Source organism: Coffea arabica, chromosome 1c (genome assembly GCF_036785885.1).
Source record: "Coffea arabica cultivar ET-39 chromosome 1c, Coffea Arabica ET-39 HiFi, whole genome shotgun sequence".
Classification (NCBI taxonomy): Eukaryota; Viridiplantae; Streptophyta; class Magnoliopsida; order Gentianales; family Rubiaceae; genus Coffea; species Coffea arabica.
Genome location: NC_092310.1, coordinates 1186376 through 1258464, shown reverse-complemented (window position 1 = coordinate 1258464; position 72089 = coordinate 1186376). Strand labels below are relative to the sequence as shown.

The 72089-nt window shown below is 36.3% G+C and overlaps 4 protein-coding genes and 5 non-coding genes across 15 annotated transcripts in view; 3 read left to right on the top strand and 6 right to left on the bottom strand.

Moving 5' to 3' along the window:
* Positions 1 to 8704: 8704 nt before the first annotated feature.
* Positions 8705 to 8811, bottom strand: LOC140006811 (small nucleolar RNA R71). Its single transcript, XR_011814659.1, has one exon. It is a non-coding gene; the product is annotated as a small nucleolar RNA R71 (small nucleolar RNA).
* An 8781-nt stretch (positions 8812 to 17592) lies between these two features.
* On the bottom strand, positions 17593 to 17699 carry LOC140006810 (small nucleolar RNA R71). The gene has a single exon (XR_011814658.1). It is a non-coding gene; the product is annotated as a small nucleolar RNA R71 (small nucleolar RNA).
* Positions 17700 to 26481: 8782 nt separating this feature from the next.
* Positions 26482 to 26588, bottom strand: LOC140006809 (small nucleolar RNA R71). Its single transcript, XR_011814657.1, has one exon. It is a non-coding gene; the product is annotated as a small nucleolar RNA R71 (small nucleolar RNA).
* Positions 26589 to 35370: 8782 nt separating this feature from the next.
* On the bottom strand, positions 35371 to 35477 carry LOC140006807 (small nucleolar RNA R71). Its single transcript, XR_011814647.1, has one exon. It is a non-coding gene; the product is annotated as a small nucleolar RNA R71 (small nucleolar RNA).
* Positions 35478 to 44258: 8781 nt separating this feature from the next.
* On the bottom strand, positions 44259 to 44365 carry LOC140006806 (small nucleolar RNA R71). Its single transcript, XR_011814646.1, has one exon. It is a non-coding gene; the product is annotated as a small nucleolar RNA R71 (small nucleolar RNA).
* Positions 44366 to 58385: 14020 nt separating this feature from the next.
* LOC113720758 (germin-like protein subfamily 1 member 14) lies at positions 58386 to 59500 on the top strand. The gene is made up of 2 exons (XM_027245426.2): positions 58386 to 58565; positions 58668 to 59500. The coding sequence occupies exons 1-2, from the start codon at positions 58445 to 58447 to the stop codon at positions 59234 to 59236; spliced, it is 690 nt and encodes a 229-aa protein (XP_027101227.2). The 5' UTR covers positions 58386 to 58444; the 3' UTR covers positions 59237 to 59500.
* Positions 59501 to 62688: 3188 nt separating this feature from the next.
* On the top strand, positions 62689 to 63689 carry LOC113720760 (germin-like protein subfamily 1 member 14). The gene is made up of 2 exons (XM_027245428.2): positions 62689 to 62809; positions 62950 to 63689. The coding sequence occupies exons 1-2, from the start codon at positions 62689 to 62691 to the stop codon at positions 63519 to 63521; spliced, it is 693 nt and encodes a 230-aa protein (XP_027101229.2). The 3' UTR covers positions 63522 to 63689.
* Positions 63690 to 66874: 3185 nt separating this feature from the next.
* LOC113720768 (germin-like protein subfamily 1 member 14) lies at positions 66875 to 67852 on the top strand. Its single transcript, XM_027245434.2, has 2 exons — positions 66875 to 67054; positions 67155 to 67852. Exons 1-2 carry the CDS (start codon positions 66934 to 66936, stop codon positions 67724 to 67726), a joined length of 693 nt encoding a protein of 230 aa, XP_027101235.1. The 5' UTR covers positions 66875 to 66933; the 3' UTR covers positions 67727 to 67852.
* Positions 67853 to 71571: 3719 nt separating this feature from the next.
* Positions 71572 to 72089, bottom strand: part of LOC113720774 (uncharacterized) — an 8619-nt gene continuing 8101 nt past the window's right edge. For all 7 annotated transcript variants that reach the window (XM_072075299.1, XM_072075467.1, XM_072075501.1 and 4 more), the window contains one exon: positions 71572 to 71917. The gene's annotated coding sequence lies outside the window, so the exon portion shown is untranslated. The remainder of the gene's footprint in view (positions 71918 to 72089) is intronic.

Below are 72089 nucleotides of genomic sequence, written 5' to 3'. Positions count from 1 at the left end.
GTGGAGCTTTAATGGGTAAATCACCCCAAGAAGCTCATAATTTGATAGAAGAAATGGCAGCAAATAACTACCAATGGGCCAATGAGAGAGGTAATACAAGACGTCACGCAAGTATGATAGAAATGGACACTCTCAATATGCTGAGTGCTCAAATGAATAATGTGATGAAATTGCTAAGTAGACAAGGTGGAGTTGGTCCAAGTTCATCTAATGCACACGTAGCTTGTTGCTCTTTCTGTGGAGGTGAACATGATATTAATGAGTGTGTTGATTCTGAGCAGGTACAATTTGTCAATAATTACAACCGAAATGCTCCAAATAATCCCTACTCGAATACTTACAATCCGGGGTGGAGAAATCATCCAAACTTTGGATGGAAAGATCAAGGCAATCAACAAAGGCCAACCAATCCGCCGGGATTTCAACCAAGGCAACCACAGGCTGAAACTAAACCAAGTTGGTGGATCGCGGTGGAAAAACTTGCTAAGGTGACTTCGGATAGATTCGAGCGAGTTGAGGGGCGGTTGGACCAATTAGCTGGGATGTACAGAAACTTGGAGGTTCAAATTGGTCAAATTGCCAATGTGATCAACAATAGAAACCCTGGTGAATTACCAAGTAAAACCGAAGTGAATCCGAGAGAGCATGTCAATGCAATCATTCTTAGAAGCGGTAAAACGGTTGAGGGATTCGATTTTGAAAATTCAGGTTGTGAAAAAGACGAGAAGCAAGCAATTGAAGGGGAGCAAGAAAGTCAAACTGATCATGTTATCATTGATATTGATGCACTTCATCCCAAATTAAATTCTAATGTGATACCTTTTCCTCACAGGTTGAAGAAAGATGGACAGGATCGGGAGTTTGAAAAGTTCTTCAAAATGTTTAAACAATTGCACATTAACATTCCTTTCATTGATGCTATAACACAGATTCCCTCTTATGCACGTTTCTTGAAAGACAACATGTCAAAGAAGAGGAAAATTGTAGATAATGAGATGATAGCATTAACGGAAAAGTGTAGTGCATTGATTAAGAATAAACTCCCTCCTAAATTGAAAGATCCGGGAAGTTTTTCTATTCCTTGCACTATTGGTCAATTGCATTTTTCTAATGCTTTATGTGATTTAGGTGCAAGTGTGTCACTTATGCCGTTATCGGTTGCCCGGAGATTGGGACTTCAAGAGCTAAAAGCTACCAATATTACATTGCAATTGGCGGATCGGTCAATCACACGTCCCATGGGTATTTTGGAAAATGTGCTCATAAAGGTAAGACAATCTATAATACCTGTGGATTTTGTTGTCTTAGATATTGAAGAAGATGTGAGAATGCCAATTATTCTAGGACGACCGTTTTTAGCCACTGCACGAACTATAATTGATGTAGAAAAAGGTAAGCTTATATTACGGGTTAATGGTGAGGAATTGGAATTCAATTTGGATAATAAAGATGGGAGTATAGAGCCTACTGCTCTTGTTTCTAATATGCCATCTGATGAAAAGGTTAACCAAGAAAGGACCGAAGAAGTTAAAATTATAAATGTCCTTGGTACTAACTTTCATGGTGTAGGAACAAAGGAGGAGAAGATAAGGATGGAAGTTGGCTTAATAAATTCGCCATTCCATGAAGAAAATGGTGAAAAGTTGAGCCAATTCAGAAAAGACAAGCAAAATCCACTCCAAGGTGAAGTTGAGCCTCTCTATGACAAGTCTAATATTCCTCCTTGGCATTTGAGGAAATTGGATTATGAAGATCAATGCATGGTTCACCACATGGTGGATTGGCTCTGGAGTTTCGACCCATGGGGAGAAAATCTCTCTCTAATGCTCTAAAGTGATTCAACTTTTTCAGTCGAGCCAACGACTATAAACAAAAGCGCTAATTGGGAGGCAACCCAATATTTAGGTTATATTTGTTAACTTGGTGTGATTTTGTGGTTTGAATCAATGTTTTAGCTACATTGCTGTTTTTGTAATGTAGGGTGGCAATTGAAGGCAAGGATGACCAATTGAGTACAAAAAAGGCGAACTTTGATCAAACAACTCAACCCCTCGATTTGCGTTAAAGGTGTTTTTGATTCATTATAAAGGGGTAAAATGCATGTTTTTAATGTTTTACATTTGTTCCAGTCATTAAAATTGGCAAACAAATGATCTATGATGCATTTTGAGTCATTGGGGTACCTTTTGTAATTTTTCAAAAGTTGAAATTCTGCCAAAAATCGAAGCAGAAAATGCGTTTTCCAAGAAAACGCGACTATAAGTCGCGTTTCTCAGAATCGCGTTTTCAATTCTGAGCCTGCAGAACAGAAAACGCGCCTTTAAAACGCGACTTAAAGTCGCGTTTTGGAGGAAATCGCGTTTTCTCGCCTGAGCAAAACTGGAAAACGCGACACAGATAAACGCGACTTTAAGTCGCGTTTTCATACGTAACCGCGTTTTCAATTCTGCGAGATTTGTGCAAAAAACGCGGCTTTAAAAACGCGCGTTTAAGGCGCGTTTTTAGTCGCGTTTGCGGTTCACTTTTCTGCTTCAAAAACGCGATTTCCAGAACATTTCTTCACTTCTCCAATTTTTCCAGCCGCGTTTTTCCTTTTTCCTTCTAACTACCTCACAAATCTTCATTTTTACTCCATAATCTTGCTAGAAATCATCAACCCAACACTTTTTGAGCTTCATACAACCTTTTTAACTGATTAAAATCCAAGAAAAACACCTTAAATTCAGTTTTTGAAGGATTGAAGGTTAGGGTTCTTCAACTCTAATTTCTTCAATTGGAGGTCAATTGGAGTTTGTTTTATAGGGCTTTTTGCAATTTTAGCATCACCAAACATCCTTCTACGTGATTGAGGTAAGTTTCTTCATCAAATCTTTTGATTTTAGAAAGTTATATTTTTTTTTCCTGAGCTATCTGACATCTTTTAATGTCGAAAATTTAATGATGTATTTGACTATTTTTGAATTTATTCATGCTTATTGAGATTGTTTAAGTATGTTTATGAGTTTAAATGTAGCAATTTGTTGGTCATTATTACTTTAAAATTCACAATTGCTATATTTAGACGAAATTGGAAAAAGGAACTAGGATGTTTTTGAGCCATTGGTGATGATTAATTATGGTTAAGGATGGTTAGTTGATGATGATTGGGCATGTGCATTGTGTATATTGAGTAATATGGTTGATTTAGTGAGTTAATTGGTTTAATTTTTGCTTAAACATGATTATAGCTAAAGGCATGTTATTATTGTTAATTCTAAATAGTTATAATCATAATTATTGTTAATTTCACTGATTGGGTTATAATTATTCAATATCTTGTTTCAATTGGTGATTTTGAACAATTTTTGGCAAAAATTATGGCTCTTCTTGATTCGGTCTTTTACATTAGTTATTGGACGAATTATCACTTGCAAGGACACTTTAGAGATTATTTGGATCATTTTCGGATATTCATTGCCAAATTGCGCAGTGTGTCTAAATACATGTGGTTAATTGTAACATTTTCTTTTAGGTACTATGCCAAGGGGAAGAAGAGCGGTACTTTCATCCTCTAGTAGTGAGGAGAGAGAGGTTAATGAAGAGATGGACGTGTCTGAGGAGGAGAGTTCACCTTCTCCGCCACCGGTTAGTCGACAGCCTGGTGAGGGCAGCTCCCGTGGAGCGGGTAGATCGGTATTTGACAGTGCTAGGTTCAATACTCGCAGGAATCAAGAATGGCATGAGGAGCATGCTAACTTGGAATTCCTGTTCGAGATGCATGTCAACCCAACAGTTGAGATGATGTATAACATCTCAGAGGCTTTTGCTCAGCTAGGATGGGCTCCGATTCTCACCTTACCAAACCATTACTACCCCGACTTGGTGCGCGAGTTTTACGCCAACATTGAGAGTAAGACGCGCCACAGTGGAGAAATGGTTGAGTCCTGGGTGCGTGGAAGACGAATCGTCTTGTCACGTCAAGATTTGGCTGCTATTGTGGGGTGTATGGATGACGGACGTCCAGTAGATCTGAAGAAGGAGTTTGTTCCCCCGAATAGGAGGTGGGATCCATCATTGGCCATGGCCAGATTTGGTCTCGAGTACCAACCTTTTCGCTCTACAAGGAAGGAGACCATATTGGCGAATGTGTTCGAACCTCGTCATCGTCTTATCATTTATATAGTGGCTCACAATGTTATTCCTAAGAAGACGGGGCACACGGAGGTTCGCAAGAGCGATATCTACTTCTTGGATTACATGTTCCATAACCGGACGTCTCCATATGCTCACATTTCGCTGCCTAACATCATCATTAGCCACATTCGGTCTACGGCGAGGCGTAAGACAACTTCTTTCAAATTATCATTTCCTCGTCTACTGACTTTAATCTTCCCCCGTTTTGAGGTTCGCTTGGAAGGCATGAGGCGGGAGAATGTTCCTCCACGAGCTGAAATGACTCTTACTACTCTTCGTCGGCTTGGTATTGGCACGGGGGACATTCCACGCCCTGTTCAGGAACGGAGACAGAAGGCTAGACATGGTCGCGAGGAAGCTGGACCATCTACTGCAGCACCACCTCCTCCTCCGCCACAAACCAATTGGCAGCGGCTTTTCGGCCGCTTGGATGACATCGACCATCATTTAGCCCGACTAGATACTCGCCTGGACCGCATTGAACATCATCTAGGCTTACATCCACCTCCCGTCGATAATGATGAAGATGACAATGAAGAGGATGATTGAGGCTGCCCTTTGGCTGGCTTTTCTTTTGTTTGCTTGTTTGCATGTTATTTTTATCTTTTGTTTGAAAAATGTTAACTTACATTCCTTATTTTGAATATTGGAACTTGTGGCAGTAACTAGTAGGTCGTTGACTATAGATGGTTGAGCGGTCGATGACTCATGCTTCAAGGCTTCACTGGACCACAGCCATATCACTTGGGGAGTCACTTGTTCCTTTCTTTTGTTTCTTTTCTTTTCTTTCCCTACACATTGAGGACAATGTGTATTCTAAATGTGGGGGAAGAAATGTGTGGTACTTGTGATTTTAGTTGTGTTAGATATAATTCTTGTGCTTAAATTGTGTTTCTTGTGGTTGCTGGCAGGGAGTTTAGTCCACTTTTAAAGGGAAACTCTGTCAAAATTTTTCCAAAACCTTATACTTATATATATATATATATATATATATATATATATAATATAAATAAACAAATAAAATTTTGTCACTTATCCTTTTTGAAATAGATATATGTGGTTTTGAAACTTCTTTTCTCAGTTAACTTGGAATTGATTATTATGTGATTATAATTTTGACATTTGTAGGAAAGTATATCTAGTAAAGTAGAGAAAATTATGCCTAAATTTTGCATATTTGATGAAATTTCTTCTTTTTATTTGATTTTACAAGTTAAGGAATTAATATGGTCAATAAGTGTTACTCTCTTCTCATGATTGCTTTTTAGAGGGAATTTTATTATTTCTCTCTATATATATATATATATATATATATTTTTTGTATAAAAAAAGAAAAGAAAAGAGTTATTCTACTCCAATGGTTCTTGTACTTAGTAACCGGGAGTCTTCATCTACAAATGTCGACTTTCGCGTAAAACGGTACTTGAATTAAGAGTATGAAAAGCAACTTGAGTATGTGAAATATTGAGTAACCGGTGATCTTCATCTAAAAATGTCGATCTTCGCGTCAAAAGGTATTTTTCACAACTTAAGTAGTATTTAACTCTTAAAATATATTTAAAAAAAAGAAAAAAGAAAAAAGAAAATAAAAGAAAATAAATCCCTCTTTAAGAAAAATAAAGAAGTTGATCATGAGATTAGTTAGCATCTTTATTGACTATATGAGTTGCTTGCTTGTAAAATTGGGTAAAAATGAGAAATTGAGTTAAATTAGTAAAATTATGGTATACTTGGCTCTTCTTTGCTTGATATTATGAGTACTTGAGGTTAATTAAAAGATCACATAAGGGTTATTTACCTTGATTTAAGGAAACGGAGTTGAAATACTACATATGTTTATTTTCAAATTTTTGGATCATTGATGGTTGGAATTTTATATTGCTTGAGGACAAGCAATGATTCAAGTGTGGGGGTATTTGATAAGAGTTTATTTTACGTATTTTTAAGTGCATTTTATTAGTTAATTTTGAGTTGATTATCTAGTTTTATAAATAAAATAAAGAGGTTTTTGGTAAAATTATATATTTTTGGTAAAAGTGGATAATATTGCATTTTTAGTGATTTTAATGATAAAAACTTCATTTTTATGCAGGAATGATGATTCAATCACCAAAGGATGTCAAATGAGATGAAAAATAGAAAGTTGGTGATGAATTCAAGTGGTAACAAGAAGAATGAAGTGAAAAACGTTCAAGTGAGGAAATGCAAGACAAATCAGTTTTGACACTCTTCAGTATTTTGATCATATCTGGAGCTACACTTATCGGATTAAGGTGATCTTTATACCATTTTTAAGCTAAGAAAGAGACCTACAATTCGTATGAAGACATCGAAATCCAATTCTGCCATTTTCGTGGACAAAAAGTCGGAATACAGAAGCTGCACTCTGTGGTCGAAACTGGAAACAGAGGTTTGACCAGGTGATAGTATTTCGACCATATCTCAGGCTGCACAACTCCGATCTGGATGATTTTTAGAGAATTGGAAAGCTAATTCAAAGGGTTACAACTTTGGTGTTTTGTACAAAAGCCAGTTCGGCATTTATGACAGAGAAAATCGCAGATGAATTAAGGCCAAAGTGAATACGCGAGTACACAAAACGTGACTTGTAACCGCGTTTTGTGTAGGCGCGTTTTCTGGCCGTAATTCTGCAATTTGCTCAGTCAATTCTCTTATGTTCAAACTACTTTCCAGCTACAATCTGCAAGAGAATTCGGTGCACATGCCTCAGAAGACAAAAGGGCAGTAAAGATGGCTTATTTTCAAGTCAAAAATATTGGTTTTTGACTATGCTAACAAAGTGCAGATTTGAGAATCAAAGGATAGAATTTGACTTGGAAAAATAGAGCCTTTGAGTAGTTTTTATGCTGAGACATTGAGAGAGGTCTGGGAGCCATACGTAGCTTAGCTTCTTACAGAAAAACATATTTTCTCTAGCTAGGTACTTGCAAGGGGCAATTGAGGTTTCATCTTGTAATCATCTAAGTTCAAGACAAAGGAGATTTTTGGAAGGCTTCACCATATCTTGGCTAAGACTTTCTTTACTCTTTTTGTATTTGTAATTCATGATGATTTGCATTAATGAAGTTCTGAGTTTTTCATCATTCATGAGTAGCTAATTTCCTTAATCTAGGGAGTAGATGAAGCTTATGGTCAAGTGATATGAAGTGATTGTGATTTATACTTGTTATATCTTGTATATATTAACCTATCTACTTGTGTATGTTGGATTACTTGTTGTTGTTTGATCACCAATAGCAGGTTTGTAGTTGTTTTTACTCATTGAGAAATGGTAAAAATAATGGAATGACATAAGTAGAGCTTGAGTAGTATATTCATGAGAATAGAAATACATTCAAGTGGATGAAATTTACATTTCCTGTGTGCACAAAACAGATTTAGTATTTACCAAGAGATTAGGGAAAACTAATCTGTTTTAACCCATTATTATCATGAGAATGTGATTTTGGTATTGTTGGAAATGAATCCTTGGTTAAACAAGAGTAGTAACAAGTGTTAAATTCATTCGTTTTAGATCTTTTGTATTATAGGTGGAATCTACATCCCTAGATCTTAATATTTAGTGAATTCTACTCCTATTGTGAATTGCAATTATCTAGCTAAGAATTTTTGTAGTTGAATTAAATTCTGAATTTTCTGCTCAAATTTATTGTGAGTCTAAATAATAGAGTAAATTAGTATCTAATAATTGTTCTAATTGCTCCTCGTGGGATCGACCCGATACATACCCAATACTACGCTTTTGGCCTGTATACTTGCAGAAAAAACGGGTATAATTCGGAATTAAACTTGCACTTATAGTAAACACCCGTCAAGTTTTTGGCGCCGTTGCCGGGGAGCGGCAATATTAGAGCCTAATCATCTTTATTAATTTAGACAGCTTTATTTTTTAGATTATATTTAATCTTATATTGTAATCAGTTTTTTTTTACCATTGAAGTTGCATAATATCCCTTATTTCTGTTTGTAGTGTATGCACCGGGAGTCTCGAGAAGTCGCACCTTTCGATCCAGAAATTGAGATGACACTACGTAGACAAAGGAGGCACACACAACAGCAAGAGGAACAAGAGATTTGGCAACCGATAGAGGAAATTTTGATAGAACTACCATTTGAAGAAGAAATGGCTGAAAATGAAGCAAATAGGCGAGTTCTACGAGATTTTGCTCTACCGGGAACACAAGGATCTCAAACAAGTATAGTAAGGCCTACGGTAAATGCTAACAATTTTGAGATTAAACCATCACTTATTCAAATGGTTCAACAATCTCAATTTGGAGGTAATGCAGTAGAAGATCCTAATACACACTTAGCTACATTCTTGGAAATATGTGATACAATTAAAATGAATGGAGTTAGTGATGATGCTATAAGGTTACGGTTGCTCCCATTTTCATTGAGAGATAAGGCCAAACTTTGGCTACACTCTCATGCTCCTAATACTTTCACCGGATGGGATGATTTATCAAGAGCATTCTTAAACAAGTATTTTCCACCAGGTAAGACTGCTAAACTAAGAATGGATATCACTAGTTTTAGCCAAATGGAAGGTGAATCATTATATGAGGCATGGGAAAGGTTTAGAGATTTGCTTCGGAAATGTCCACATCATGGACTGCCGGAGTGGTTAATCATACAAACCTTCTATAATGGTTTAGTTTTTTCTACTAAAACTATAATCGATGCAGCTGCAGGTGGAGCTTTAATGGGTAAATCACCCCAAGAAGCTCATAATTTGATAGAAGAAATGGCAGCAAATAACTACCAATGGGCCAATGAGAGAGGTAATACAAGACGTCACGCAAGTATGATAGAAATGGACACTCTCAATATGCTGAGTGCTCAAATGAATAATGTGATGAAATTGCTAAGTAGACAAGGTGGAGTTGGTCCAAGTTCATCTAATGCACACGTAGCTTGTTGCTCTTTCTGTGGAGGTGAACATGATATTAATGAGTGTGTTGATTCTGAGCAGGTACAATTTGTCAATAATTACAACCGAAATGCTCCAAATAATCCCTACTCGAATACTTACAATCCGGGGTGGAGAAATCATCCAAACTTTGGATGGAAAGATCAAGGCAATCAACAAAGGCCAACCAATCCGCCGGGATTTCAACCAAGGCAACCACAGGCTGAAACTAAACCAAGTTGGTGGATCGCGGTGGAAAAACTTGCTAAGGTGACTTCGGATAGATTCGAGCGAGTTGAGGGGCGGTTGGACCAATTAGCTGGGATGTACAGAAACTTGGAGGTTCAAATTGGTCAAATTGCCAATGTGATCAACAATAGAAACCCTGGTGAATTACCAAGTAAAACCGAAGTGAATCCGAGAGAGCATGTCAATGCAATCATTCTTAGAAGCGGTAAAACGGTTGAGGGATTCGATTTTGAAAATTCAGGTTGTGAAAAAGACGAGAAGCAAGCAATTGAAGGGGAGCAAGAAAGTCAAACTGATCATGTTATCATTGATATTGATGCACTTCATCCCAAATTAAATTCTAATGTGATACCTTTTCCTCACAGGTTGAAGAAAGATGGACAGGATCGGGAGTTTGAAAAGTTCTTCAAAATGTTTAAACAATTGCACATTAACATTCCTTTCATTGATGCTATAACACAGATTCCCTCTTATGCACGTTTCTTGAAAGACAACATGTCAAAGAAGAGGAAAATTGTAGATAATGAGATGATAGCATTAACGGAAAAGTGTAGTGCATTGATTAAGAATAAACTCCCTCCTAAATTGAAAGATCCGGGAAGTTTTTCTATTCCTTGCACTATTGGTCAATTGCATTTTTCTAATGCTTTATGTGATTTAGGTGCAAGTGTGTCACTTATGCCGTTATCGGTTGCCCGGAGATTGGGACTTCAAGAGCTAAAAGCTACCAATATTACATTGCAATTGGCGGATCGGTCAATCACACGTCCCATGGGTATTTTGGAAAATGTGCTCATAAAGGTAAGACAATCTATAATACCTGTGGATTTTGTTGTCTTAGATATTGAAGAAGATGTGAGAATGCCAATTATTCTAGGACGACCGTTTTTAGCCACTGCACGAACTATAATTGATGTAGAAAAAGGTAAGCTTATATTACGGGTTAATGGTGAGGAATTGGAATTCAATTTGGATAATAAAGATGGGAGTATAGAGCCTACTGCTCTTGTTTCTAATATGCCATCTGATGAAAAGGTTAACCAAGAAAGGACCGAAGAAGTTAAAATTATAAATGTCCTTGGTACTAACTTTCATGGTGTAGGAACAAAGGAGGAGAAGATAAGGATGGAAGTTGGCTTAATAAATTCGCCATTCCATGAAGAAAATGGTGAAAAGTTGAGCCAATTCAGAAAAGACAAGCAAAATCCACTCCAAGGTGAAGTTGAGCCTCTCTATGACAAGTCTAATATTCCTCCTTGGCATTTGAGGAAATTGGATTATGAAGATCAATGCATGGTTCACCACATGGTGGATTGGCTCTGGAGTTTCGACCCATGGGGAGAAAATCTCTCTCTAATGCTCTAAAGTGATTCAACTTTTTCAGTCGAGCCAACGACTATAAACAAAAGCGCTAATTGGGAGGCAACCCAATATTTAGGTTATATTTGTTAACTTGGTGTGATTTTGTGGTTTGAATCAATGTTTTAGCTACATTGCTGTTTTTGTAATGTAGGGTGGCAATTGAAGGCAAGGATGACCAATTGAGTACAAAAAAGGCGAACTTTGATCAAACAACTCAACCCCTCGATTTGCGTTAAAGGTGTTTTTGATTCATTATAAAGGGGTAAAATGCATGTTTTTAATGTTTTACATTTGTTCCAGTCATTAAAATTGGCAAACAAATGATCTATGATGCATTTTGAGTCATTGGGGTACCTTTTGTAATTTTTCAAAAGTTGAAATTCTGCCAAAAATCGAAGCAGAAAATGCGTTTTCCAAGAAAACGCGACTATAAGTCGCGTTTCTCAGAATCGCGTTTTCAATTCTGAGCCTGCAGAACAGAAAACGCGCCTTTAAAACGCGACTTAAAGTCGCGTTTTGGAGGAAATCGCGTTTTCTCGCCTGAGCAAAACTGGAAAACGCGACACAGATAAACGCGACTTTAAGTCGCGTTTTCATACGTAACCGCGTTTTCAATTCTGCGAGATTTGTGCAAAAAACGCGGCTTTAAAAACGCGCGTTTAAGGCGCGTTTTTAGTCGCGTTTGCGGTTCACTTTTCTGCTTCAAAAACGCGATTTCCAGAACATTTCTTCACTTCTCCAATTTTTCCAGCCGCGTTTTTCCTTTTTCCTTCTAACTACCTCACAAATCTTCATTTTTACTCCATAATCTTGCTAGAAATCATCAACCCAACACTTTTTGAGCTTCATACAACCTTTTTAACTGATTAAAATCCAAGAAAAACACCTTAAATTCAGTTTTTGAAGGATTGAAGGTTAGGGTTCTTCAACTCTAATTTCTTCAATTGGAGGTCAATTGGAGTTTGTTTTATAGGGCTTTTTGCAATTTTAGCATCACCAAACATCCTTCTACGTGATTGAGGTAAGTTTCTTCATCAAATCTTTTGATTTTAGAAAGTTATATTTTTTTTTCCTGAGCTATCTGACATCTTTTAATGTCGAAAATTTAATGATGTATTTGACTATTTTTGAATTTATTCATGCTTATTGAGATTGTTTAAGTATGTTTATGAGTTTAAATGTAGCAATTTGTTGGTCATTATTACTTTAAAATTCACAATTGCTATATTTAGACGAAATTGGAAAAAGGAACTAGGATGTTTTTGAGCCATTGGTGATGATTAATTATGGTTAAGGATGGTTAGTTGATGATGATTGGGCATGTGCATTGTGTATATTGAGTAATATGGTTGATTTAGTGAGTTAATTGGTTTAATTTTTGCTTAAACATGATTATAGCTAAAGGCATGTTATTATTGTTAATTCTAAATAGTTATAATCATAATTATTGTTAATTTCACTGATTGGGTTATAATTATTCAATATCTTGTTTCAATTGGTGATTTTGAACAATTTTTGGCAAAAATTATGGCTCTTCTTGATTCGGTCTTTTACATTAGTTATTGGACGAATTATCACTTGCAAGGACACTTTAGAGATTATTTGGATCATTTTCGGATATTCATTGCCAAATTGCGCAGTGTGTCTAAATACATGTGGTTAATTGTAACATTTTCTTTTAGGTACTATGCCAAGGGGAAGAAGAGCGGTACTTTCATCCTCTAGTAGTGAGGAGAGAGAGGTTAATGAAGAGATGGACGTGTCTGAGGAGGAGAGTTCACCTTCTCCGCCACCGGTTAGTCGACAGCCTGGTGAGGGCAGCTCCCGTGGAGCGGGTAGATCGGTATTTGACAGTGCTAGGTTCAATACTCGCAGGAATCAAGAATGGCATGAGGAGCATGCTAACTTGGAATTCCTGTTCGAGATGCATGTCAACCCAACAGTTGAGATGATGTATAACATCTCAGAGGCTTTTGCTCAGCTAGGATGGGCTCCGATTCTCACCTTACCAAACCATTACTACCCCGACTTGGTGCGCGAGTTTTACGCCAACATTGAGAGTAAGACGCGCCACAGTGGAGAAATGGTTGAGTCCTGGGTGCGTGGAAGACGAATCGTCTTGTCACGTCAAGATTTGGCTGCTATTGTGGGGTGTATGGATGACGGACGTCCAGTAGATCTGAAGAAGGAGTTTGTTCCCCCGAATAGGAGGTGGGATCCATCATTGGCCATGGCCAGATTTGGTCTCGAGTACCAACCTTTTCGCTCTACAAGGAAGGAGACCATATTGGCGAATGTGTTCGAACCTCGTCATCGTCTTATCATTTATATAGTGGCTCACAATGTTATTCCTAAGAAGACGGGGCACACGGAGGTTCGCAAGAGCGATATCTACTTCTTGGATTACATGTTCCATAACCGGACGTCTCCATATGCTCACATTTCGCTGCCTAACATCATCATTAGCCACATTCGGTCTACGGCGAGGCGTAAGACAACTTCTTTCAAATTATCATTTCCTCGTCTACTGACTTTAATCTTCCCCCGTTTTGAGGTTCGCTTGGAAGGCATGAGGCGGGAGAATGTTCCTCCACGAGCTGAAATGACTCTTACTACTCTTCGTCGGCTTGGTATTGGCACGGGGGACATTCCACGCCCTGTTCAGGAACGGAGACAGAAGGCTAGACATGGTCGCGAGGAAGCTGGACCATCTACTGCAGCACCACCTCCTCCTCCGCCACAAACCAATTGGCAGCGGCTTTTCGGCCGCTTGGATGACATCGACCATCATTTAGCCCGACTAGATACTCGCCTGGACCGCATTGAACATCATCTAGGCTTACATCCACCTCCCGTCGATAATGATGAAGATGACAATGAAGAGGATGATTGAGGCTGCCCTTTGGCTGGCTTTTCTTTTGTTTGCTTGTTTGCATGTTATTTTTATCTTTTGTTTGAAAAATGTTAACTTACATTCCTTATTTTGAATATTGGAACTTGTGGCAGTAACTAGTAGGTCGTTGACTATAGATGGTTGAGCGGTCGATGACTCATGCTTCAAGGCTTCACTGGACCACAGCCATATCACTTGGGGAGTCACTTGTTCCTTTCTTTTGTTTCTTTTCTTTTCTTTCCCTACACATTGAGGACAATGTGTATTCTAAATGTGGGGGAAGAAATGTGTGGTACTTGTGATTTTAGTTGTGTTAGATATAATTCTTGTGCTTAAATTGTGTTTCTTGTGGTTGCTGGCAGGGAGTTTAGTCCACTTTTAAAGGGAAACTCTGTCAAAATTTTTCCAAAACCTTATACTTATATATATATATATATATATATATATATATATATATTATAAATAAACAAATAAAATTTTGTCACTTATCCTTTTTGAAATAGATATATGTGGTTTTGAAACTTCTTTTCTCAGTTAACTTGGAATTGATTATTATGTGATTATAATTTTGACATTTGTAGGAAAGTATATCTAGTAAAGTAGAGAAAATTATGCCTAAATTTTGCATATTTGATGAAATTTCTTCTTTTTATTTGATTTTACAAGTTAAGGAATTAATATGGTCAATAAGTGTTACTCTCTTCTCATGATTGCTTTTTAGAGGGAATTTTATTATTTCTCTCTATATATATATATATATATATATATTTTGTATAAAAAAAGAAAAGAAAAGAGTTATTCTACTCCAATGGTTCTTGTACTTAGTAACCGGGAGTCTTCATCTACAAATGTCGACTTTCGCGTAAAACGGTACTTGAATTAAGAGTATGAAAAGCAACTTGAGTATGTGAAATATTGAGTAACCGGTGATCTTCATCTAAAAATGTCGATCTTCGCGTCAAAAGGTATTTTTCACAACTTAAGTAGTATTTAACTCTTAAAATATATTTAAAAAAAAGAAAAAAGAAAAAAGAAAATAAAAGAAAATAAATCCCTCTTTAAGAAAAATAAAGAAGTTGATCATGAGATTAGTTAGCATCTTTATTGACTATATGAGTTGCTTGCTTGTAAAATTGGGTAAAAATGAGAAATTGAGTTAAATTAGTAAAATTATGGTATACTTGGCTCTTCTTTGCTTGATATTATGAGTACTTGAGGTTAATTAAAAGATCACATAAGGGTTATTTACCTTGATTTAAGGAAACGGAGTTGAAATACTACATATGTTTATTTTCAAATTTTTGGATCATTGATGGTTGGAATTTTATATTGCTTGAGGACAAGCAATGATTCAAGTGTGGGGGTATTTGATAAGAGTTTATTTTACGTATTTTTAAGTGCATTTTATTAGTTAATTTTGAGTTGATTATCTAGTTTTATAAATAAAATAAAGAGGTTTTTGGTAAAATTATATATTTTTGGTAAAAGTGGATAATATTGCATTTTTAGTGATTTTAATGATAAAAACTTCATTTTTATGCAGGAATGATGATTCAATCACCAAAGGATGTCAAATGAGATGAAAAATAGAAAGTTGGTGATGAATTCAAGTGGTAACAAGAAGAATGAAGTGAAAAACGTTCAAGTGAGGAAATGCAAGACAAATCAGTTTTGACACTCTTCAGTATTTTGATCATATCTGGAGCTACACTTATCGGATTAAGGTGATCTTTATACCATTTTTAAGCTAAGAAAGAGACCTACAATTCGTATGAAGACATCGAAATCCAATTCTGCCATTTTCGTGGACAAAAAGTCGGAATACAGAAGCTGCACTCTGTGGTCGAAACTGGAAACAGAGGTTTGACCAGGTGATAGTATTTCGACCATATCTCAGGCTGCACAACTCCGATCTGGATGATTTTTAGAGAATTGGAAAGCTAATTCAAAGGGTTACAACTTTGGTGTTTTGTACAAAAGCCAGTTCGGCATTTATGACAGAGAAAATCGCAGATGAATTAAGGCCAAAGTGAATACGCGAGTACACAAAACGTGACTTGTAACCGCGTTTTGTGTAGGCGCGTTTTCTGGCCGTAATTCTGCAATTTGCTCAGTCAATTCTCTTATGTTCAAACTACTTTCCAGCTACAATCTGCAAGAGAATTCGGTGCACATGCCTCAGAAGACAAAAGGGCAGTAAAGATGGCTTATTTTCAAGTCAAAAATATTGGTTTTTGACTATGCTAACAAAGTGCAGATTTGAGAATCAAAGGATAGAATTTGACTTGGAAAAATAGAGCCTTTGAGTAGTTTTTATGCTGAGACATTGAGAGAGGTCTGGGAGCCATACGTAGCTTAGCTTCTTACAGAAAAACATATTTTCTCTAGCTAGGTACTTGCAAGGGGCAATTGAGGTTTCATCTTGTAATCATCTAAGTTCAAGACAAAGGAGATTTTTGGAAGGCTTCACCATATCTTGGCTAAGACTTTCTTTACTCTTTTTGTATTTGTAATTCATGATGATTTGCATTAATGAAGTTCTGAGTTTTTCATCATTCATGAGTAGCTAATTTCCTTAATCTAGGGAGTAGATGAAGCTTATGGTCAAGTGATATGAAGTGATTGTGATTTATACTTGTTATATCTTGTATATATTAACCTATCTACTTGTGTATGTTGGATTACTTGTTGTTGTTTGATCACCAATAGCAGGTTTGTAGTTGTTTTTACTCATTGAGAAATGGTAAAAATAATGGAATGACATAAGTAGAGCTTGAGTAGTATATTCATGAGAATAGAAATACATTCAAGTGGATGAAATTTACATTTCCTGTGTGCACAAAACAGATTTAGTATTTACCAAGAGATTAGGGAAAACTAATCTGTTTTAACCCATTATTATCATGAGAATGTGATTTTGGTATTGTTGGAAATGAATCCTTGGTTAAACAAGAGTAGTAACAAGTGTTAAATTCATTCGTTTTAGATCTTTTGTATTATAGGTGGAATCTACATCCCTAGATCTTAATATTTAGTGAATTCTACTCCTATTGTGAATTGCAATTATCTAGCTAAGAATTTTTGTAGTTGAATTAAATTCTGAATTTTCTGCTCAAATTTATTGTGAGTCTAAATAATAGAGTAAATTAGTATCTAATAATTGTTCTAATTGCTCCTCGTGGGATCGACCCGATACATACCCAATACTACGCTTTTGGCCTGTATACTTGCAGAAAAAACGGGTATAATTCGGAATTAAACTTGCACTTATAGTAAACACCCGTCAAGTTTTTGGCGCCGTTGCCGGGGAGCGGCAATATTAGAGCCTAATCATCTTTATTAATTTAGACAGCTTTATTTTTTAGATTATATTTAATCTTATATTGTAATCAGTTTTTTTTTACCATTGAAGTTGCATAATATCCCTTATTTCTGTTTGTAGTGTATGCACCGGGAGTCTCGAGAAGTCGCACCTTTCGATCCAGAAATTGAGATGACACTACGTAGACAAAGGAGGCACACACAACAGCAAGAGGAACAAGAGATTTGGCAACCGATAGAGGAAATTTTGATAGAACTACCATTTGAAGAAGAAATGGCTGAAAATGAAGCAAATAGGCGAGTTCTACGAGATTTTGCTCTACCGGGAACACAAGGATCTCAAACAAGTATAGTAAGGCCTACGGTAAATGCTAACAATTTTGAGATTAAACCATCACTTATTCAAATGGTTCAACAATCTCAATTTGGAGGTAATGCAGTAGAAGATCCTAATACACACTTAGCTACATTCTTGGAAATATGTGATACAATTAAAATGAATGGAGTTAGTGATGATGCTATAAGGTTACGGTTGCTCCCATTTTCATTGAGAGATAAGGCCAAACTTTGGCTACACTCTCATGCTCCTAATACTTTCACCGGATGGGATGATTTATCAAGAGCATTCTTAAACAAGTATTTTCCACCAGGTAAGACTGCTAAACTAAGAATGGATATCACTAGTTTTAGCCAAATGGAAGGTGAATCATTATATGAGGCATGGGAAAGGTTTAGAGATTTGCTTCGGAAATGTCCACATCATGGACTGCCGGAGTGGTTAATCATACAAACCTTCTATAATGGTTTAGTTTTTTCTACTAAAACTATAATCGATGCAGCTGCAGGTGGAGCTTTAATGGGTAAATCACCCCAAGAAGCTCATAATTTGATAGAAGAAATGGCAGCAAATAACTACCAATGGGCCAATGAGAGAGGTAATACAAGACGTCACGCAAGTATGATAGAAATGGACACTCTCAATATGCTGAGTGCTCAAATGAATAATGTGATGAAATTGCTAAGTAGACAAGGTGGAGTTGGTCCAAGTTCATCTAATGCACACGTAGCTTGTTGCTCTTTCTGTGGAGGTGAACATGATATTAATGAGTGTGTTGATTCTGAGCAGGTACAATTTGTCAATAATTACAACCGAAATGCTCCAAATAATCCCTACTCGAATACTTACAATCCGGGGTGGAGAAATCATCCAAACTTTGGATGGAAAGATCAAGGCAATCAACAAAGGCCAACCAATCCGCCGGGATTTCAACCAAGGCAACCACAGGCTGAAACTAAACCAAGTTGGTGGATCGCGGTGGAAAAACTTGCTAAGGTGACTTCGGATAGATTCGAGCGAGTTGAGGGGCGGTTGGACCAATTAGCTGGGATGTACAGAAACTTGGAGGTTCAAATTGGTCAAATTGCCAATGTGATCAACAATAGAAACCCTGGTGAATTACCAAGTAAAACCGAAGTGAATCCGAGAGAGCATGTCAATGCAATCATTCTTAGAAGCGGTAAAACGGTTGAGGGATTCGATTTTGAAAATTCAGGTTGTGAAAAAGACGAGAAGCAAGCAATTGAAGGGGAGCAAGAAAGTCAAACTGATCATGTTATCATTGATATTGATGCACTTCATCCCAAATTAAATTCTAATGTGATACCTTTTCCTCACAGGTTGAAGAAAGATGGACAGGATCGGGAGTTTGAAAAGTTCTTCAAAATGTTTAAACAATTGCACATTAACATTCCTTTCATTGATGCTATAACACAGATTCCCTCTTATGCACGTTTCTTGAAAGACAACATGTCAAAGAAGAGGAAAATTGTAGATAATGAGATGATAGCATTAACGGAAAAGTGTAGTGCATTGATTAAGAATAAACTCCCTCCTAAATTGAAAGATCCGGGAAGTTTTTCTATTCCTTGCACTATTGGTCAATTGCATTTTTCTAATGCTTTATGTGATTTAGGTGCAAGTGTGTCACTTATGCCGTTATCGGTTGCCCGGAGATTGGGACTTCAAGAGCTAAAAGCTACCAATATTACATTGCAATTGGCGGATCGGTCAATCACACGTCCCATGGGTATTTTGGAAAATGTGCTCATAAAGGTAAGACAATCTATAATACCTGTGGATTTTGTTGTCTTAGATATTGAAGAAGATGTGAGAATGCCAATTATTCTAGGACGACCGTTTTTAGCCACTGCACGAACTATAATTGATGTAGAAAAAGGTAAGCTTATATTACGGGTTAATGGTGAGGAATTGGAATTCAATTTGGATAATAAAGATGGGAGTATAGAGCCTACTGCTCTTGTTTCTAATATGCCATCTGATGAAAAGGTTAACCAAGAAAGGACCGAAGAAGTTAAAATTATAAATGTCCTTGGTACTAACTTTCATGGTGTAGGAACAAAGGAGGAGAAGATAAGGATGGAAGTTGGCTTAATAAATTCGCCATTCCATGAAGAAAATGGTGAAAAGTTGAGCCAATTCAGAAAAGACAAGCAAAATCCACTCCAAGGTGAAGTTGAGCCTCTCTATGACAAGTCTAATATTCCTCCTTGGCATTTGAGGAAATTGGATTATGAAGATCAATGCATGGTTCACCACATGGTGGATTGGCTCTGGAGTTTCGACCCATGGGGAGAAAATCTCTCTCTAATGCTCTAAAGTGATTCAACTTTTTCAGTCGAGCCAACGACTATAAACAAAAGCGCTAATTGGGAGGCAACCCAATATTTAGGTTATATTTGTTAACTTGGTGTGATTTTGTGGTTTGAATCAATGTTTTAGCTACATTGCTGTTTTTGTAATGTAGGGTGGCAATTGAAGGCAAGGATGACCAATTGAGTACAAAAAAGGCGAACTTTGATCAAACAACTCAACCCCTCGATTTGCGTTAAAGGTGTTTTTGATTCATTATAAAGGGGTAAAATGCATGTTTTTAATGTTTTACATTTGTTCCAGTCATTAAAATTGGCAAACAAATGATCTATGATGCATTTTGAGTCATTGGGGTACCTTTTGTAATTTTTCAAAAGTTGAAATTCTGCCAAAAATCGAAGCAGAAAATGCGTTTTCCAAGAAAACGCGACTATAAGTCGCGTTTCTCAGAATCGCGTTTTCAATTCTGAGCCTGCAGAACAGAAAACGCGCCTTTAAAACGCGACTTAAAGTCGCGTTTTGGAGGAAATCGCGTTTTCTCGCCTGAGCAAAACTGGAAAACGCGACACAGATAAACGCGACTTTAAGTCGCGTTTTCATACGTAACCGCGTTTTCAATTCTGCGAGATTTGTGCAAAAAACGCGGCTTTAAAAACGCGCGTTTAAGGCGCGTTTTTAGTCGCGTTTGCGGTTCACTTTTCTGCTTCAAAAACGCGATTTCCAGAACATTTCTTCACTTCTCCAATTTTTCCAGCCGCGTTTTTCCTTTTTCCTTCTAACTACCTCACAAATCTTCATTTTTACTCCATAATCTTGCTAGAAATCATCAACCCAACACTTTTTGAGCTTCATACAACCTTTTTAACTGATTAAAATCCAAGAAAAACACCTTAAATTCAGTTTTTGAAGGATTGAAGGTTAGGGTTCTTCAACTCTAATTTCTTCAATTGGAGGTCAATTGGAGTTTGTTTTATAGGGCTTTTTGCAATTTTAGCATCACCAAACATCCTTCTACGTGATTGAGGTAAGTTTCTTCATCAAATCTTTTGATTTTAGAAAGTTATATTTTTTTTTCCTGAGCTATCTGACATCTTTTAATGTCGAAAATTTAATGATGTATTTGACTATTTTTGAATTTATTCATGCTTATTGAGATTGTTTAAGTATGTTTATGAGTTTAAATGTAGCAATTTGTTGGTCATTATTACTTTAAAATTCACAATTGCTATATTTAGACGAAATTGGAAAAAGGAACTAGGATGTTTTTGAGCCATTGGTGATGATTAATTATGGTTAAGGATGGTTAGTTGATGATGATTGGGCATGTGCATTGTGTATATTGAGTAATATGGTTGATTTAGTGAGTTAATTGGTTTAATTTTTGCTTAAACATGATTATAGCTAAAGGCATGTTATTATTGTTAATTCTAAATAGTTATAATCATAATTATTGTTAATTTCACTGATTGGGTTATAATTATTCAATATCTTGTTTCAATTGGTGATTTTGAACAATTTTTGGCAAAAATTATGGCTCTTCTTGATTCGGTCTTTTACATTAGTTATTGGACGAATTATCACTTGCAAGGACACTTTAGAGATTATTTGGATCATTTTCGGATATTCATTGCCAAATTGCGCAGTGTGTCTAAATACATGTGGTTAATTGTAACATTTTCTTTTAGGTACTATGCCAAGGGGAAGAAGAGCGGTACTTTCATCCTCTAGTAGTGAGGAGAGAGAGGTTAATGAAGAGATGGACGTGTCTGAGGAGGAGAGTTCACCTTCTCCGCCACCGGTTAGTCGACAGCCTGGTGAGGGCAGCTCCCGTGGAGCGGGTAGATCGGTATTTGACAGTGCTAGGTTCAATACTCGCAGGAATCAAGAATGGCATGAGGAGCATGCTAACTTGGAATTCCTGTTCGAGATGCATGTCAACCCAACAGTTGAGATGATGTATAACATCTCAGAGGCTTTTGCTCAGCTAGGATGGGCTCCGATTCTCACCTTACCAAACCATTACTACCCCGACTTGGTGCGCGAGTTTTACGCCAACATTGAGAGTAAGACGCGCCACAGTGGAGAAATGGTTGAGTCCTGGGTGCGTGGAAGACGAATCGTCTTGTCACGTCAAGATTTGGCTGCTATTGTGGGGTGTATGGATGACGGACGTCCAGTAGATCTGAAGAAGGAGTTTGTTCCCCCGAATAGGAGGTGGGATCCATCATTGGCCATGGCCAGATTTGGTCTCGAGTACCAACCTTTTCGCTCTACAAGGAAGGAGACCATATTGGCGAATGTGTTCGAACCTCGTCATCGTCTTATCATTTATATAGTGGCTCACAATGTTATTCCTAAGAAGACGGGGCACACGGAGGTTCGCAAGAGCGATATCTACTTCTTGGATTACATGTTCCATAACCGGACGTCTCCATATGCTCACATTTCGCTGCCTAACATCATCATTAGCCACATTCGGTCTACGGCGAGGCGTAAGACAACTTCTTTCAAATTATCATTTCCTCGTCTACTGACTTTAATCTTCCCCCGTTTTGAGGTTCGCTTGGAAGGCATGAGGCGGGAGAATGTTCCTCCACGAGCTGAAATGACTCTTACTACTCTTCGTCGGCTTGGTATTGGCACGGGGGACATTCCACGCCCTGTTCAGGAACGGAGACAGAAGGCTAGACATGGTCGCGAGGAAGCTGGACCATCTACTGCAGCACCACCTCCTCCTCCGCCACAAACCAATTGGCAGCGGCTTTTCGGCCGCTTGGATGACATCGACCATCATTTAGCCCGACTAGATACTCGCCTGGACCGCATTGAACATCATCTAGGCTTACATCCACCTCCCGTCGATAATGATGAAGATGACAATGAAGAGGATGATTGAGGCTGCCCTTTGGCTGGCTTTTCTTTTGTTTGCTTGTTTGCATGTTATTTTTATCTTTTGTTTGAAAAATGTTAACTTACATTCCTTATTTTGAATATTGGAACTTGTGGCAGTAACTAGTAGGTCGTTGACTATAGATGGTTGAGCGGTCGATGACTCATGCTTCAAGGCTTCACTGGACCACAGCCATATCACTTGGGGAGTCACTTGTTCCTTTCTTTTGTTTCTTTTCTTTTCTTTCCCTACACATTGAGGACAATGTGTATTCTAAATGTGGGGGAAGAAATGTGTGGTACTTGTGATTTTAGTTGTGTTAGATATAATTCTTGTGCTTAAATTGTGTTTCTTGTGGTTGCTGGCAGGGAGTTTAGTCCACTTTTAAAGGGAAACTCTGTCAAAATTTTTCCAAAACCTTATACTTATATATATATATATATATATATATATATATATATAATTATAAATAAACAAATAAAATTTTGTCACTTATCCTTTTTGAAATAGATATATGTGGTTTTGAAACTTCTTTTCTCAGTTAACTTGGAATTGATTATTATGTGATTATAATTTTGACATTTGTAGGAAAGTATATCTAGTAAAGTAGAGAAAATTATGCCTAAATTTTGCATATTTGATGAAATTTCTTCTTTTTATTTGATTTTACAAGTTAAGGAATTAATATGGTCAATAAGTGTTACTCTCTTCTCATGATTGCTTTTTAGAGGGAATTTTATTATTTCTCTCTATATATATATATATATATATATATTTTGTATAAAAAAAGAAAAGAAAAGAGTTATTCTACTCCAATGGTTCTTGTACTTAGTAACCGGGAGTCTTCATCTACAAATGTCGACTTTCGCGTAAAACGGTACTTGAATTAAGAGTATGAAAAGCAACTTGAGTATGTGAAATATTGAGTAACCGGTGATCTTCATCTAAAAATGTCGATCTTCGCGTCAAAAGGTATTTTTCACAACTTAAGTAGTATTTAACTCTTAAAATATATTTAAAAAAAAGAAAAAAGAAAAAAGAAAATAAAAGAAAATAAATCCCTCTTTAAGAAAAATAAAGAAGTTGATCATGAGATTAGTTAGCATCTTTATTGACTATATGAGTTGCTTGCTTGTAAAATTGGGTAAAAATGAGAAATTGAGTTAAATTAGTAAAATTATGGTATACTTGGCTCTTCTTTGCTTGATATTATGAGTACTTGAGGTTAATTAAAAGATCACATAAGGGTTATTTACCTTGATTTAAGGAAACGGAGTTGAAATACTACATATGTTTATTTTCAAATTTTTGGATCATTGATGGTTGGAATTTTATATTGCTTGAGGACAAGCAATGATTCAAGTGTGGGGGTATTTGATAAGAGTTTATTTTACGTATTTTTAAGTGCATTTTATTAGTTAATTTTGAGTTGATTATCTAGTTTTATAAATAAAATAAAGAGGTTTTTGGTAAAATTATATATTTTTGGTAAAAGTGGATAATATTGCATTTTTAGTGATTTTAATGATAAAAACTTCATTTTTATGCAGGAATGATGATTCAATCACCAAAGGATGTCAAATGAGATGAAAAATAGAAAGTTGGTGATGAATTCAAGTGGTAACAAGAAGAATGAAGTGAAAAACGTTCAAGTGAGGAAATGCAAGACAAATCAGTTTTGACACTCTTCAGTATTTTGATCATATCTGGAGCTACACTTATCGGATTAAGGTGATCTTTATACCATTTTTAAGCTAAGAAAGAGACCTACAATTCGTATGAAGACATCGAAATCCAATTCTGCCATTTTCGTGGACAAAAAGTCGGAATACAGAAGCTGCACTCTGTGGTCGAAACTGGAAACAGAGGTTTGACCAGGTGATAGTATTTCGACCATATCTCAGGCTGCACAACTCCGATCTGGATGATTTTTAGAGAATTGGAAAGCTAATTCAAAGGGTTACAACTTTGGTGTTTTGTACAAAAGCCAGTTCGGCATTTATGACAGAGAAAATCGCAGATGAATTAAGGCCAAAGTGAATACGCGAGTACACAAAACGTGACTTGTAACCGCGTTTTGTGTAGGCGCGTTTTCTGGCCGTAATTCTGCAATTTGCTCAGTCAATTCTCTTATGTTCAAACTACTTTCCAGCTACAATCTGCAAGAGAATTCGGTGCACATGCCTCAGAAGACAAAAGGGCAGTAAAGATGGCTTATTTTCAAGTCAAAAATATTGGTTTTTGACTATGCTAACAAAGTGCAGATTTGAGAATCAAAGGATAGAATTTGACTTGGAAAAATAGAGCCTTTGAGTAGTTTTTATGCTGAGACATTGAGAGAGGTCTGGGAGCCATACGTAGCTTAGCTTCTTACAGAAAAACATATTTTCTCTAGCTAGGTACTTGCAAGGGGCAATTGAGGTTTCATCTTGTAATCATCTAAGTTCAAGACAAAGGAGATTTTTGGAAGGCTTCACCATATCTTGGCTAAGACTTTCTTTACTCTTTTTGTATTTGTAATTCATGATGATTTGCATTAATGAAGTTCTGAGTTTTTCATCATTCATGAGTAGCTAATTTCCTTAATCTAGGGAGTAGATGAAGCTTATGGTCAAGTGATATGAAGTGATTGTGATTTATACTTGTTATATCTTGTATATATTAACCTATCTACTTGTGTATGTTGGATTACTTGTTGTTGTTTGATCACCAATAGCAGGTTTGTAGTTGTTTTTACTCATTGAGAAATGGTAAAAATAATGGAATGACATAAGTAGAGCTTGAGTAGTATATTCATGAGAATAGAAATACATTCAAGTGGATGAAATTTACATTTCCTGTGTGCACAAAACAGATTTAGTATTTACCAAGAGATTAGGGAAAACTAATCTGTTCTAACCCATTATTATCATGAGAATGTGATTTTGGTATTGTTGGAAATGAATCCTTGGTTAAACAAGAGTAGTAACAAGTGTTAAATTCATTCGTTTTAGATCTTTTGTATTATAGGTGGAATCTACATCCCTAGATCTTAATATTTAGTGAATTCTACTCCTATTGTGAATTGCAATTATCTAGCTAAGAATTTTTGTAGTTGAATTAAATTCTGAATTTTCTGCTCAAATTTATTGTGAGTCTAAATAATAGAGTAAATTAGTATCTAATAATTGTTCTAATTGCTCCTCGTGGGATCGACCCGATACATACCCAATACTACGCTTTTGGCCTGTATACTTGCAGAAAAAACGGGTATAATTCGGAATTAAACTTGCACTTATAGTAAACACCCGTCAAGTTTTTGGCGCCGTTGCCGGGGAGCGGCAATATTAGAGCCTAATCATCTTTATTAATTTAGACAGCTTTATTTTTTAGATTATATTTAATCTTATATTGTAATCAGTTTTTTTTTACCATTGAAGTTGCATAATATCCCTTATTTCTGTTTGTAGTGTATGCACCGGGAGTCTCGAGAAGTCGCACCTTTCGATCCAGAAATTGAGATGACACTACGTAGACAAAGGAGGCACACACAACAGCAAGAGGAACAAGAGATTTGGCAACCGATAGAGGAAATTTTGATAGAACTACCATTTGAAGAAGAAATGGCTGAAAATGAAGCAAATAGGCGAGTTCTACGAGATTTTGCTCTACCGGGAACACAAGGATCTCAAACAAGTATAGTAAGGCCTACGGTAAATGCTAACAATTTTGAGATTAAACCATCACTTATTCAAATGGTTCAACAATCTCAATTTGGAGGTAATGCAGTAGAAGATCCTAATACACACTTAGCTACATTCTTGGAAATATGTGATACAATTAAAATGAATGGAGTTAGTGATGATGCTATAAGGTTACGGTTGCTCCCATTTTCATTGAGAGATAAGGCCAAACTTTGGCTACACTCTCATGCTCCTAATACTTTCACCGGATGGGATGATTTATCAAGAGCATTCTTAAACAAGTATTTTCCACCAGGTAAGACTGCTAAACTAAGAATGGATATCACTAGTTTTAGCCAAATGGAAGGTGAATCATTATATGAGGCATGGGAAAGGTTTAGAGATTTGCTTCGGAAATGTCCACATCATGGACTGCCGGAGTGGTTAATCATACAAACCTTCTATAATGGTTTAGTTTTTTCTACTAAAACTATAATCGATGCAGCTGCAGGTGGAGCTTTAATGGGTAAATCACCCCAAGAAGCTCATAATTTGATAGAAGAAATGGCAGCAAATAACTACCAATGGGCCAATGAGAGAGGTAATACAAGACGTCACGCAAGTATGATAGAAATGGACACTCTCAATATGCTGAGTGCTCAAATGAATAATGTGATGAAATTGCTAAGTAGACAAGGTGGAGTTGGTCCAAGTTCATCTAATGCACACGTAGCTTGTTGCTCTTTCTGTGGAGGTGAACATGATATTAATGAGTGTGTTGATTCTGAGCAGGTACAATTTGTCAATAATTACAACCGAAATGCTCCAAATAATCCCTACTCGAATACTTACAATCCGGGGTGGAGAAATCATCCAAACTTTGGATGGAAAGATCAAGGCAATCAACAAAGGCCAACCAATCCGCCGGGATTTCAACCAAGGCAACCACAGGCTGAAACTAAACCAAGTTGGTGGATCGCGGTGGAAAAACTTGCTAAGGTGACTTCGGATAGATTCGAGCGAGTTGAGGGGCGGTTGGACCAATTAGCTGGGATGTACAGAAACTTGGAGGTTCAAATTGGTCAAATTGCCAATGTGATCAACAATAGAAACCCTGGTGAATTACCAAGTAAAACCGAAGTGAATCCGAGAGAGCATGTCAATGCAATCATTCTTAGAAGCGGTAAGACGGTTGAGGGATTCGATTTTGAAAATTCAGGTTGTGAAAAAGACGAGAAGCAAGCAATTGAAGGGGAGCAAGAAAGTCAAACTGATCATGTTATCATTGATATTGATGCACTTCATCCCAAATTAAATTCTAATGTGATACCTTTTCCTCACAGGTTGAAGAAAGATGGACAGGATCGGGAGTTTGAAAAGTTCTTCAAAATGTTTAAACAATTGCACATTAACATTCCTTTCATTGATGCTATAACACAGATTCCCTCTTATGCACGTTTCTTGAAAGACAACATGTCAAAGAAGAGGAAAATTGTAGATAATGAGATGATAGCATTAACGGAAAAGTGTAGTGCATTGATTAAGAATAAACTCCCTCCTAAATTGAAAGATCCGGGAAGTTTTTCTATTCCTTGCACTATTGGTCAATTGCATTTTTCTAATGCTTTATGTGATTTAGGTGCAAGTGTGTCACTTATGCCGTTATCGGTTGCCCGGAGATTGGGACTTCAAGAGCTAAAAGCTACCAATATTACATTGCAATTGGCGGATCGGTCAATCACACGTCCCATGGGTATTTTGGAAAATGTGCTCATAAAGGTAAGACAATCTATAATACCTGTGGATTTTGTTGTCTTAGATATTGAAGAAGATGTGAGAATGCCAATTATTCTAGGACGACCGTTTTTAGCCACTGCACGAACTATAATTGATGTAGAAAAAGGTAAGCTTATATTACGGGTTAATGGTGAGGAATTGGAATTCAATTTGGATAATAAAGATGGGAGTATAGAGCCTACTGCTCTTGTTTCTAATATGCCATCTGATGAAAAGGTTAACCAAGAAAGGACCGAAGAAGTTAAAATTATAAATGTCCTTGGTACTAACTTTCATGGTGTAGGAACAAAGGAGGAGAAGATAAGGATGGAAGTTGGCTTAATAAATTCGCCATTCCATGAAGAAAATGGTGAAAAGTTGAGCCAATTCAGAAAAGACAAGCAAAATCCACTCCAAGGTGAAGTTGAGCCTCTCTATGACAAGTCTAATATTCCTCCTTGGCATTTGAGGAAATTGGATTATGAAGATCAATGCATGGTTCACCACATGGTGGATTGGCTCTGGAGTTTCGACCCATGGGGAGAAAATCTCTCTCTAATGCTCTAAAGTGATTCAACTTTTTCAGTCGAGCCAACGACTATAAACAAAAGCGCTAATTGGGAGGCAACCCAATATTTAGGTTATATTTGTTAACTTGGTGTGATTTTGTGGTTTGAATCAATGTTTTAGCTACATTGCTGTTTTTGTAATGTAGGGTGGCAATTGAAGGCAAGGATGACCAATTGAGTACAAAAAAGGCGAACTTTGATCAAACAACTCAACCCCTCGATTTGCGTTAAAGGTGTTTTTGATTCATTATAAAGGGGTAAAATGCATGTTTTTAATGTTTTACATTTGTTCCAGTCATTAAAATTGGCAAACAAATGATCTATGATGCATTTTGAGTCATTGGGGTACCTTTTGTAATTTTTCAAAAGTTGAAATTCTGCCAAAAATCGAAGCAGAAAATGCGTTTTCCAAGAAAACGCGACTATAAGTCGCGTTTCTCAGAATCGCGTTTTCAATTCTGAGCCTGCAGAACAGAAAACGCGCCTTTAAAACGCGACTTAAAGTCGCGTTTTGGAGGAAATCGCGTTTTCTCGCCTGAGCAAAACTGGAAAACGCGACACAGATAAACGCGACTTTAAGTCGCGTTTTCATACGTAACCGCGTTTTCAATTCTGCGAGATTTGTGCAAAAAACGCGGCTTTAAAAACGCGCGTTTAAGGCGCGTTTTTAGTCGCGTTTGCGGTTCACTTTTCTGCTTCAAAAACGCGATTTCCAGAACATTTCTTCACTTCTCCAATTTTTCCAGCCGCGTTTTTCCTTTTTCCTTCTAACTACCTCACAAATCTTCATTTTTACTCCATAATCTTGCTAGAAATCATCAACCCAACACTTTTTGAGCTTCATACAACCTTTTTAACTGATTAAAATCCAAGAAAAACACCTTAAATTCAGTTTTTGAAGGATTGAAGGTTAGGGTTCTTCAACTCTAATTTCTTCAATTGGAGGTCAATTGGAGTTTGTTTTATAGGGCTTTTTGCAATTTTAGCATCACCAAACATCCTTCTACGTGATTGAGGTAAGTTTCTTCATCAAATCTTTTGATTTTAGAAAGTTATATTTTTTTTTCCTGAGCTATCTGACATCTTTTAATGTCGAAAATTTAATGATGTATTTGACTATTTTTGAATTTATTCATGCTTATTGAGATTGTTTAAGTATGTTTATGAGTTTAAATGTAGCAATTTGTTGGTCATTATTACTTTAAAATTCACAATTGCTATATTTAGACGAAATTGGAAAAAGGAACTAGGATGTTTTTGAGCCATTGGTGATGATTAATTATGGTTAAGGATGGTTAGTTGATGATGATTGGGCATGTGCATTGTGTATATTGAGTAATATGGTTGATTTAGTGAGTTAATTGGTTTAATTTTTGCTTAAACATGATTATAGCTAAAGGCATGTTATTATTGTTAATTCTAAATAGTTATAATCATAATTATTGTTAATTTCACTGATTGGGTTATAATTATTCAATATCTTGTTTCAATTGGTGATTTTGAACAATTTTTGGCAAAAATTATGGCTCTTCTTGATTCGGTCTTTTACATTAGTTATTGGACGAATTATCACTTGCAAGGACACTTTAGAGATTATTTGGATCATTTTCGGATATTCATTGCCAAATTGCGCAGTGTGTCTAAATACATGTGGTTAATTGTAACATTTTCTTTTAGGTACTATGCCAAGGGGAAGAAGAGCGGTACTTTCATCCTCTAGTAGTGAGGAGAGAGAGGTTAATGAAGAGATGGACGTGTCTGAGGAGGAGAGTTCACCTTCTCCGCCACCGGTTAGTCGACAGCCTGGTGAGGGCAGCTCCCGTGGAGCGGGTAGATCGGTATTTGACAGTGCTAGGTTCAATACTCGCAGGAATCAAGAATGGCATGAGGAGCATGCTAACTTGGAATTCCTGTTCGAGATGCATGTCAACCCAACAGTTGAGATGATGTATAACATCTCAGAGGCTTTTGCTCAGCTAGGATGGGCTCCGATTCTCACCTTACCAAACCATTACTACCCCGACTTGGTGCGCGAGTTTTACGCCAACATTGAGAGTAAGACGCGCCACAGTGGAGAAATGGTTGAGTCCTGGGTGCGTGGAAGACGAATCGTCTTGTCACGTCAAGATTTGGCTGCTATTGTGGGGTGTATGGATGACGGACGTCCAGTAGATCTGAAGAAGGAGTTTGTTCCCCCGAATAGGAGGTGGGATCCATCATTGGCCATGGCCAGATTTGGTCTCGAGTACCAACCTTTTCGCTCTACAAGGAAGGAGACCATATTGGCGAATGTGTTCGAACCTCGTCATCGTCTTATCATTTATATAGTGGCTCACAATGTTATTCCTAAGAAGACGGGGCACACGGAGGTTCGCAAGAGCGATATCTACTTCTTGGATTACATGTTCCATAACCGGACGTCTCCATATGCTCACATTTCGCTGCCTAACATCATCATTAGCCACATTCGGTCTACGGCGAGGCGTAAGACAACTTCTTTCAAATTATCATTTCCTCGTCTACTGACTTTAATCTTCCCCCGTTTTGAGGTTCGCTTGGAAGGCATGAGGCGGGAGAATGTTCCTCCACGAGCTGAAATGACTCTTACTACTCTTCGTCGGCTTGGTATTGGCACGGGGGACATTCCACGCCCTGTTCAGGAACGGAGACAGAAGGCTAGACATGGTCGCGAGGAAGCTGGACCATCTACTGCAGCACCACCTCCTCCTCCGCCACAAACCAATTGGCAGCGGCTTTTCGGCCGCTTGGATGACATCGACCATCATTTAGCCCGACTAGATACTCGCCTGGACCGCATTGAACATCATCTAGGCTTACATCCACCTCCCGTCGATAATGATGAAGATGACAATGAAGAGGATGATTGAGGCTGCCCTTTGGCTGGCTTTTCTTTTGTTTGCTTGTTTGCATGTTATTTTTATCTTTTGTTTGAAAAATGTTAACTTACATTCCTTATTTTGAATATTGGAACTTGTGGCAGTAACTAGTAGGTCGTTGACTATAGATGGTTGAGCGGTCGATGACTCATGCTTCAAGGCTTCACTGGACCACAGCCATATCACTTGGGGAGTCACTTGTTCCTTTCTTTTGTTTCTTTTCTTTTCTTTCCCTACACATTGAGGACAATGTGTATTCTAAATGTGGGGGAAGAAATGTGTGGTACTTGTGATTTTAGTTGTGTTAGATATAATTCTTGTGCTTAAATTGTGTTTCTTGTGGTTGCTGGCAGGGAGTTTAGTCCACTTTTAAAGGGAAACTCTGTCAAAATTTTTCCAAAACCTTATACTTATATATATATATATATATATATATATATATATAATTATAAATAAACAAATAAAATTTTGTCACTTATCCTTTTTGAAATAGATATATGTGGTTTTGAAACTTCTTTTCTCAGTTAACTTGGAATTGATTATTATGTGATTATAATTTTGACATTTGTAGGAAAGTATATCTAGTAAAGTAGAGAAAATTATGCCTAAATTTTGCATATTTGATGAAATTTCTTCTTTTTATTTGATTTTACAAGTTAAGGAATTAATATGGTCAATAAGTGTTACTCTCTTCTCATGATTGCTTTTTAGAGGGAATTTTATTATTTCTCTCTATATATATATATATATATATATATATTTTGTATAAAAAAAGAAAAGAAAAGAGTTATTCTACTCCAATGGTTCTTGTACTTAGTAACCGGGAGTCTTCATCTACAAATGTCGACTTTCGCGTAAAACGGTACTTGAATTAAGAGTATGAAAAGCAACTTGAGTATGTGAAATATTGAGTAACCGGTGATCTTCATCTAAAAATGTCGATCTTCGCGTCAAAAGGTATTTTTCACAACTTAAGTAGTATTTAACTCTTAAAATATATTTAAAAAAAAGAAAAAAGAAAAAAGAAAATAAAAGAAAATAAATCCCTCTTTAAGAAAAATAAAGAAGTTGATCATGAGATTAGTTAGCATCTTTATTGACTATATGAGTTGCTTGCTTGTAAAATTGGGTAAAAATGAGAAATTGAGTTAAATTAGTAAAATTATGGTATACTTGGCTCTTCTTTGCTTGATATTATGAGTACTTGAGGTTAATTAAAAGATCACATAAGGGTTATTTACCTTGATTTAAGGAAACGGAGTTGAAATACTACATATGTTTATTTTCAAATTTTTGGATCATTGATGGTTGGAATTTTATATTGCTTGAGGACAAGCAATGATTCAAGTGTGGGGGTATTTGATAAGAGTTTATTTTACGTATTTTTAAGTGCATTTTATTAGTTAATTTTGAGTTGATTATCTAGTTTTATAAATAAAATAAAGAGATTTTTGGTAAAATTATATATTTTTGGTAAAAGTGGATAATATTGCATTTTTAGTGATTTTAATGATAAAAACTTCATTTTTATGCAGGAATGATGATTCAATCACCAAAGGATGTCAAATGAGATGAAAAATAGAAAGTTGGTGATGAATTCAAGTGGTAACAAGAAGAATGAAGTGAAAAACGTTCAAGTGAGGAAATGCAAGACAAATCAGTTTTGACACTCTTCAGTATTTTGATCATATCTGGAGCTACACTTATCGGATTAAGGTGATCTTTATACCATTTTTAAGCTAAGAAAGAGACCTACAATTCGTATGAAGACATCGAAATCCAATTCTGCCATTTTCGTGGACAAAAAGTCGGAATACAGAAGCTGCACTCTGTGGTCGAAACTGGAAACAGAGGTTTGACCAGGTGATAGTATTTCGACCATATCTCAGGCTGCACAACTCCGATCTGGATGATTTTTAGAGAATTGGAAAGCTAATTCAAAGGGTTACAACTTTGGTGTTTTGTACAAAAGCCAGTTCGGCATTTATGACAGAGAAAATCGCAGATGAATTAAGGCCAAAGTGAATACGCGAGTACACAAAACGTGACTTGTAACCGCGTTTTGTGTAGGCGCGTTTTCTGGCCGTAATTCTGCAATTTGCTCAGTCAATTCTCTTATGTTCAAACTACTTTCCAGCTACAATCTGCAAGAGAATTCGGTGCACATGCCTCAGAAGACAAAAGGGCAGTAAAGATGGCTTATTTTCAAGTCAAAAATATTGGTTTTTGACTATGCTAACAAAGTGCAGATTTGAGAATCAAAGGATAGAATTTGACTTGGAAAAATAGAGCCTTTGAGTAGTTTTTATGCTGAGACATTGAGAGAGGTCTGGGAGCCATACGTAGCTTAGCTTCTTACAGAAAAACATATTTTCTCTAGCTAGGTACTTGCAAGGGGCAATTGAGGTTTCATCTTGTAATCATCTAAGTTCAAGACAAAGGAGATTTTTGGAAGGCTTCACCATATCTTGGCTAAGACTTTCTTTACTCTTTTTGTATTTGTAATTCATGATGATTTGCATTAATGAAGTTCTGAGTTTTTCATCATTCATGAGTAGCTAATTTCCTTAATCTAGGGAGTAGATGAAGCTTATGGTCAAGTGATATGAAGTGATTGTGATTTATACTTGTTATATCTTGTATATATTAACCTATCTACTTGTGTATGTTGGATTACTTGTTGTTGTTTGATCACCAATAGCAGGTTTGTAGTTGTTTTTACTCATTGAGAAATGGTAAAAATAATGGAATGACATAAGTAGAGCTTGAGTAGTATATTCATGAGAATAGAAATACATTCAAGTGGATGAAATTTACATTTCCTGTGTGCACAAAACAGATTTAGTATTTACCAAGAGATTAGGGAAAACTAATCTGTTCTAACCCATTATTATCATGAGAATGTGATTTTGGTATTGTTGGAAATGAATCCTTGGTTAAACAAGAGTAGTAACAAGTGTTAAATTCATTCGTTTTAGATCTTTTGTATTATAGGTGGAATCTACATCCCTAGATCTTAATATTTAGTGAATTCTACTCCTATTGTGAATTGCAATTATCTAGCTAAGAATTTTTGTAGTTGAATTAAATTCTGAATTTTCTGCTCAAATTTATTGTGAGTCTAAATAATAGAGTAAATTAGTATCTAATAATTGTTCTAATTGCTCCTCGTGGGATCGACCCGATACATACCCAATACTACGCTTTTGGCCTGTATACTTGCAGAAAAAACGGGTATAATTCGGAATTAAACTTGCACTTATAGTAAACACCCGTCAAGTTTTTGGCGCCGTTGCCGGGGAGCGGCAATATTAGAGCCTAATCATCTTTATTAATTTAGACAGCTTTATTTTTTAGATTATATTTAATCTTATATTGTAATCAGTTTTTTTTTACCATTGAAGTTGCATAATATCCCTTATTTCTGTTTGTAGTGTATGCACCGGGAGTCTCGAGAAGTCGCACCTTTCGATCCAGAAATTGAGATGACACTACGTAGACAAAGGAGGCACACACAACAGCAAGAGGAACAAGAGATTTGGCAACCGATAGAGGAAATTTTGATAGAACTACCATTTGAAGAAGAAATGGCTGAAAATGAAGCAAATAGGCGAGTTCTACGAGATTTTGCTCTACCGGGAACACAAGGATCTCAAACAAGTATAGTAAGGCCTACGGTAAATGCTAACAATTTTGAGATTAAACCATCACTTATTCAAATGGTTCAACAATCTCAATTTGGAGGTAATGCAGTAGAAGATCCTAATACACACTTAGCTACATTCTTGGAAATATGTGATACAATTAAAATGAATGGAGTTAGTGATGATGCTATAAGGTTACGGTTGCTCCCATTTTCATTGAGAGATAAGGCCAAACTTTGGCTACACTCTCATGCTCCTAATACTTTCACCGGATGGGATGATTTATCAAGAGCATTCTTAAACAAGTATTTTCCACCAGGTAAGACTGCTAAACTAAGAATGGATATCACTAGTTTTAGCCAAATGGAAGGTGAATCATTATATGAGGCATGGGAAAGGTTTAGAGATTTGCTTCGGAAATGTCCACATCATGGACTGCCGGAGTGGTTAATCATACAAACCTTCTATAATGGTTTAGTTTTTTCTACTAAAACTATAATCGATGCAGCTGCAGGTGGAGCTTTAATGGGTAAATCACCCCAAGAAGCTCATAATTTGATAGAAGAAATGGCAGCAAATAACTACCAATGGGCCAATGAGAGAGGTAATACAAGACGTCACGCAAGTATGATAGAAATGGACACTCTCAATATGCTGAGTGCTCAAATGAATAATGTGATGAAATTGCTAAGTAGACAAGGTGGAGTTGGTCCAAGTTCATCTAATGCACACGTAGCTTGTTGCTCTTTCTGTGGAGGTGAACATGATATTAATGAGTGTGTTGATTCTGAGCAGGTACAATTTGTCAATAATTACAACCGAAATGCTCCAAATAATCCCTACTCGAATACTTACAATCCGGGGTGGAGAAATCATCCAAACTTTGGATGGAAAGATCAAGGCAATCAACAAAGGCCAACCAATCCGCCGGGATTTCAACCAAGGCAACCACAGGCTGAAACTAAACCAAGTTGGTGGATCGCGGTGGAAAAACTTGCTAAGGTGACTTCGGATAGATTCGAGCGAGTTGAGGGGCGGTTGGACCAATTAGCTGGGATGTACAGAAACTTGGAGGTTCAAATTGGTCAAATTGCCAATGTGATCAACAATAGAAACCCTGGTGAATTACCAAGTAAAACCGAAGTGAATCCGAGAGAGCATGTCAATGCAATCATTCTTAGAAGCGGTAAGACGGTTGAGGGATTCGATTTTGAAAATTCAGGTTGTGAAAAAGACGAGAAGCAAGCAATTGAAGGGGAGCAAGAAAGTCAAACTGATCATGTTATCATTGATATTGATGCACTTCATCCCAAATTAAATTCTAATGTGATACCTTTTCCTCACAGGTTGAAGAAAGATGGACAGGATCGGGAGTTTGAAAAGTTCTTCAAAATGTTTAAACAATTGCACATTAACATTCCTTTCATTGATGCTATAACACAGATTCCCTCTTATGCACGTTTCTTGAAAGACAACATGTCAAAGAAGAGGAAAATTGTAGATAATGAGATGATAGCATTAACGGAAAAGTGTAGTGCATTGATTAAGAATAAACTCCCTCCTAAATTGAAAGATCCGGGAAGTTTTTCTATTCCTTGCACTATTGGTCAATTGCATTTTTCTAATGCTTTATGTGATTTAGGTGCAAGTGTGTCACTTATGCCGTTATCGGTTGCCCGGAGATTGGGACTTCAAGAGCTAAAAGCTACCAATATTACATTGCAATTGGCGGATCGGTCAATCACACGTCCCATGGGTATTTTGGAAAATGTGCTCATAAAGGTAAGACAATCTATAATACCTGTGGATTTTGTTGTCTTAGATATTGAAGAAGATGTGAGAATGCCAATTATTCTAGGACGACCGTTTTTAGCCACTGCACGAACTATAATTGATGTAGAAAAAGGTAAGCTTATATTACGGGTTAATGGTGAGGAATTGGAATTCAATTTGGATAATAAAGATGGGAGTATAGAGCCTACTGCTCTTGTTTCTAATATGCCATCTGATGAAAAGGTTAACCAAGAAAGGACCGAAGAAGTTAAAATTATAAATGTCCTTGGTACTAACTTTCATGGTGTAGGAACAAAGGAGGAGAAGATAAGGATGGAAGTTGGCTTAATAAATTCGCCATTCCATGAAGAAAATGGTGAAAAGTTGAGCCAATTCAGAAAAGACAAGCAAAATCCACTCCAAGGTGAAGTTGAGCCTCTCTATGACAAGTCTAATATTCCTCCTTGGCATTTGAGGAAATTGGATTATGAAGATCAATGCATGGTTCACCACATGGTGGATTGGCTCTGGAGTTTCGACCCATGGGGAGAAAATCTCTCTCTAATGCTCTAAAGTGATTCAACTTTTTCAGTCGAGCCAACGACTATAAACAAAAGCGCTAATTGGGAGGCAACCCAATATTTAGGTTATATTTGTTAACTTGGTGTGATTTTGTGGTTTGAATCAATGTTTTAGCTACATTGCTGTTTTTGTAATGTAGGGTGGCAATTGAAGGCAAGGATGACCAATTGAGTACAAAAAAGGCGAACTTTGATCAAACAACTCAACCCCTCGATTTGCGTTAAAGGTGTTTTTGATTCATTATAAAGGGGTAAAATGCATGTTTTTAATGTTTTACATTTGTTCCAGTCATTAAAATTGGCAAACAAATGATCTATGATGCATTTTGAGTCATTGGGGTACCTTTTGTAATTTTTCAAAAGTTGAAATTCTGCCAAAAATCGAAGCAGAAAATGCGTTTTCCAAGAAAACGCGACTATAAGTCGCGTTTCTCAGAATCGCGTTTTCAATTCTGAGCCTGCAGAACAGAAAACGCGCCTTTAAAACGCGACTTAAAGTCGCGTTTTGGAGGAAATCGCGTTTTCTCGCCTGAGCAAAACTGGAAAACGCGACACAGATAAACGCGACTTTAAGTCGCGTTTTCATACGTAACCGCGTTTTCAATTCTGCGAGATTTGTGCAAAAAACGCGGCTTTAAAAACGCGCGTTTAAGGCGCGTTTTTAGTCGCGTTTGCGGTTCACTTTTCTGCTTCAAAAACGCGATTTCCAGAACATTTCTTCACTTCTCCAATTTTTCCAGCCGCGTTTTTCCTTTTTCCTTCTAACTACCTCACAAATCTTCATTTTTACTCCATAATCTTGCTAGAAATCATCAACCCAACACTTTTTGAGCTTCATACAACCTTTTTAACTGATTAAAATCCAAGAAAAACACCTTAAATTCAGTTTTTGAAGGATTGAAGGTTAGGGTTCTTCAACTCTAATTTCTTCAATTGGAGGTCAATTGGAGTTTGTTTTATAGGGCTTTTTGCAATTTTAGCATCACCAAACATCCTTCTACGTGATTGAGGTAAGTTTCTTCATCAAATCTTTTGATTTTAGAAAGTTATATTTTTTTTTCCTGAGCTATCTGACATCTTTTAATGTCGAAAATTTAATGATGTATTTGACTATTTTTGAATTTATTCATGCTTATTGAGATTGTTTAAGTATGTTTATGAGTTTAAATGTAGCAATTTGTTGGTCATTATTACTTTAAAATTCACAATTGCTATATTTAGACGAAATTGGAAAAAGGAACTAGGATGTTTTTGAGCCATTGGTGATGATTAATTATGGTTAAGGATGGTTAGTTGATGATGATTGGGCATGTGCATTGTGTATATTGAGTAATATGGTTGATTTAGTGAGTTAATTGGTTTAATTTTTGCTTAAACATGATTATAGCTAAAGGCATGTTATTATTGTTAATTCTAAATAGTTATAATCATAATTATTGTTAATTTCACTGATTGGGTTATAATTATTCAATATCTTGTTTCAATTGGTGATTTTGAACAATTTTTGGCAAAAATTATGGCTCTTCTTGATTCGGTCTTTTACATTAGTTATTGGACGAATTATCACTTGCAAGGACACTTTAGAGATTATTTGGATCATTTTCGGATATTCATTGCCAAATTGCGCAGTGTGTCTAAATACATGTGGTTAATTGTAACATTTTCTTTTAGGTACTATGCCAAGGGGAAGAAGAGCGGTACTTTCATCCTCTAGTAGTGAGGAGAGAGAGGTTAATGAAGAGATGGACGTGTCTGAGGAGGAGAGTTCACCTTCTCCGCCACCGGTTAGTCGACAGCCTGGTGAGGGCAGCTCCCGTGGAGCGGGTAGATCGGTATTTGACAGTGCTAGGTTCAATACTCGCAGGAATCAAGAATGGCATGAGGAGCATGCTAACTTGGAATTCCTGTTCGAGATGCATGTCAACCCAACAGTTGAGATGATGTATAACATCTCAGAGGCTTTTGCTCAGCTAGGATGGGCTCCGATTCTCACCTTACCAAACCATTACTACCCCGACTTGGTGCGCGAGTTTTACGCCAACATTGAGAGTAAGACGCGCCACAGTGGAGAAATGGTTGAGTCCTGGGTGCGTGGAAGACGAATCGTCTTGTCACGTCAAGATTTGGCTGCTATTGTGGGGTGTATGGATGACGGACGTCCAGTAGATCTGAAGAAGGAGTTTGTTCCCCCGAATAGGAGGTGGGATCCATCATTGGCCATGGCCAGATTTGGTCTCGAGTACCAACCTTTTCGCTCTACAAGGAAGGAGACCATATTGGCGAATGTGTTCGAACCTCGTCATCGTCTTATCATTTATATAGTGGCTCACAATGTTATTCCTAAGAAGACGGGGCACACGGAGGTTCGCAAGAGCGATATCTACTTCTTGGATTACATGTTCCATAACCGGACGTCTCCATATGCTCACATTTCGCTGCCTAACATCATCATTAGCCACATTCGGTCTACGGCGAGGCGTAAGACAACTTCTTTCAAATTATCATTTCCTCGTCTACTGACTTTAATCTTCCCCCGTTTTGAGGTTCGCTTGGAAGGCATGAGGCGGGAGAATGTTCCTCCACGAGCTGAAATGACTCTTACTACTCTTCGTCGGCTTGGTATTGGCACGGGGGACATTCCACGCCCTGTTCAGGAACGGAGACAGAAGGCTAGACATGGTCGCGAGGAAGCTGGACCATCTACTGCAGCACCACCTCCTCCTCCGCCACAAACCAATTGGCAGCGGCTTTTCGGCCGCTTGGATGACATCGACCATCATTTAGCCCGACTAGATACTCGCCTGGACCGCATTGAACATCATCTAGGCTTACATCCACCTCCCGTCGATAATGATGAAGATGACAATGAAGAGGATGATTGAGGCTGCCCTTTGGCTGGCTTTTCTTTTGTTTGCTTGTTTGCATGTTATTTTTATCTTTTGTTTGAAAAATGTTAACTTACATTCCTTATTTTGAATATTGGAACTTGTGGCAGTAACTAGTAGGTCGTTGACTATAGATGGTTGAGCGGTCGATGACTCATGCTTCAAGGCTTCACTGGACCACAGCCATATCACTTGGGGAGTCACTTGTTCCTTTCTTTTGTTTCTTTTCTTTTCTTTCCCTACACATTGAGGACAATGTGTATTCTAAATGTGGGGGAAGAAATGTGTGGTACTTGTGATTTTAGTTGTGTTAGATATAATTCTTGTGCTTAAATTGTGTTTCTTGTGGTTGCTGGCAGGGAGTTTAGTCCACTTTTAAAGGGAAACTCTGTCAAAATTTTTCCAAAACCTTATACTTATATATATATATATATATATATATATATATATAAATTATAAATAAACAAATAAAATTTTGTCACTTATCCTTTTTGAAATAGATATATGTGGTTTTGAAACTTCTTTTCTCAGTTAACTTGGAATTGATTATTATGTGATTATAATTTTGACATTTGTAGGAAAGTATATCTAGTAAAGTAGAGAAAATTATGCCTAAATTTTGCATATTTGATGAAATTTCTTCTTTTTATTTGATTTTACAAGTTAAGGAATTAATATGGTCAATAAGTGTTACTCTCTTCTCATGATTGCTTTTTAGAGGGAATTTTATTATTTCTCTCTATATATATATATATATATATATATTTTGTATAAAAAAAGAAAAGAAAAGAGTTATTCTACTCCAATGGTTCTTGTACTTAGTAACCGGGAGTCTTCATCTACAAATGTCGACTTTCGCGTAAAACGGTACTTGAATTAAGAGTATGAAAAGCAACTTGAGTATGTGAAATATTGAGTAACCGGTGATCTTCATCTAAAAATGTCGATCTTCGCGTCAAAAGGTATTTTTCACAACTTAAGTAGTATTTAACTCTTAAAATATATTTAAAAAAAAGAAAAAAGAAAAAAGAAAATAAAAGAAAATAAATCCCTCTTTAAGAAAAATAAAGAAGTTGATCATGAGATTAGTTAGCATCTTTATTGACTATATGAGTTGCTTGCTTGTAAAATTGGGTAAAAATGAGAAATTGAGTTAAATTAGTAAAATTATGGTATACTTGGCTCTTCTTTGCTTGATATTATGAGTACTTGAGGTTAATTAAAAGATCACATAAGGGTTATTTACCTTGATTTAAGGAAACGGAGTTGAAATACTACATATGTTTATTTTCAAATTTTTGGATCATTGATGGTTGGAATTTTATATTGCTTGAGGACAAGCAATGATTCAAGTGTGGGGGTATTTGATAAGAGTTTATTTTACGTATTTTTAAGTGCATTTTATTAGTTAATTTTGAGTTGATTATCTAGTTTTATAAATAAAATAAAGAGATTTTTGGTAAAATTATATATTTTTGGTAAAAGTGGATAATATTGCATTTTTAGTGATTTTAATGATAAAAACTTCATTTTTATGCAGGAATGATGATTCAATCACCAAAGGATGTCAAATGAGATGAAAAATAGAAAGTTGGTGATGAATTCAAGTGGTAACAAGAAGAATGAAGTGAAAAACGTTCAAGTGAGGAAATGCAAGACAAATCAGTTTTGACACTCTTCAGTATTTTGATCATATCTGGAGCTACACTTATCGGATTAAGGTGATCTTTATACCATTTTTAAGCTAAGAAAGAGACCTACAATTCGTATGAAGACATCGAAATCCAATTCTGCCATTTTCGTGGACAAAAAGTCGGAATACAGAAGCTGCACTCTGTGGTCGAAACTGGAAACAGAGGTTTGACCAGGTGATAGTATTTCGACCATATCTCAGGCTGCACAACTCCGATCTGGATGATTTTTAGAGAATTGGAAAGCTAATTCAAAGGGTTACAACTTTGGTGTTTTGTACAAAAGCCAGTTCGGCATTTATGACAGAGAAAATCGCAGATGAATTAAGGCCAAAGTGAATACGCGAGTACACAAAACGTGACTTGTAACCGCGTTTTGTGTAGGCGCGTTTTCTGGCCGTAATTCTGCAATTTGCTCAGTCAATTCTCTTATGTTCAAACTACTTTCCAGCTACAATCTGCAAGAGAATTCGGTGCACATGCCTCAGAAGACAAAAGGGCAGTAAAGATGGCTTATTTTCAAGTCAAAAATATTGGTTTTTGACTATGCTAACAAAGTGCAGATTTGAGAATCAAAGGATAGAATTTGACTTGGAAAAATAGAGCCTTTGAGTAGTTTTTATGCTGAGACATTGAGAGAGGTCTGGGAGCCATACGTAGCTTAGCTTCTTACAGAAAAACATATTTTCTCTAGCTAGGTACTTGCAAGGGGCAATTGAGGTTTCATCTTGTAATCATCTAAGTTCAAGACAAAGGAGATTTTTGGAAGGCTTCACCATATCTTGGCTAAGACTTTCTTTACTCTTTTTGTATTTGTAATTCATGATGATTTGCATTAATGAAGTTCTGAGTTTTTCATCATTCATGAGTAGCTAATTTCCTTAATCTAGGGAGTAGATGAAGCTTATGGTCAAGTGATATGAAGTGATTGTGATTTATACTTGTTATATCTTGTATATATTAACCTATCTACTTGTGTATGTTGGATTACTTGTTGTTGTTTGATCACCAATAGCAGGTTTGTAGTTGTTTTTACTCATTGAGAAATGGTAAAAATAATGGAATGACATAAGTAGAGCTTGAGTAGTATATTCATGAGAATAGAAATACATTCAAGTGGATGAAATTTACATTTCCTGTGTGCACAAAACAGATTTAGTATTTACCAAGAGATTAGGGAAAACTAATCTGTTTTAACCCATTATTATCATGAGAATGTGATTTTGGTATTGTTGGAAATGAATCCTTGGTTAAACAAGAGTAGTAACAAGTGTTAAATTCATTCGTTTTAGATCTTTTGTATTATAGGTGGAATCTACATCCCTAGATCTTAATATTTAGTGAATTCTACTCCTATTGTGAATTGCAATTATCTAGCTAAGAATTTTTGTAGTTGAATTAAATTCTGAATTTTCTGCTCAAATTTATTGTGAGTCTAAATAATAGAGTAAATTAGTATCTAATAATTGTTCTAATTGCTCCTCGTGGGATCGACCCGATACATACCCAATACTACGCTTTTGGCCTGTATACTTGCAGAAAAAACGGGTATAATTCGGAATTAAACTTGCACTTATAGTAAACACCCGTCAAGTTTTTGGCGCCGTTGCCGGGGAGCGGCAATATTAGAGCCTAATCATCTTTATTAATTTAGACAGCTTTATTTTTTAGATTATATTTAATCTTATATTGTAATCAGTTTTTTTTTACCATTGAAGTTGCATAATATCCCTTATTTCTGTTTGTAGTGTATGCACCGGGAGTCTCGAGAAGTCGCACCTTTCGATCCAGAAATTGAGATGACACTACGTAGACAAAGGAGGCACACACAACAGCAAGAGGAACAAGAGATTTGGCAACCGATAGAGGAAATTTTGATAGAACTACCATTTGAAGAAGAAATGGCTGAAAATGAAGCAAATAGGCGAGTTCTACGAGATTTTGCTCTACCGGGAACACAAGGATCTCAAACAAGTATAGTAAGGCCTACGGTAAATGCTAACAATTTTGAGATTAAACCATCACTTATTCAAATGGTTCAACAATCTCAATTTGGAGGTAATGCAGTAGAAGATCCTAATACACACTTAGCTACATTCTTGGAAATATGTGATACAATTAAAATGAATGGAGTTAGTGATGATGCTATAAGGTTACGGTTGCTCCCATTTTCATTGAGAGATAAGGCCAAACTTTGGCTACACTCTCATGCTCCTAATACTTTCACCGGATGGGATGATTTATCAAGAGCATTCTTAAACAAGTATTTTCCACCAGGTAAGACTGCTAAACTAAGAATGGATATCACTAGTTTTAGCCAAATGGAAGGTGAATCATTATATGAGGCATGGGAAAGGTTTAGAGATTTGCTTCGGAAATGTCCACATCATGGACTGCCGGAGTGGTTAATCATACAAACCTTCTATAATGGTTTAGTTTTTTCTACTAAAACTATAATCGATGCAGCTGCAGGTGGAGCTTTAATGGGTAAATCACCCCAAGAAGCTCATAATTTGATAGAAGAAATGGCAGCAAATAACTACCAATGGGCCAATGAGAGAGGTAATACAAGACGTCACGCAAGTATGATAGAAATGGACACTCTCAATATGCTGAGTGCTCAAATGAATAATGTGATGAAATTGCTAAGTAGACAAGGTGGAGTTGGTCCAAGTTCATCTAATGCACACGTAGCTTGTTGCTCTTTCTGTGGAGGTGAACATGATATTAATGAGTGTGTTGATTCTGAGCAGGTACAATTTGTCAATAATTACAACCGAAATGCTCCAAATAATCCCTACTCGAATACTTACAATCCGGGGTGGAGAAATCATCCAAACTTTGGATGGAAAGATCAAGGCAATCAACAAAGGCCAACCAATCCGCCGGGATTTCAACCAAGGCAACCACAGGCTGAAACTAAACCAAGTTGGTGGATCGCGGTGGAAAAACTTGCTAAGGTGACTTCGGATAGATTCGAGCGAGTTGAGGGGCGGTTGGACCAATTAGCTGGGATGTACAGAAACTTGGAGGTTCAAATTGGTCAAATTGCCAATGTGATCAACAATAGAAACCCTGGTGAATTACCAAGTAAAACCGAAGTGAATCCGAGAGAGCATGTCAATGCAATCATTCTTAGAAGCGGTAAAACGGTTGAGGGATTCGATTTTGAAAATTCAGGTTGTGAAAAAGACGAGAAGCAAGCAATTGAAGGGGAGCAAGAAAGTCAAACTGATCATGTTATCATTGATATTGATGCACTTCATCCCAAATTAAATTCTAATGTGATACCTTTTCCTCACAGGTTGAAGAAAGATGGACAGGATCGGGAGTTTGAAAAGTTCTTCAAAATGTTTAAACAATTGCACATTAACATTCCTTTCATTGATGCTATAACACAGATTCCCTCTTATGCACGTTTCTTGAAAGACAACATGTCAAAGAAGAGGAAAATTGTAGATAATGAGATGATAGCATTAACGGAAAAGTGTAGTGCATTGATTAAGAATAAACTCCCTCCTAAATTGAAAGATCCGGGAAGTTTTTCTATTCCTTGCACTATTGGTCAATTGCATTTTTCTAATGCTTTATGTGATTTAGGTGCAAGTGTGTCACTTATGCCGTTATCGGTTGCCCGGAGATTGGGACTTCAAGAGCTAAAAGCTACCAATATTACATTGCAATTGGCGGATCGGTCAATCACACGTCCCATGGGTATTTTGGAAAATGTGCTCATAAAGGTAAGACAATCTATAATACCTGTGGATTTTGTTGTCTTAGATATTGAAGAAGATGTGAGAATGCCAATTATTCTAGGACGACCGTTTTTAGCCACTGCACGAACTATAATTGATGTAGAAAAAGGTAAGCTTATATTACGGGTTAATGGTGAGGAATTGGAATTCAATTTGGATAATAAAGATGGGAGTATAGAGCCTACTGCTCTTGTTTCTAATATGCCATCTGATGAAAAGGTTAACCAAGAAAGGACCGAAGAAGTTAAAATTATAAATGTCCTTGGTACTAACTTTCATGGTGTAGGAACAAAGGAGGAGAAGATAAGGATGGAAGTTGGCTTAATAAATTCGCCATTCCATGAAGAAAATGGTGAAAAGTTGAGCCAATTCAGAAAAGACAAGCAAAATCCACTCCAAGGTGAAGTTGAGCCTCTCTATGACAAGTCTAATATTCCTCCTTGGCATTTGAGGAAATTGGATTATGAAGATCAATGCATGGTTCACCACATGGTGGATTGGCTCTGGAGTTTCGACCCATGGGGAGAAAATCTCTCTCTAATGCTCTAAAGTGATTCAACTTTTTCAGTCGAGCCAACGACTATAAACAAAAGCGCTAATTGGGAGGCAACCCAATATTTAGGTTATATTTGTTAACTTGGTGTGATTTTGTGGTTTGAATCAATGTTTTAGCTACATTGCTGTTTTTGTAATGTAGGGTGGCAATTGAAGGCAAGGATGACCAATTGAGTACAAAAAAGGCGAACTTTGATCAAACAACTCAACCCCTCGATTTGCGTTAAAGGTGTTTTTGATTCATTATAAAGGGGTAAAATGCATGTTTTTAATGTTTTACATTTGTTCCAGTCATTAAAATTGGCAAACAAATGATCTATGATGCATTTTGAGTCATTGGGGTACCTTTTGTAATTTTTCAAAAGTTGAAATTCTGCCAAAAATCGAAGCAGAAAATGCGTTTTCCAAGAAAACGCGACTATAAGTCGCGTTTCTCAGAATCGCGTTTTCAATTCTGAGCCTGCAGAACAGAAAACGCGCCTTTAAAACGCGACTTAAAGTCGCGTTTTGGAGGAAATCGCGTTTTCTCGCCTGAGCAAAACTGGAAAACGCGACACAGATAAACGCGACTTTAAGTCGCGTTTTCATACGTAACCGCGTTTTCAATTCTGCGAGATTTGTGCAAAAAACGCGGCTTTAAAAACGCGCGTTTAAGGCGCGTTTTTAGTCGCGTTTGCGGTTCACTTTTCTGCTTCAAAAACGCGATTTCCAGAACATTTCTTCACTTCTCCAATTTTTCCAGCCGCGTTTTTCCTTTTTCCTTCTAACTACCTCACAAATCTTCATTTTTACTCCATAATCTTGCTAGAAATCATCAACCCAACACTTTTTGAGCTTCATACAACCTTTTTAACTGATTAAAATCCAAGAAAAACACCTTAAATTCAGTTTTTGAAGGATTGAAGGTTAGGGTTCTTCAACTCTAATTTCTTCAATTGGAGGTCAATTGGAGTTTGTTTTATAGGGCTTTTTGCAATTTTAGCATCACCAAACATCCTTCTACGTGATTGAGGTAAGTTTCTTCATCAAATCTTTTGATTTTAGAAAGTTATATTTTTTTTTCCTGAGCTATCTGACATCTTTTAATGTCGAAAATTTAATGATGTATTTGACTATTTTTGAATTTATTCATGCTTATTGAGATTGTTTAAGTATGTTTATGAGTTTAAATGTAGCAATTTGTTGGTCATTATTACTTTAAAATTCACAATTGCTATATTTAGACGAAATTGGAAAAAGGAACTAGGATGTTTTTGAGCCATTGGTGATGATTAATTATGGTTAAGGATGGTTAGTTGATGATGATTGGGCATGTGCATTGTGTATATTGAGTAATATGGTTGATTTAGTGAGTTAATTGGTTTAATTTTTGCTTAAACATGATTATAGCTAAAGGCATGTTATTATTGTTAATTCTAAATAGTTATAATCATAATTATTGTTAATTTCACTGATTGGGTTATAATTATTCAATATCTTGTTTCAATTGGTGATTTTGAACAATTTTTGGCAAAAATTATGGCTCTTCTTGATTCGGTCTTTTACATTAGTTATTGGACGAATTATCACTTGCAAGGACACTTTAGAGATTATTTGGATCATTTTCGGATATTCATTGCCAAATTGCGCAGTGTGTCTAAATACATGTGGTTAATTGTAACATTTTCTTTTAGGTACTATGCCAAGGGGAAGAAGAGCGGTACTTTCATCCTCTAGTAGTGAGGAGAGAGAGGTTAATGAAGAGATGGACGTGTCTGAGGAGGAGAGTTCACCTTCTCCGCCACCGGTTAGTCGACAGCCTGGTGAGGGCAGCTCCCGTGGAGCGGGTAGATCGGTATTTGACAGTGCTAGGTTCAATACTCGCAGGAATCAAGAATGGCATGAGGAGCATGCTAACTTGGAATTCCTGTTCGAGATGCATGTCAACCCAACAGTTGAGATGATGTATAACATCTCAGAGGCTTTTGCTCAGCTAGGATGGGCTCCGATTCTCACCTTACCAAACCATTACTACCCCGACTTGGTGCGCGAGTTTTACGCCAACATTGAGAGTAAGACGCGCCACAGTGGAGAAATGGTTGAGTCCTGGGTGCGTGGAAGACGAATCGTCTTGTCACGTCAAGATTTGGCTGCTATTGTGGGGTGTATGGATGACGGACGTCCAGTAGATCTGAAGAAGGAGTTTGTTCCCCCGAATAGGAGGTGGGATCCATCATTGGCCATGGCCAGATTTGGTCTCGAGTACCAACCTTTTCGCTCTACAAGGAAGGAGACCATATTGGCGAATGTGTTCGAACCTCGTCATCGTCTTATCATTTATATAGTGGCTCACAATGTTATTCCTAAGAAGACGGGGCACACGGAGGTTCGCAAGAGCGATATCTACTTCTTGGATTACATGTTCCATAACCGGACGTCTCCATATGCTCACATTTCGCTGCCTAACATCATCATTAGCCACATTCGGTCTACGGCGAGGCGTAAGACAACTTCTTTCAAATTATCATTTCCTCGTCTACTGACTTTAATCTTCCCCCGTTTTGAGGTTCGCTTGGAAGGCATGAGGCGGGAGAATGTTCCTCCACGAGCTGAAATGACTCTTACTACTCTTCGTCGGCTTGGTATTGGCACGGGGGACATTCCACGCCCTGTTCAGGAACGGAGACAGAAGGCTAGACATGGTCGCGAGGAAGCTGGACCATCTACTGCAGCACCACCTCCTCCTCCGCCACAAACCAATTGGCAGCGGCTTTTCGGCCGCTTGGATGACATCGACCATCATTTAGCCCGACTAGATACTCGCCTGGACCGCATTGAACATCATCTAGGCTTACATCCACCTCCCGTCGATAATGATGAAGATGACAATGAAGAGGATGATTGAGGCTGCCCTTTGGCTGGCTTTTCTTTTGTTTGCTTGTTTGCATGTTATTTTTATCTTTTGTTTGAAAAATGTTAACTTACATTCCTTATTTTGAATATTGGAACTTGTGGCAGTAACTAGTAGGTCGTTGACTATAGATGGTTGAGCGGTCGATGACTCATGCTTCAAGGCTTCACTGGACCACAGCCATATCACTTGGGGAGTCACTTGTTCCTTTCTTTTGTTTCTTTTCTTTTCTTTCCCTACACATTGAGGACAATGTGTATTCTAAATGTGGGGGAAGAAATGTGTGGTACTTGTGATTTTAGTTGTGTTAGATATAATTCTTGTGCTTAAATTGTGTTTCTTGTGGTTGCTGGCAGGGAGTTTAGTCCACTTTTAAAGGGAAACTCTGTCAAAATTTTTCCAAAACCTTATACTTATATATATATATATATATATATATATTATAAATAAACAAATAAAATTTTGTCACTTATCCTTTTTGAAATAGATATATGTGGTTTTGAAACTTCTTTTCTCAGTTAACTTGGAATTGATTATTATGTGATTATAATTTTGACATTTGTAGGAAAGTATATCTAGTAAAGTAGAGAAAATTATGCCTAAATTTTGCATATTTGATGAAATTTCTTCTTTTTATTTGATTTTACAAGTTAAGGAATTAATATGGTCAATAAGTGTTACTCTCTTCTCATGATTGCTTTTTAGAGGGAATTTTATTATTTCTCTCTCTCTATATATATATATATATATATTTTGTATAAAAAAAAAAGAAAAGAGTTATTCTACTCCAATGGTTCTTGTACTTAGTAACCGGGAGTTTTCATCTACAAATGTCGACTTTCGCGTAAAACGGTACTTGAATTAAGAGTATGAAAAGCAACTTGAGTATGTGAAATATTGAGTAACCGGTGATCTTCATCTAAAAATGTCGATCTTCGCGTCAAAAGGTATTTTTCACAACTTAAGTAGTATTTAACTCTTAAAATATATTAAAAAAAAGAAAAAAGAAAAAAGAAAATAAAAGAAAATAAATCCCTCTTTAAGAAAAATAAAGAAGTTGATCATGAGATTAGTTAGCATCTTTATTGACTATATGAGTTGCTTGCTTGTAAAATTGGGTAAAAATGAGAAATTGAGTTAAATTAGTAAAATTATGGTATACTTGGCTCTTCTTTGCTTGATATTATGAGTACTTGAGGTTAATTAAAAGATCACATAAGGGTTATTTACCTTGATTTAAGGAAACGGAGTTGAAATACTACATATGTTTATTTTCAAATTTTTGGATCATTGATGGTTGGAATTTTATATTGCTTGAGGACAAGCAATGATTCAAGTGTGGGGGTATTTGATAAGAGTTTATTTTACGTATTTTTAAGTGCATTTTATTAGTTAATTTTGAGTTGATTATCTAGTTTTATAAATAAAATAAAGAGGTTTTTGGTAAAATTATATATTTTTGGTAAAAGTGGATAATATTGCATTTTTAGTGATTTTAATGATAAAAACTTCATTTTTATGCAGGAATGATGATTCAATCACCAAAGGATGTCAAATGAGATGAAAAATAGAAAGTTGGTGATGAATTCAAGTGGTAACAAGAAGAATGAAGTGAAAAACGTTCAAGTGAGGAAATGCAAGACAAATCAGTTTTGACACTCTTCAGTATTTTGATCATATCTGGAGCTACACTTATCGGATTAAGGTGATCTTTATACCATTTTTAAGCTAAGAAAGAGACCTACAATTCGTATGAAGACATCGAAATCCAATTCTGCCATTTTCATGGACAAAAAGTCGGAATACAGAAGCTGCACTCTGTGGTCGAAACTGGAAACAGAGGTTTGACCAGGTGATAGTATTTCGACCATATCTCAGGCTGCACAACTCCGATCTGGATGATTTTTAGAGAATTGGAAAGCTAATTCAAAGGGTTACAACTTTGGTGTTTTGTACAAAAGCCAGTTCGGCATTTATGACAGAGAAAATCGCAGATGAATTAAGGCCAAAGTGAATACGCGAGTACACAAAACGTGACTTGTAACCGCGTTTTGTGTAGGCGCGTTTTCTGGCCGTAATTCTGCAATTTGCTCAGTCAATTCTCTTATGTTCAAACTACTTTCCAGCTACAATCTGCAAGAGAATTCGGTGCACATGCCTCAGAAGACAAAAGGGCAGTAAAGATGGCTTATTTTCAAGTCAAAAATATTGGTTTTTGACTATGCTAACAAAGTGCAGATTTGAGAATCAAAGGATAGAATTTGACTTGGAAAAATAGAGCCTTTGAGTAGTTTTTATGCTGAGACATTGAGAGAGGTCTGGGAGCCATACGTAGCTTAGCTTCTTACAGAAAAACATATTTTCTCTAGCTAGGTACTTGCAAGGGGCAATTGAGGTTTCATCTTGTAATCATCTAAGTTCAAGACAAAGGAGATTTTTGGAAGGCTTCACCATATCTTGGCTAAGACTTTCTTTACTCTTTTTGTATTTGTAATTCATGATGATTTGCATTAATGAAGTTCTGAGTTTTTCATCATTCATGAGTAGCTAATTTCCTTAATCTAGGGAGTAGATGAAGCTTATGGTCAAGTGATATGAAGTGATTGTGATTTATACTTGTTATATCTTGTATATATTAACCTATCTACTTGTGTATGTTGGATTACTTGTTGTTGTTTGATCACCAATAGTAGGTTTGTAGTTGTTTTTACTCATTGAGAAATGGTAAAAATAATGGAATGACATAAGTAGAGCTTGAGTAGTATATTCATGAGAATAGAAATACATTCAAGTGGATGAAATTTACATTTCCTGTGTGCACAAAACAGATTTAGTATTTACCAAGAGATTAGGGAAAACTAATCTGTTTTAACCCATTATTATCATGAGAATGTGATTTTGGTATTGTTGGAAATGAATCCTTGGTTAAACAAGAGTAGTAACAAGTGTTAAATTCATTCGTTTTAGATCTTTTGTATTATAGGTGGAATCTACATCCCTAGATCTTAATATTTAGTGAATTCTACTCCTATTGTGAATTGCAATTATCTAGCTAAGAATTTTTGTAGTTGAATTAAATTCTGAATTTTCTGCTCAAATTTATTGTGAGTCTAAATAATAGAGTAAATTAGTATCTAATAATTGTTCTAATTGCTCCTCGTGGGATCGACCCGATACATACCCAATACTACGCTTTTGGCCTGTATACTTGCAGAAAAAACGGGTATAATTCGGAATTAAACTTGCACTTATAGTAAACACCCGTCAGGATGCATAATAGATGACGTGAGCTGCATTCCCTACTCTTTGCCCCAATACAGCCCCTACGGCATGATCACTGGCATCGCACATAATCTCAAATGGTAGACTCCAGTCAAGGGGCTGGATGATCGGGGGTGAAGTCAACAATTCCTTCAACTTGTCGAAGGCTCTCTCACACTTGTCATCAAACTCGAAGGCTACATCCTTTTGTAGAAGTTGGAACAGCGGGGCCCCAATTTTTGAAAAATCCTTGATGAACCTTCGATAAAAACTTGCATGTCCAAGGAAATAACGTACCTCCCGCACACTCGCGGGGTAAGGTAATGCAGATATAATATCTATTTTTGCCCTGTCAACCTCGATACCTTTAGACGACACCACATGACCCAGGACTATCCCGTACTCAACCATAAAATGACATTTCTCCCAATTAAGCACGAGATTAGTCTCTATACACCTTATCAGGATCAATTTCAGATTATCTAGACATGTATCAAAACTATCACCATACACACTGAAATCATCCATAAAAACTTCAATAATTTTCTCTACATATTCAGAAAAAATACTTACCATACACCTCTGGAATGTTACAGGTGCATTGCACAACCCAAATGGCATTCGTCTATAAGCTCATTATCACCCAGATATGCATATTTCAGGTGTTCTGGTAGAGGTTTCAACTCCAGTACAGGTGCCTGCACCACAGATGGCAATACCCTCTGGTGAGACTCGGGAGTAAAAATAGGTAAGACTTCATACCTTTTCGTGGTGGCCTGCAATGAGTGTAATACACCTATTATGCATTTTAGATCCTCGCTCCACTCTACCTCAGGAGTTGTCTCCAACTCGAGGTGCTTTGTTAAAACCACCTCTAACTCATCCCTGCCACCAGTTTCAAATACTTCCTGCACTACAGGGTCAATAGCACTCACAGAGAAAACTGAGCTAAAGTTGGAATTTGAGGGGTATTTCATGGTATCAAAGATATTAAAATGCACAGTTTTCCCATCAAATTCCATGGATAAGGTACCCTTATTAACATCGATTTTTGTTTGTGCTGTGCTCATAAAGGGTCTACCCAATAACAAAGGTGAGGGATCAGGAGAGTGATCATCATCCATATCAAATACATAAAAATCAGCTGGAAATACTAAATCATTGACTTTTACCAACACATCTTCAACCAACCCATCAGGATATGCATTAGTTCGGTCAGCTAATTGAATGATTATTCCAGTTTCTTTTAATGGACCTAATTTTAGAGAAGCATAGATAGATTTAGGCATGACATTGATTGATGCTCCCAGATCCAATATGGCCCTTCTGAACACAGTATTACCTATCCTACAGGGAATAGTAAACATACCCGGGTCCCCTCACTTTGGTGGGAGCTTTCTCTGCAGGACCGCTGACACATTCTCCCCAACAATAACCCGTTCATCTCCCCTCAACCGCCTTCGGTTGACACACAAGTCCCTTAGGAACTTGGCATATTTTGGTACTTGTTTGATTGCGTCTAAGAGGGGGATATTTATCTCAACCTTACGAAAAACCTCCAAGATCTCCTTCTCCTTATCCTGTTTTTTCGATTTTTCCAACCTGCTAGGAAAAGAAGGCGGGTTAGTTTTAGCTGTAATTATTGGGTCAGGAAGTACCTTTAGATCTGCACCATTGTCGTCTTCCCTTTCAAACTCATTTTCGATCTTTTCCTCATCCTTATCCTTAGGGATCACAGGTTCAGGCCCCTGAATTTCTTTCCCGCTCCTTAGGGTCATTGCGCTCACGTTCTTCGGATTTAATTCGGGCTGAGATGGCAATTTACCTTGGTTCTGGGAATCCAAACGGTTGATTGTTGTGGCCATTTGACTTATCTGATTCCTTATATCCTGCATTTCGGAGTTCGTCTTTTGCTGATTTTGCATAATGGTTGCCTCCGTCCTTTGCTGATTTTGAGCCATAGTTGTCATCATTTGTTTCATCATCTCCTCCAAAGATGGGCCAGAGCTTGGGGCCGGAGGTGGTCGGGGTTGGTATTGCTGCTGGTACCCTGGTGGCCTATTTGGCACAAAGTTAGACTACCTGTTCGGTGTAAAGTTAGGCTGCCTATTTCCTCCATAACTGAGGTTGGGATGATCTCTCCACCCGGAGTTGTAGGTGCTTGAGTAAGGGTCGTACTGCTTCCTTGGCGCGGGCGCGTGGTCAGCCATGTTCACCTGTTCTGCAGTTTTTTCCTGAATCATTGGGCACATGTCTGCAGATTGACCCATACCAGTGCAAATCCCGCACACCCTGGCCTGTGATGCATTTCTCACAGCCAGTTGCCTAACAAACGCGGTCAACTCAGTTAGCTGCTGCTGCATAGAGGGTGTCTCTACCTCATTCACCTTACGTATTGGAACATCCTCTCTTGTACTGAATTATTGTGAATTCTCTGTCATCCCCTCTATTAACTCTCGTGCTTCCTGAGGGATTTTGTTCACCAGTGCCCCTCCACTTGCAGCATCAATGATGCTCCTGTCTCTAAAAAGTAGTCTCTCATAAAAATACTGTATGATCAACTGCTTACTTATTTGGTGTTGGGGGCACCTGCGCAACAAGTTCTTATACCGTTCCCAATACTCATAAAGTGACTCCCCTGGATGCTGCTTGATCCCACAAATTTCTTTCCTTAGACTTGCAGCCCTGGACGCAGGAAAATATTTATCCAAAAAATTTTTCTTCAATTGGTCCCACGTGGTGATGCTACCTGGTGACAGGTAGTACAGCCAGTCCTTCGCAGAATCTTTCAAGGAGAAGGGGAATGCCCTCATTTTTATCTGCTCTTCTGTGATACCCGGGGGCTTCATACTGTTGCACACGACATCAAATTCCTGCAGATGCTTATACGGCTCTTCACCTGATAAACCATGAAAAGAGGGTAAAAGCTGAATCAGACCAGATTTTAGTTCAAATGAAATGTTATCATTTAAAGTGGGGAAAGTAATGCATAAAGGCTGCTGAGTTAAATCAGGAGCAGCCAACTCCCTTAGTGTTCGTGCATTAGCCATGGTGCCTTCCTCCTGGTCAGAGTCACTCGAAGTGTTACCAAACGAATCTGTTGGTTCAACTTCTGACTCGGGTCTCTGAGATGTAGCACTGGAGTGCTCTTCTCTGAGCTGTCTGGTTTCCTTTCTCGTTCTACGCACGGTCTTCTCTACTTCAGGGTCAAAAATCAAATCACCTGTGCGAGAAGATCAAGGCATACACTAGAAGAAAACTAGAAAATTAGGACAAAAAAATGAATTTAAAAAGAAACAAATAATAACGCCAGTCCCCGGCAACGGCGCCAAAAATTGACAGGGTCGTCAGCCTGTGCAATAATAAAATTAAACCTAATTACCAGTTAAAATGACCAAAACCCAATTCCAAGTACTGGAGCAGGGACTCTAGGTGTGCAATGGGTTACTTGATTCACCCTGTTCCCGAAGAGTTTGCTTGATCCGATATACCCGAATGGAATGGTTATTTCTTTTCACAAATAATTATGAATTCGTAGACAGGGCAAGTAGGGTCGTATCCACAGGGATTGGGTATATTTGTTTCTTAAGAAATCCAAAATAACACAGGGGGTGATTTCGTAGGAATGATAACAAGCAAATAAATTCAAATAAGAAAGTAAAAGTAAATAACTAATTAGGAATTAAACCACAATTCAATAAACTTAGAATAACAATAATTAAAAGCCTAACTCAATTAAAGCAAGGAAACAATTAAAAATAAAATAAAGTAGGCAACTAAAAATCAAATGACAATTCACCAAGATCAAGGTAATATTAACTAAAGATCTAGCCAAGAAGTAACTTCAGCAATGGTTCACCTAATTGATCATTGATGCAAGGCAATCCCAATTATTTACTGATAAATAGGTTATAACTGCCAAACAAGCGATGGCAGTCAACCCCTCTTTACTGTGTCGGTGATCAAGGTACGCCCGTTAATCACTGTTCTAATTAAGAAATAATCCTAGGTACGCCCGTAGAATTTAATTCCCCAATTGCCTTACGTATTAGAGGAGCCCTATTCTAACCAAATAACACACTACCAGGGTTATTTTAGATTAGCCCGCGTATCCCCCTGGCACGAATCTAATCGTGCCAGTTGTCACTATTTTGAGACAATTAAACAATTACGAATTTAACGTCCCAATTGACAATAGATTACCCAATCAATTAATTATCCGGATCCAAGACAACCAATTAATTAAACAATCATAAGCGCTGCAACCAGGGAATATGCGAATACCAATAAATAAAAGAAAAAGGTAAAATTAAATCGATCTCACAATTTTTAAGCGAACCAGAGCCTTCGTTGCTTCTTGACTAGAGTTGGAAAATTAGTTCATAATTGATGAACTAAACCCACAGGAGATTATAAAGAGGGCAGCGGCCATTTTCGCAGAAATAGCAAAGTCACAAGAGGTAGCCCTCTGTTCTTCTTCGAACCACATACCACGAAAGAAGCGTAAATACTCAAGGTTCAAAGATGAAGAAAAGTCAAAAGCTTCCCCAAGTTTTTGTTCCTGCCATGCGCAGGATTCAGAATCAAAAGAGATCCAGAAGAATAGTCAAAGCTAAAAGCTAGCAATTGCTTTTCTTCCTAACATCCGTAGGTTTCTTAAGCCAAAAAGTAAAGTACAAGGGAAAAGTCAAGAATTGCTGCTAAGCTACAGACGGAAGACCCCGCACAAGCTAGCTAGTGAACTTCCTCCTCCTTGGTTCTTTTTAATTGCGGCGCACATCAACAGGAAGAGAAGCCCTCTGTCCGTCATTCCTTTGCGAAAATTCCCAAATTGGCGTGACATCTTCTGTTTCAAAAGTGCCCCTGGGACAAGCTTTATCATCTGAATTCTTTTCCTGTCAATTTGGCACCTGTTATCATATTTTCGTTTTACTCCCTGAAATATACGTAAATTAAGAAAAATGAGTAGAATCCAGCAATTAATCCACACCAAATCAGGTAATAGGGGAAAATAATAATAAAATAAATAGATAAATTGCAGTCTATCAAAAACTTAATTCATTATCTCAATTTTTACAAGAAAATTTCCCCAAATTTTCAAGCCTAGGTCTGTTCAAGGAATACATCATACAATTGATTAAGATAGTTTATAATTTTAACTTTAACTATTCAAATCTACGAAGTAAACGAAAATATCAAAACACTGCTATGAACTTTGATTGGGTAAATATACAAGCAAGGTGTAAAATCTGGTGTTGAATTGAAATTTTTTTTTTGTCGCACGAGAAACACCATGAAGGAAGCCACAGAATGTGGCCACAGACACAGGTGTAAAATCTGGTATTGAATTGAAATAAATTTGTTTGTAGCATGGGAACCACTGTCGGACAAAGCCACATATAGTGGCTGGTAGTGATGGGTGGGAGGCAAGGTTTGATTCCTTTATCCCCAAGAGGCTGTTGGCCGGTATTGAATTGAATGAGTAAATGAAAATCCGTTTCATCCAAAATTTGGAAAACTAATCAAGGGTTACATCTATATTTTCTTCAACATTTAACAGCTTAAACAAAATATGGCAATAATAAACCAAGGTGATTTAAAAAGCAATCACTAGACGTTAGAACTTACCGATCTGCATATACGCAAGTCCAGAGTAGATTTTGAAAACATAAAAAGAAAGAAAAAGTCCATCCACCTTCTAAGTTACGTACACAGACAAGAAACAGGAAATGAAAAGGTCCATTTACATGCTATTAATCAGTCCTACTGAAAATGACAAAGTCGAAAGTAGTGGTTGCAGAATCTTTCGTCGGTTGAATTGTGCAGAAATAGTACACATAGACAATGCGGCATTTTTTAATCTTTAAGATGAGAAAATGTAATTACCAGTTCAACGTACCAAAAGTGGCTATAAATAGGCATCTTTCCCACATGTCCTTCCACCACCAGAGAAGAAACAAGTTACCATCTTTCTAATTAGTTCACATAGTTTGATACCTCTTTTGTGATAACCATGGCAGTTCGGATCCATATTGCTGCAGCCATCTTGGCACTTGTTTTTACAGTTGTCCATGCATCCGATCCAAGTCCACTGCAGGATTTTTGTGTGGCAGTTCCTGATGCCAATGCCGGAGGTAAACTAGATTACTTCAAAAATTTCTTGACTCTTGCATGTTATATACTTGAATCCTAACTATGTTTGACAAACTAACTTAGTCGAATCTTGGCTAATGCAGTATTTGTCAATGGAAAGATATGCAAGGATCCAAAGCTTGTGAAACCCGAAGATTTCTTCTTTCCAGGGCTTAACAAACCCGGAAGCACAGCAAATCCACTCGGGTCCAATGTAACAGCAGTAAATGTCAACCAAATTCCAGGGCTCAACACTTTAGGTGTTTCCTTAGCGCGCATCGATTTTGCGCCTTATGGTTTGAACCCTCCCCACATTCACCCTCGCGCTACCGAGGTCCTCTTTGTTTTGGAGGGTACTCTAGTTGTTGGTTTCGTTACTTCAAATCCGGGCATGAACATGAAGAATAAGCTCTTCACCAAGGTTTTGAATCCAGGAGATGTGTTTGTGTTCCCCCAAGGCCTCATTCATTTCCAATTCAACCAAGGACATTCAAATGCTGTTGCTTTTGCTGGTTTAGGCAGCCAGAATCCAGTAGTCATCACCATTGCTAATGCTGTATTCGGATCAGATCCTCCAATTTCTCCTGATGTTCTTACCAAAGCATTCCAGGTTGGAAACGATGTCATCAAAAAACTTCAGTCCCAATTTTGGTGGGATAACAACTACCCGTAGTATGGGTAACTCTTGAAACCAAAGGAGATTCGGGGTGCAACAGTAATGTGTTGAAGCATAAATAATTGGGTCATTTCCACTTTGACATCCATATGGAATTACTCCAAAATCCAGCATTATTTCGGCCCCTTTGTTACTGCAATGGTTCTACATAGATTAATACATTGGCATTTTGCCACCTTACAGGAAAATGCAATTTATAAATCACTACCTCTTTTCTTAATTTTTTTTGTGCCCTGTGATATAATCAATATATGAACCACATTTGTCTTCTTTTATTTTTGGATTCTAGAAAGATGAATTTTGTCTGATTAAAAGAACGTATATTGGATGAATTCTTCTTACCATAGTTTCATTGTGCAATGAAAAACCTTTGGAGCACTTGTAAGAAGTATTTGAAGTACGACTGCAAATGAATCAAACAGCTCGCGAGCAGCTCGAATCTGAGCTCGACTCGAGCTTGAACTGATCAAGCCAAACTCGAGCTCAAAGATATTCAACTCGTTAACTCGCGAGCCAACTAGATTATATATATATATATATATATATATATTTATATATATTATTTTAATAATAAAATTATATATATATCTCCAATGTTTTATTATTTGTTAAGAAAATTTATTATTTTATTCATTTTTTAAAATAAATAATTATATATTTTTTTTTAAGTTTGAGCTTGACTCGAATTTTAGTCGAGTTCGAACTCGAACTTTATATTTTAAACTCGTCAAACTCGAGTTCGAGTTCAAGTTTCATAAAACTAAGTTGAGACTCTATTCGATTAGACCAAAACTCGACTCTATTCGATTCGTTTGCACCCTTAATTCAAAGTGCTGCAAAATCTCAAACCAAAAAAAAAAAAAAAGTAATAAAAACCATTGCGAAAACAAAAATTTCAATATGTGAGTTTGTTAACACCATCGAAATATATTCAATATACTGAAAAGAAGTATAATTGGAAATTCACCTAACAACTAAGATGTAGCCATTAGATTGTCCTCAAGCTCAATCTCAAATTAGGGAGAGAACAAAATCATCTATGTCCATCATCTGTAAAGTAATCTTGGCAGCTTCTCTCTCCCCTTTCAATAATTCAGACTCTTCCTTTATCTACTCTGCATCTATCACTCGTGCTGCCTCTTCTTCCTCTTTTGAAAAAGAAAGGAAAAAAATTATATAAAAAGAAAAGAATTAATGTTTAGATTTTCAGTGTAGTAGTTTTTTTTTAATACGAGTGGGATTGGAATGCATGCTACATGTGGAAATGAAAATTTTGAAATTTGAGTAAATAATATTTAACACATCTATAGTTCTAATTTAATAAGATTCTTAAACTAAAAATGCAAAAAAGAAAATGAAGGAATAACATAAAAAGAAATCCAAAAAATTATAGATTTCCTTTTTTTGTAAAAGAATATGAACAGTTGTCATGCCCTTTTAAGCCACCGAGTTTGGTGATGGAAAAAGTTTTCTGGCAAATGGTATTTAAGGGAAAAAAATAAAAGGACTAAATAGAAAAAAAAAATCAGGGACTAGAGAAAAAGAAGAAAGAAAACTGTCAAAAATAGCTAAAGAAAGTAAAAAAGAAAACAGAGAATTTATGTACAAAAGAAAATAAAAAAAACAACAAGAAAAGTAAAGTTTTTTTTTTCAAGGAAAGGTTGAAATTTTGGTCATACTCATCAACATTGTCACATTTGAATGTAGAAGGAAGTGAAATCAAAAAGTACTTCTGGGGTTGGAAAAAAAATAGAAGCATTAAACAGGATAAAATAAAATATCATTTTTTATTTATTAAGAAAAAAAGATAATTTACAAAAAAAAAATTGAAGGACTAAACGAGCTATTTGTCAATTTTTTTTCCACCCAAATTGGTTGATTTGCTATCACTTGTACTATTGATTATAAATTAAATTTGTAGGAACTAAATGTATTCGCAATGAAACTTTGTGGATGAAATTTTTCCAACCACTAAATATTGGAGAGGAAAAGTATCATTTTCCCTTTCAAACTATTTTTCCTGATGGTATAAATTAAGTTTAATAAATATTATAATTGATAGATTAATACATATGATAATTCTCTACAAGTGTGCTTAATATGAATATTCTTTAAAATTAGTTCTTTTAGTTTTACAAGAAAATTTTCCTAAGTATTCAAGATAATGTCTGTTCAAGATGAACAAATCATATAAATGAGCAGGACAATTTATGATTTTAGCTTCAAATATTCTTTTTAACCCTCCCATCCCTTTTTACACCATTTCTACTCCCAGTTATCAAACCTACTTGTCGAACCATAAACCTGATTTTAACTTCAAATAATTCATTCATTTTGATGTAAATGAAAATATAAATTACTCCAATAATTAATAGGGTAATTAATGGGTTTGAAATCTGGATTTTAAATTGAATTGAGTGAATTGAAATTGGTTTCATCCAAAATTTTGGATAATTAATCAAGGGTTACATCTTCCTTTCTTTTTCAATATTTAATAGCTTAAATAGAACACGGCAATATCAAACTAAGAAGGTTAAGCAGTCACTTAGAAGGTAGAATTAACTTTGAACTTCCAAGCTGCAATTTGGCAAGTTCTGAGATGATTTTGGAAAGAAAAAGTCCAGAAATGCGCTGAGTTACACGGACAAGAAACAGGTAATGAAAAGAGGTCGATCTATATGTTTAGATGCTATTGATTGGAATATTTATCACCCGCAAGCAGGAATTATTTGCACAGACAGGAAACAGGAAATGAATGCTTGGTATTCCAGCTAGCTAAAATTTGCAAATATAATTACATATCATAGGTTTTGCCAAAGAAGTTTGAAATTCAAGTTCTGAGTTATCTTTGTATAATTATCTGAAGTAATTAGGTCCTCTACTCCCAGACGATTACCATATATTTGATTCTTTTGCGCTAATCCCAGATGCTACTTTGTAAAGTTGGATTGAGCCTGCGAATTTCAAACTGATTAGTTGCAACTAATGCATCATTTTACTGAGGTCAGAAAGTAAACATCTGGAAGCAAGAAATATCAAAGGCCGTCTCTTCAAGAAAAGGTCTTACCAGTTACTTGGTCCGTCAACACCTTGTATCACTGTACCACTTTGTGGGAAATGTATAGCATATAGGGTAAACAAGGAAATATTTACGTGAACCCTGATGTCCTAAATGACCAAATCAGTCTTGCCGTACGTGCAAGAGGAAAGAAAATGTGAAGTAGCAGGTAGTTGTTGCTGAATCATTCGTTGGTTGACTTGTACAAAAATAGATTAGGAAGACAAGGTGGCATTTTTCTAATCGTTGAGACATGAAAACATAATGACTGGTTCAACCAAAGATAGCTATAAATAGGAATCTTTACCACATATTCATCCACAATCTGAGAAGAACAACTTTTCATCTTTCGAACTAGCTGATATAGTTTGATACTTCCTTTCTGATAACCATGGCTTTTCGCTTCCACATAGCTGCAGCCATCTTGGCACTTGTTTTTACAATTGTCCATGCTTCTGATCCAAGTCCATTGCAGGATTTTTGTGTCGCAGTTCCTGATGCCAATGCTGGCGGTAAACTATATTGTTTTTAAAATTTTCATGACTGTCTTAATTGGTGCCATTATATTACTTTTAAAAAAAAAAACACTAATATTCCAGTTAATGTGTGACATACTAACTTTTTTTTTTTTTTTTTGTCTTGGCTAATGCAGTATTTGTCAATGGAAAGATATGCAAGGATCCAAAGCTTGTGGAAGCCAAAGATTTCTTCTTTCCAGGGCTTAAGGAGCCTGGAAGCACATCAAATCCGCTCGGATCGAATGTAACAGCAGTTAATGTCAACCAGATTCCAGGACTCAACACTTTAGGTGTTTCCTTAGCACGCATCGATTTTGCACCTTATGGTTTGAACCCTCCCCACACTCACCCCCGTGCTACCGAGATCCTCGTAGTTTTAGAGGGCACTCTTCTTGTGGGTTTCGTTACTTCGAATCCAGGCATGAACATGAAGAATAAGCTCTTCACCAAGGTTTTGAATCCAGGAGATGTGTTTGTGTTCCCTGAAGGCCTCATTCATTTTCAGTTCAATAAGGGACATTCCAATGCTGTTGCTTTTGCTGGTCTAAGCAGCCAGAATCCTGGAGTCATCACCATTGCTAATGCTGTTTTCGGATCAAAGCCTCCCATTTCTCGTGATGTTCTCACTAAAGCATTCCAGGTTGACAAGAATGTCGTCAAATATCTTCAGTCACAATTTTGGAGGGATAACCACTACTACCCATAATATGGGTAAAACCCTCCAAAGGAGCTTCAGGGTGCATAAATAATTGGATCCCTAGTTTACACATTGATCTCCTGACTAAATTACTCCAAATCATACATTATTTTGGAACCTTTGTTAGTGCACTAATTCTATGAACAATAATACATTGCATTTTCCGTGTTTCGCAATTTTTTTCTTAATATTTGTACCTGAATTATAATCAATTTGTGAAGAACATTTGTTTTTTCTTTTACCCTTGCATACAGGAAAGATGAACCCTGTTAGACTAAAGGAATGCATCTCCACGGACTGGATGAACTTTCTCTACCATACTTTAAATTTTAATTGTTCAATATAAAACCTTTGGAGCTCTTGTAACAAGTGTTCAAAGTGTTTCAAAATCTCACCCTTTGAAAAAAAATGGAAAGAAAAAAAAAAGTTTGCAAAGCCCAAAACATCTAAAATGTTGGGTGTACAGGGTAATCTAACCCTCATATAATTAGATGGAAAAAATAGAAATGTCTAAAAAAATAATACAATACTTGTCCAAATTAAACAAGAGCCTACAGTCGACCACTCTAGAAACTCATCAACAAAATACATGATTAAAATATTACATAATTTATGCACATTACATAACTAAAATACTGAATATTCTAAACATTTTGTTTCCTTTTCTCCATTTCTTAAGACTACCAAGCCATTTTTCAACGACAGTAGGTTGCTCCACAACCAAACAGGATAGGTCAAAACTTTTTAAAAACAAAAGTAAGTAGAGCAAATAAACAGATATTGATATTATGAGCAAGGAAAAGTAATTTTGAATAAAGGAAAAGTACAATGAATGTAGTGGAGTGAATGGAATTAGTGACAATGAATGTAACATTTGACAAAATGTAGCAGAGAGTTAATATTAACTGGTTTAATTCATAAGTCAAAAAGAAAATATAAATGTGCAATGGATCTCCTAACTTAATTTACAAGTAAAGGACTAAATAGTTAGAGATTGAATTTTGGGTACTGGTTACCCTAACCAATCATATACACATATATAGGTAGGTTCAAATAACCATGTTTTCGTAAAATAAAAAACAATATTCCAACCTATTTATGTCAAGCATATTCGGATAACATAACCATTTTCAAAATTTCAGGTTGGGTTACCCTATATTTTGATTTGGACCAATTTGGGGTATCTCAATTACTCACATTTTCAGCTTTTCTTGAACACATTTAGTCTCGGCAGCTTCCCTCTCTTTCTCACTCTCCCTCTCTTTCTTTATCTTCTATGTGTCTCTCATTCGTGTTACTCTTCCTCCTCCTCTTTTATAAAAGAGAAAAGGAAGAAATTATAGAGAAAAAAATAATTAATCTTTTCTATATTATTAGTGTAGCAATTTTTTTACACAAGCAAACTGGAACACATGCCATATGTGCAAATGAAAGGATTTGAAATTTGAATAAAGATTATTTGGCATACATCTACACTAGCTAGTGTAATAAAATTGCTACACTAACAATACAAAAAAGATTAATTCAAAAAATAGCAAAAAATAGTTGAAAATAGTTTTTTAAAAAAGGAAAAGGAATATTTAAAAAGAAATGACAAAAAAGAAAAGATTTTTTTTTTCTAAAGAATAGTCGAACCTTTTGTCATGCTTTTAAAGCTACCTAATTTGAAGGTGAAAAAAGTTTTTCTGCAAAGGAAGTTTTGGTGCTTAAAAAAAATAGTAAATGTGTGCTAAATGAAAAAAAAAAAAAAAGAATGGGGACTAGAGCAAAACAAGAAATTATGTTAAGAAAGGAAAATAGTGAAAATAGTTGAACAAAGTAAAAACTAAAAATAAAATTAATGTAAAAAAAAAAAGAAAACAAAAGAAAAGAGAAGAAAGTTTGCCAAGGAGGCTTTAATGTAGTGTTAAGATTTAAACCGTATTAATTAGCCCTAGGTTCAAAACATCTTCCCCCCTCCCTCCCGCGTTTCTTAAATCTTACCCTTCCTTTGCCAAAAAATTAAAGAATTTTTTGTTGAGGAGAAAGTTGAAATTCTGATCAAAACTTTTTAACGCTGCTGGGTGGTGGAAGTGAAATAAGAACTAAGTTTAGTGTTAGAAAAAATGTAAAAAGACTAAGTGAGACAAAATAAAAGACGATGGACTAAAGATACTTTACATAAAATGTAAAAGGACTAAATGAGTTATTTGCAAAAAACTTCCCATCCAAATTGGTTGATTTACTCTAATAAATTGGTAGCAAATTGAAATTATAGGGACTAAATGTGCTTTCAATGAAACATTGGGGACGGAAATTTTACAACTCCTTAACATTGGGGGACAAGAAGTGTCATTTTTTTTTCATTTGAACTATTATTTTAATCATATATGAGTAACTAAGTTTAATAAATACTATAATTGATATATTGATACATGTGCTAATTCTCTAAAACGTTGGTTAATGAATATTCATAAAAACTTAATTCATTATCTCAATTTTTACTAGAAAATTTCCCCAAATTTTCAAGCCAAGGTCTGTTCAAGGAATACATCATACAAATGATTAAGATAGTTTATAATTTTAACTTTAACTATTCAAATCTACGACGTAAACGAAAATATCAAAACACTGCTATGAACTTTGATTGGGTAAATAAACAAGCATGGTGTAAAATCTGGTATTGAATTGAATTTTTTTTTTTTGTCGCACGAGAACCACCATGAAGGAAGCCACAGAATGTGGCTACAAACACAGGTGTAAAATCTGGTATTGAATTGAAATAAATTTGTTTGTAGCATGGGAACCACCGTCGGACGAAGCCACATATAGTGGCTGGTAGTGACGGGTGGGAGACAAAGTTTGCTTCCTTTATCCCCAAGAGGCTGTTGGCCGGTATTGAATTGAATGATTAAACGAAAATTGGTTTCATCCAAAATTTGGAAAACTAATCAAGGGTTACATCTATATTTTCTTCAACATTTAACAGCTTAAATAAAATATGGAAATAATAAACCAAGGTGATTTAAAAAGCAATCACTAGACGTTAGAACTTACCGATCTGCATATACGCAAGTCCAGAGTAGATTTTGCAAACATAAAAAGAAAGAAAAAGTCCATCCACCTTCTAAGTTACGTACACAGACAAGAAACAGGAAATGAAAAGGTCCATTTACATGCTATTAATCAGTCCTACTGAAAATGACAAAGTCGAAAGCAGTGGTTGCAGAATCTTTCGTCGGTTGAATTGTGCAAAAATAGTACACATAGACAATGCGGCCTTTTTTAATCTTTAAGATGAGAAAATGTAATGACCAGTTCAAAGTACCAAAAGTGGCTATAAATAGGCATCTTTCCCACATGTCCTTCCACCACCAGAGAAGAAACAAGTTACCATCTTTCTAATTAGTTCACATAGTTTGATACCTCTTTTGTGATAACCATGGCAGTTCGGATCCATATTGCTGCAGCCATCTTGGCACTTGTTTTTACAGTTGTCCATGCATCCGATCCAAGTCCACTGCAGGATTTTTGTGTGGCAGTTCCTGATGCCAATGCCGGAGGTAAACTAGATTACTTCAAAAATTTCTTGACGCTTGAATGTTATACTTGAATTCTAACTATGTTTGACAAACTAACTTAGTTGAATCATGGCTAATGCAGTATTTGTCAATGGAAAGATATGCAAGGATCCAAAGATTGTGAAACCCGAAGATTTCTTCTTTCCAGGGCTTAACAAGCCTGGAAGCACAGCAAATCCACTCGGGTCGAATGTAACAACAGTTAATGTCAACCAAATTCCAGGACTCAACACTTTAGGTGTTTCCTTAGCACGCATCGATTTTGCGCCATATGGTTTGAACCCTCCCCACACTCACCCCCGTGCTACCGAGATCCTCGTTGTTTTAGAGGGCACTCTTCTTGTTGGTTTCGTTACTTCAAATCCAGGCATGAACATGAAGAATAAGCTCTTCACCAAGGTTTTGAATCCAGGAGATGTGTTTGTGTTCCCTGAAGGCCTCATTCATTTTCAGTTCAATAAGGGACATTCCAATGCTGTTGCTTTTGCTGGTCTAAGCAGCCAGAATCCTGGAGTCATCACCATTGCTAATGCTGTTTTCGGATCAAAGCCTCCCATTTCTCGTGATGTTCTCACTAAAGCATTCCAGGTTGACAAGAATGTCGTCAAATATCTTCAGTCACAATTTTGGTGGGATAACCATTACTACCCATAGTATGGGTAATACCCTCCAAAGGAGCTTCAGGGTGCATAAATAATTGGATCCCTAGTTTACACATTGATCTCCTGACTAAATTACTCCGAATCATACATTATTTTGGACCCTTTGTTAGTGCACTAATTCCATGAACAATAATACATTGCATTTTCCGTGTTTCGGGAAAATACAATTTGTGGTCACTACAATTTTTTTCTTAATATTTGTACCTGAATTATAATCAATTTGTGAAGAACATTTGTTTTTTCTTTTACCCTTGCATACAGGAAAGATGAACCCTGTTAGACTAAAGGAATGCATCATGCATCTCCACGGACTGGATGAACTTTCTCTACCATACTTTAAATTTTAATTGTTCAATATAAAACCTTTGGAGCTCTTGTAACAAGTGTTCAAAGTGTTTCAAAATCTCACCCTTTGAAGAAAAAATGGAAAAAAAAAAAAAGTTTGCAAAGCCCAAAATATCTAAAATGTTGGGTGTACAGGGTAATCTAACCCTCATATAATTAGATGGAAAAAATAGAAATATCTAAAAAAAATAATACAATACTTGTCCAAATTAAACAAGATCCTACAGTCGACCACTCTAGAAACTCATCAACAAAATACATGATTAAAATATTACATAATTTATGCACATTACATAACTAAAATACTGAATATTCTAAACTTTTTGTTTCCTTTTCTCCATTTCTTAAGACTACCAAGCCATTTTTCAACGACAGCAGGTTGCTCCACAACCAAACAGGATAGGTCAAAACCAGGGGCGGAGGGAAGGGGGGGGCCAGGTGGGGCAACCGCCCCCCCTCCAATTGTTAAAAAAAAAAAATTTCTAAGTAAAAAAAATTTTATTATATTGTTTTGCCCCCCAAATATTGATAAAAAATTTCACTTTGCCCCCCTCTCAAGGATCCAAACAATAATGTTTGAAAGTTATTTGGACTTGATCCAAATAACAGAGACTGGCCCCCCTAATTGCAATTCCTAACTCCGCCACTGGTCAAAACTTTTTAAAAACAAAAGTAAGTAGAGCAAATAAACAGATATAGATATTATGAGCAAGGAAAAGTAATTTTGAATAGAGGAAAAGTACCAAGAGTAGTGGAGTGAATGGAATTAGTGACAATGAATGTAACATTTGAAAAACGTAACAGAGAGTTAAGATTAACTGGTTTAATTCATAAGTCAAAAAGAAAATAAAAATGTGCAAGGGATCTCCTAACTTAATTTACAAGTAAAGGACTAAATAGTTAGAGATTGAATTTTGGGTACTGGTTACCCTAACCAATCATATACACATATATAGGTAGGTTCAAATAACCATGTTTTTGTAAAATAAAAAACAATATTCCAACCTATTTATGTCAAGTATATTCGGATAACATAACCATTTTCAAAATTTGAGGTAAGTTACCCTATATTTTGATTTGGACCAATTTGGGGTATCTCAATTACTCACATTTTCAGCTTTTCTTGAACACATTTAGTCTCGGCGGCTTCCCTCTCTTTCTCACTCTCCCTCTCTTTCTTTATCTTCTATGTGTCTCTCCTCCGTGTTACTCTTCCTCCTTCTCTTTTATAAAAGAGAAAAGGAAGAAATTATAGAGAAAATAATAATTAATCTTTTCTATATTATTAGTGTAGCAATTTTTTTACACGAGCAAACTGGAACACATGCCATATGTGCAAATGAAAGAATTTGAAATTTGAATAAAGATTATTTGGCATACATCTACACTAGCCAGTGTAATAAAATTGCTACACTAACAATACAAAAAAGATTAATTCAAAAAGTAGCAAAAAATAGTTGAAAATAGTTTTTTTAAAAAAGGAAAAGGAATATTTAAAAAGAAATGACAAAAAAGAAAAGATTTTTTTTTCTAAAGAATAGTCGAACCTTTTGTCATGCTTTTAAAGCTACCTAATTTGAAGGTGAAAAAAGTTTTTCTGCAAAGGAAGTTTTGGTGCTTAAAAAAAATAGTAAAAGTGCTAAATGAAAAAAAAAAAAAAAGAATGGGGACTAGAGCAAAACAAGAAATTATGTTAACAAAGGAAAATAGTTGAACAAAGTAAAAACTAAAAATAAAAATAATATAAAAAAAAAAGAAAAGAGAAGAAAGTTTGCCAAGGAGGCTTTAATGTAGTGTTAAGATTTAAACCGTATTAATTAGCCCTAGGTTCAAAACATCATCCCCCCCCCCTCGTTTCTTAATTCTTACCCTTCCTTTGCCAAAAAATTAAAGAATTTTTTGTTGAGGAGAAAGTTGAAATTCTGATCAAAACTTTTTAACGCTGCTGGGTGGTAGAAGTGAAATAAGAACTAAGTTTAGTGTTAGAAAAAATGTAAAAAGACTAACTGAGACAAAATAAAAGACCATGGACTAAAGATACTTTACATAAAATGTAAAAGGACTAAATGAGTTATTTGCAAAATACTTCCCATCCAAATTGGTTGATTTGCTCTAATAAATTGGTAGCAAATTGAAATTATAGGGACTAGATGTGTTTTCAATGAAACATTAGGGACGGAAATTTTACAACTCCTTAACATTGGGGGACAAGAAGTGTCATTTTTTTTTTTTCATTTGAACAATCATTTTAATCATATATGAGTAACTAAGTTTAATAAATACTATAATTGATATATCGATACATGTGCTAATTCTCTACAACGTTGGTTAATGAATATTCATAAAAACTTAATTCATTATCTCAATTTTTACAAGAAAATTTCCCCCAAATTTTCAAGCCAAGATCTGTTCAAGGAATACATCATACAAATGATTAAGATAGTTTATAATTTTATCTTTAACTATTCAAATCTACGAAGTAAACGAAAATATCAAAACACTGCTATGAACTTTGATTGGGTAAATATACAAGCATGGTGTAAAATCTGGTATTGAATTGAAACTTTTTTTTTGTCGCACGAGAACCACCATGAAGGAAGCCACAGAATGTGGCTACAAACACAGGTGTAAAATCTGGTATTGAATTGAAATAAATTTGTTTGTAGCATGGGAACCACCGTCGGACGAAGCCACATATAGTGGCTGGTAGTGACGGGTGGGAGACAAAGTTTGATTCCTTTATCCCCAAGTGGCTGTTGGCCGGTATTGAATTGAATGAGTAAATGAAAATTGGTTTCATCCAAAATTTGGAAAACTAATCAAGGGTTACATCTATATTTTCTTCAACCTTTAACAGCTTAAATAAAATATGGCAATAATAAACCAAGGTGATTTAAAAAGCAATCACTAGACGTAAGAACTTACCGATCTGCATATACGCAAGTCCAGAGTAGATTTTGAAAACATAAAAAGAAAGAAAAAGTCCACTACAAAAAAAAATATTTCTAGTGACAACAATCTTTGTCAAGAAAAGTTGCGTATGTTGTCAGGAAAAGTTTTCGTGACGCTCATGTCGTCAGAGAAAATTGGTCACCTATACGACGTCGGCAAAAGGTTTTCCTGACAACTAGTGGAATTCTCGTCAGGAAAAGTTCCATTTTCTGTGACGTGTCATCAAGAAAGGTAATCGTGACGATTCGGTCGTCAGGAAAAGTCCTCATATTCTTGACGAACCTTTGTCAGGAAAGACCCTGAACTTTGTCACTAAATTTTCGATTGTCAAGAAAAGTCATGCATTGAAACTTGCTGGACGTACTTTAATGACAATTCAATGTCATTTTTCCTGACGACAGCTGCATCACTATAATATATTAGTTTCTAATTTCAACATGTAGCATTTTTAAGCCTAGCAATTTTAGTGACAACAAAGTAATAATATCATCTACTAAAACACTCCACCCAATCAAAATATAAAAGTATGCAAGCAAAATATCAACCAAAACTTTACAAATTTCATTAGTAGGCAACCATAATATGTCAAACCACAAAAGTTAACCATGTCAAACATCGACATATCATTACATTCCATGATTTGAAACCAATATAAATATTGCTATTTCTCCCTAGATAACTGCTATATACCTAACATGTGCTAAAATCAAAAGATGGACTTCAATTCCATGGTCAACAAAATACTAGAGATGGATGATATCAAAATAGAGGAATTCTTCAGTATGAGCTAAAAGCAGTCCAAAAGCCAAAAGCAGTCCATAATGTTGAGTTTATCCCAAACTCAAAAGCCAAAAGCCAAAAGCAGTCCCAAACGTTCATCCCAAACCTGTACAATAAAACCAAGAAAAATCTGAAATCAGAGAAACAATAGAATGGCATGGAAAAGATGTATTTTTGTTATGATGCATGGATGATCACTACAAATTGCTTAGGGACCACCTAATCATGAGGACAAGCAATACAAGAATAATTACTATGCTGAAGCAACCAAGTTGTTC

Excerpts from the sequence above, each read along its gene's own strand:
- LOC113720760 (XM_027245428.2), top strand. The coding sequence starts at position 62,689 with ATGGCTTTTCGCTTCCACATAGCTGCAGCCATCTTGGCACTTGTTTTT. Across the intron at positions 62,810-62,949 it reads TCCTGATGCCAATGCTGGCG|TATTTGTCAATGGAAAGATA; the intron begins GTAAACTATATT and ends TGGCTAATGCAG.
- LOC113720768 (XM_027245434.2), top strand. The coding sequence starts at position 66,934 with ATGGCAGTTCGGATCCATATTGCTGCAGCCATCTTGGCACTTGTTTTT. Across the intron at positions 67,055-67,154 it reads TCCTGATGCCAATGCCGGAG|TATTTGTCAATGGAAAGATA; the intron begins GTAAACTAGATT and ends TGGCTAATGCAG.
- LOC113720758 (XM_027245426.2), top strand. The coding sequence starts at position 58,445 with ATGGCAGTTCGGATCCATATTGCTGCAGCCATCTTGGCACTTGTTTTT. Across the intron at positions 58,566-58,667 it reads TCCTGATGCCAATGCCGGAG|TATTTGTCAATGGAAAGATA; the intron begins GTAAACTAGATT and ends TGGCTAATGCAG.